This window comes from Elaeis guineensis, chromosome 13 (genome assembly GCF_000442705.2).
Source record: "Elaeis guineensis isolate ETL-2024a chromosome 13, EG11, whole genome shotgun sequence".
Lineage (NCBI taxonomy): Eukaryota > Viridiplantae > Streptophyta > Magnoliopsida > Arecales > Arecaceae > Elaeis > Elaeis guineensis.
Genome location: NC_026005.2, coordinates 74,392,542 through 74,458,543, shown reverse-complemented (window position 1 = coordinate 74,458,543; position 66,002 = coordinate 74,392,542). Strand labels below are relative to the sequence as shown.

General features: G+C 41.1%; 2 protein-coding genes and 1 pseudogene across 9 annotated transcripts; all 3 read left to right on the top strand.

Annotated features, from left to right (window-relative positions):
• Window positions 1-5,440: 5,440 nt before the first annotated feature.
• LOC140853221 (mediator of RNA polymerase II transcription subunit 32-like) lies at window positions 5,441-23,082 on the top strand. Of its 6 annotated transcripts, none has more exons than XM_073247384.1 (2): window positions 5,441-5,907; window positions 22,543-23,082. In XM_073247384.1, exon 1 carries the CDS (start codon window positions 5,473-5,475, stop codon window positions 5,905-5,907), a length of 435 nt encoding a protein of 144 aa, XP_073103485.1. In that variant the 5' UTR covers window positions 5,441-5,472; the 3' UTR covers window positions 22,543-23,082. The 6 variants fall into 6 exon arrangements, with proteins under 6 accessions (XP_073103485.1, XP_073103489.1, XP_073103487.1 ...); XM_073247388.1 differs by having other exon boundaries at window positions 21,908-22,605; XM_073247386.1 differs by lacking the exon at window positions 22,543-23,082 and adding an exon at window positions 19,308-20,133.
• LOC105055949 (uncharacterized) lies at window positions 20,375-23,082 on the top strand. Of its 3 annotated transcripts, none has more exons than XM_010938098.4 (4): window positions 20,375-20,770; window positions 20,884-21,099; window positions 21,574-21,697; window positions 22,543-23,082. In XM_010938098.4, the coding sequence occupies exons 1-3, from the start codon at window positions 20,531-20,533 to the stop codon at window positions 21,655-21,657; spliced, it is 540 nt and encodes a 179-aa protein (XP_010936400.2). In that variant the 5' UTR covers window positions 20,375-20,530; the 3' UTR covers window positions 21,658-21,697; window positions 22,543-23,082. The 3 variants fall into 3 exon arrangements, with proteins under 3 accessions (XP_010936400.2, XP_073103484.1, XP_010936399.2); XM_073247383.1 differs by having other exon boundaries at window positions 21,908-22,605; XM_010938097.4 differs by lacking the exon at window positions 21,574-21,697.
• A 12,857-nt stretch (window positions 23,083-35,939) lies between these two features.
• On the top strand, window positions 35,940-44,446 carry LOC105056106 (F-box protein At5g07610-like; annotated as a pseudogene).
• Window positions 44,447-66,002: the final 21,556 nt, after the last annotated feature.

The following is a 66,002-nucleotide window of genomic DNA, read 5'->3' as shown; positions in this document are numbered from 1 at the left end:
ATCATTTAAATTCATCATCATTCTTCTCAAAATTTTAAAAATCTTAGGAGAGAAAATAATCTAGAGGAAAAATTTTAGAAGAGAAAGTAGAGAGAGAAAGTCTAATTCTAGAGAGAGAAAATACTAATTCAAGCTGAAGAGAGAGAGAAAGAGAGAGAAACTCTCTTTCTCATATTTTATTATTTATCTCATTATTTATTAATTAATTTTATTTTTCTCTTTCTTCTTTTCTTTCTTTCTCTCTTTTTTTTTTTTCTTCACGGAAGAGAGAGGAGAGAAAATCCTATTTATTATTATTAAATTATTATTTTTTTATTTTTTTCTTTCTTTTTTTTTTCCTTTTCTTTTTTTCTTTTTTTTTCTTCTTTTTCTTTTCTTTTTTTCCTTCTTCTTCTTTTCTTTTTCTTTTTCTTTTCCTTCTTCTTCTTCTTCTTCTTTTCTTCTTCTCCCGTGGGTTCCTTTAGGCCAAAACAGGGACCGTGAGGTCCCCTCATTGGTGTTCCAACCGGTGGCGATCGGGGGCGGCCGTCGGCAGGAGGGGGGTGACTCGCCGATAAGAAGAGGGCCAAACCGGTGGTCGGTGGTGACCACCGGCGCGGTAATCAAAGAAAAATGATAAAAAATGAAGTTACTTCCGCAACAAAATCCGGCGACTCCGGTCGCCGGCGAGTGTGCACATCGGCACGGGAAGGAAGAGGGAGAAGAGAGGAAGGGGAGGAGGCTTACCTCCGTCGCCGGCGAAGCTTTTTCGACGAGAAATTGGACGGCACAGGGACGGTCTTTTGTGGGATTTTTCCGGCGATTGCCGCCATATGAGCTTAGGATTTTCGATGGAAAGAGAGAGGAGGGATCTCCTCCTTAAATAGGGCCGGAGGGAACTTGTTTCCGACTCCGATTAGGAGCCGGTGAACGGAGGAAGGAGACTCCCTTCGGGAGTTCTTCTCCTCTGTTTTCCTTCCTTCTTTTTTTTTTTGTTTTGTTTTGGACTTTGGCTGATTGTTGCATGGGCCAGGCCAGGCTATGACAAGAATAGAATTGAAAAAAAATAAGAATTGTAATTCTAATTAAAAAATAAAATTTATAATTTTAAATTTTAAGAAATAAAAATTCTAATTATAATTCAAATAAAAAACATCATTTCAAATAACTAAATTAATTTAAATTTAAGTTTTTTAAAAAATATTATAAATAAAGAAAAAATACCTAAAAAATCCAAAAAGATAAAAATAGGAAAAAATTAAATTATAATTTGAAATTATAAAAATTTTAATTTGAATTCTAAAAAAATGCCATAAAAGAAATGAATAAAAGGGAAAAAAGGTAAAAAACTAAAAATTATAATTATAAATTAAAAAAAATTAAACTTTAATTAAAATAAAAAATTATCATTCAAATTACTATCCAATTTTTAATTAATTTTATTTATTAAAAAATCACATAAAAATAACTAAAGAAATTAAAAAAAATTAAAAAAAATTAAAAAAAGGAAAAGAGAGAAAAAAAGAGAAAACGCCAAAGGGAATGACGTTTTCTCCCTCTTCTCCCTCTTTTTCCTTCTCCCTCTTCTCCCTCTTCTCCGGCAATCTCTGACGTTTTCTCCTCTCCGGCGGCACGGCGGCGAGCTCCCGACAATGGTGAGTTGCCTCCTCTCTCTTTCCTCTCCTCTCTCTCTCCCTCTTCCTCTCTCTCTCTCCCTCTTTTTCGTTGGCCACCGGCATCAGAGGGCCGGCGGCGGGCCGCGCACCCCGACGGCGAGCCCCGACCCTCCCCTTCTCTTAGCCAGCCCCCTCCTCTCCCTCTTCCTCTCTCTCTCTCCCTCTTTTTCCTTGGTCACCGGCGAAGACGACCGACGGCGGCCGACGCGCCCCGACGGCGGGCCTCGACGGTCCCCTTCCCTTGGCCGGCCCCTCCTCTCCCTCTTCCTCTCTCTCTCTTCCTCTCTCTCTCTCTTTTTCGTTGGCCGCCGGCGTTAGAGGGCCGGCGGCGGGCCCCGACCCTCCCCTTCCCTTGAGCGGCCCCCTTCTCTCCCTCTTCCTCTCTCTTCTCTTCCTCTCTCTCTCCCTCTTTTTCCTTGGCCGCCGATGACAGACGACCGGCGGCGGCCCCCCGCGGCGGGCCCCGGCGGTCCCCTTCCCTTGGCCAGCCCCTCCTCTCCCTCTTCCTCTCTCTCTCCCTCTTTTTCCTTAGCCGCCGGCATCAGAGGGCCGGCGGCGGGCCGCGCACCCCAGCGACGAGCCCCGGCCCTCCCCTTTTCTTGGCCGGCCCCTCCTCTCCCTCTTCCTCTCTCTCTCTCTCTCCCCCTATTTTTCCTTGACCGTCGGCGACAGACGGCCGGTGGTGGCCCGACCGGGGCCCGACGGGCCAATGTTCGAATTTTAAATTATATTTTTTGGGCTTTCAAACCATTTATCCAGAATTTTACGCACTGCCGTCCTGTAATCAGTATTGATGGCACGCACTTATATGAAAAGTTTAAAGGTAAGATGTTAATTGCCATAGGAATTGATGCAGAGAATGTGATATTTTCATTAGCATATGCAATTGTGGATGAGGAGACGACTGCAAGTTGGAGTTGGTTTCTTTTCCAACTCAGAAACATATCGTCAAAGATAGAAATGAATATGTTTAATCTACGTGTATATCGTCAAAGATAAATTTTTATTTTTAATATTCATATTTCACATTGGATATATCGTGTATGATTTTTTTGAAATTTACAGATTTGGGTATGGGAGCGTATGCCGACTATCAGTCCATTACGACGTCAGTTACTCGAGATGCCATCAGAGCAGCATGATCTTGATGTTCCATTCAGACTAGACGAACCATTGGATATAAGTATAAAAATATTATTTTTATTATTTGAAACTTATTGTTTTAAATTCAATAAAATTTATTTAATATGAGTAGATTGTGAAACAGATGGAACGTTGCATTCAACGTTTATCACGTATTGACGAGAGTGGCACAGGTTTATAGGTGCCAGTTGGATACATTAGTTGATACATATAAACGGATAAATTTCAAATTTTTTACAAATATCATTTTATAGTTGTCATAATCTATTAAAATTTTAGCTTACTAATTTTTTTTATTTTAACTCTATCAGTTTTTGTGGGAGCCATATACAGATGAGATATTGGCTATCTTGCCGCAGATGTGTACAGTTGGATATGACATATGGACTGCTAGGATGCCACTTATTTATTTTGATGTGGTAGAGTGGCATCTTTCCGATCGTGTCCTGCGGCAGTTTGGTCAGATTCAGGACATCCCAGAGCAGTTTGATACCAGCCAGAGACTTCATCGTATTGATCGACGAGGTAGAGCTCGTATTGACTGGCGTATCAGACATGCAGCGTATATCGATATTTGGGATGCACGTCGAGATCACATTGTTCATGGTGATCCATTTTGAGAGACTGTTCATATACCAATGACTACATGGCTTGAGTTTTTAGTATTACAGTGCGAGTCATTGGACAGTCTCGGTATGCAGTTCCCGGATACGCAGGGGAGAGTTCTGCTGTGCGTCTTTTGGTAAGACTACAAAAATTAATTTATGTTGTTTGTGTTATATTTTTGTTTTATATTTTACAGTATATTGACTGTTTTATTTTTATTTTGTAGACTGATTCTATGTCGGATCTTGTGTTGGATGCTCGTCGTGTTTTATCTACGACTGATGAGGACGAACGGATTCGGATACTGCATGAGATAGAGAGAATAAGTTTTGAAACATTGGTGGCGATTGGTGTTGATCCATATAGCTGTGCACCTTGGTATGGAGCAGTCGATGCGTCAGATATGAGTATACGCCATCACTATATGTTCCACATATGCTATCACCGCATATTCCGCAGATGTCATCATTAGATGTTGCACATATGCCACCGCCTTTTGATCCACAGATGGTAGCGCCTTCTTCTTTCTACATCCCCCAGATGACATCACCGGGGTACCAGTTGGCCACATGAGTATGATACTTTCTTTTCAGGCCCATCCGTGTATCTAGATGAGAGGGTTGAGCGGGTCGTTCAGTCTATAGATGATCTGACAGCATCAGTTATTCCTGAGTAGCATGACCAGCAGATCTCCTCCACTGATATAAGGGAGGAGCCGTCACAGCAGGAGCAGAGCAGCCGGCGAGGACCTTCCTGAGAAGGTCCAAGCGACCACGGGCACCACGACATCCTTGTGGGACTTAGTCTTTTTTAGATTTGTACTTAGTATTTTTGTAACATTTATTGTACTATTTTTTATACACTTAATTTTTATTCTATTTAAAATTATTAAATATTAATTTTATTTTATATTATTTAATTTCAATGATCGGATATTATGCTTTGTGGATATGAATACACATACTCGAATGTGTCTCAGGACATTAGGAGGGAAAAAGTTATGCTAAAAGGGCTATAGAAATTATAACGTAAAGTTATGCTAAAGTTATTTCAAGTGAGGAACATTTTCTCATTTTTTTACTTTTTTATGTAGAATATTTTTTTAAAAAAATAATTTGAAATAAAAAATAATTTGAAATGATATTTTTTTTTATTTAAAAAATTAATTTGAAATGAGGAAAGTAATTTGAAATGATGGTTTTTATTTGAATTAAAATTAAAATTTTTATTTTTTTATATTCAAAATTATAATTTTTATTTTTTTTCATTTTTTTTATTTTTTATAGTATTTTTTATTTTTTTAAATTTTTTAAGATTTTTTAGATATTTTTTTAAAAAAATTAATTTTGAATGAAGAAAATAATTTAAAATTATTTTTTTATTTTAATTAAAATTTGAAATTTTATTTTTTAAAATATATTCAAAATTGATTTTTTTTTTTTTATTTTTTTCTTTTTTATGATATTTTTTTAAAAAAATTAATTTGAAAAGGAGATTGTAATTTGAAATGATGATTTTTATTTGAATTAAAATTAAAATTTTTATTTTCTTAAAATTTTGAATTATATTTTTATTTTTTTAATTTTTTTATGATATTTTTAATTTTTTTTATAATAATTATTTTTATATATTTTTCTAAAAAGATAATTTGACAAGATAATTTAAAATAAAAAAATTATTTTTATTTTTATTAAAATCATAATTTTTATTTTTTTAAAAATTTAAATTTAAAATTTTTATTTTTTGATCATTTTTTTATTTTTTTTATTTTTTTTGAAATATCTAAGAGCGTCAAATAATATGAGTTTTTAAAAATATTATTTAAAATATTATTTTTAAAAATATTATTTAAAATAATATTTTTATTTTTATTTTTATTTTTTGTGGTCTACGAGTGAAAATTGGAGATAGGTGATGCGGATTATAAAACGTTATTCAAAATAGTATTTTATTTTTTTACATCAAATTGATAAATAAATTTAAATTTATATTATTTATATAAATAATTTTTTTTTTTATATTATTTTGGAAAAGCACTCCGCTCCGATCCCTGGTTCCAGCTACCACCATGGAGAGCACCGTGGAGGCGCTCAGCGCCGCCTACGAGGAATTCGTCGCCGCGGCGGCCTGCGTCCTGGATGCTAAGGAGCAGTCCGGCGGCCAGAAGACCGCCACCACCGAGGCCGCCCTCGAGGTCTTCAAGCAGCGCTGGGAGCTCTTCCGCGTCTCCTGCGATCAGGCCGAGGAGTTCGTCGAGTCCATGAAGCAGCGGATCGGGTCAGAATGCCTCGTCGACGAGGCCACCGGCGCTGCCCCCACCCGACCCCCGGCCGCGCCAGGGATCCCGCCCATCAGCGCCGTCCGCCTGGAGCAGATGAGCAAGGCCGTCCGGTGGCTCGTCATCGAGCTCCAGCATGGCGCCGGGGCCGCCGCCGGCGCCGCTCCCCATCCCCACACCTCCGCGCACTTCGATGCCCGCTTTTCAGAAGATGGAGCTCAATAGGTGTGTGTTCCTCTTTGGGACTCTTGTGTATGACTTCAAGATTGTTCTTTTATGCGTGAAGACTTGAGAATGTTAAATTAATTAGCTTCGAAGAGATTATTTTGTTGATAATCATAGCATTTAAGGATCGTTAAATGACGTTTATCTCTTCGATGCTTTTGAATTATCCAGATATATAAAGGAGTGTGTTTTCCTGAAGAATTGTGTGAAACAAGGATCCCATTTAGGTAAAGTTGTAAATCCCTGGAGGACTTATAGCATGTGTTGGAGCTATGCTTTAGTGGGTCATAAAAAGTTCTCTTGTGAGTTTATATGAGCTATTGAAATTAAAATACTTAATCACAATCTTGCTATCTTAACAAAAATATCATGGAACATTGTAAATATTTTCTTGATATATGTGAAACCGTTTATTGGTTTTTACTGAATCTTTTGGAGTACTTCTTTTTTTCTCTTTTTTTTTTTTTCTTTTTAACGTAGGTATAATTGGTTTTCTGATTTTGTCTCAGGCTTGATTCTCTAAGAAATTATATTCCCAATAATTTCTTTTGCTTAACGTCGTTTAAAAACTTCATTTGCCAAACTAATCACAAACTTGCCTTAATTAACTATTGTTACATTGGCTGATCATAAATAACTACATCCAGAACTCCTAGTCAGCTGTCGGTTTGGCCAGCTTTAGCATCTAAACAACTGATGAAGTAGCAACACGCAATCAAAAAAACCTATATAGAGCAAAAAATAAACTAGATGAGCATTCTTTTGGTTCCCTGTTCTCTCTGAACATTAATGTTGGGGACTCTAACTATAGAATTTGATAATCTGGCCTTCAACAACCAATCCCTTTCAAGGTTTTCATCTTGGCCCATATCTTGGCTGAGATATTGGTTTTTGTTGGTATAATGCTTTCACCTATATGATATACCTATATCTTGGCCCTTACTATGTAGGATGATTTAATATCAAAATATTGTCTAAGACTTCCTAATCTGCACTTGGAATCTTAAATTGATGTTTTAATTATTTAATATTCAAATCACTGTCTTAACATGGAAGTTAAACCTGGTTTATTATATTAACTGAGATCTCAAGGGTCTCAGTTCCCATACTATCAGCTGAGTTTTTGAAAAAGTTGCTTAATTTCTATATTTCCAAATTTCTGTCTCGGCTGAGATAAACCAAGATATAGGTCCATCCTGGAAAGGGGCTTCTGTGATGGCCAAGATCTCTATAACTAAAAACACCATTTCCTTTTGTTGCGGCCAACTCTCCGTCGTCTGTCGTCGGGAATGAACACCTGCAAAACAGCATCCGCACAGACCAGATTTGTGTCCGGCAGGGACCCTCCGATGCTTAAGTCAGAGAGGAAAGTTGGTGAACAGGAGTTGAATGTAAACAATAGCAGAGTTTTGGCCCAGTCTAAGCTTACCAGTCCTGTTTCCTTATCCCTTTTTTATAGATGAAGTTTTTGTAACCGTCGGATGTGGTCCCGTGTTTTATGGCACTAAATCATCGGGCCATAATCACGTAGTGAATCGTTAATTCCCACTGATCGCACTGTGATATACGGTCGGTAACCGTTCGTGACGGTTATGGTATGTTGAGCAGATTAGCCGACCATATGTCGGTAGAATCCATGCATGACCGTCGACTAGTAGTCTGTTATGCCGATGGTCTAAGTCGTCCGCTGTCGATCGGTAGTAGTCGAATCGTTAGTCAGTCAGCCGGCAATACGTCGGTGCGGTTCGCTTAGTTGGTTGGTGAAGAGTCGAAACCGCATATTTAATCGATGTAGAGTCGGAGTTGTATGTTCTGTCGGTCGGTTTTGGTTGAATCGAAGTCGGTAGTCGGTTGACTTGAGTTGGGGGTCGATTGACTTATCCCAACAGTTGCCCCTCACTCTCAAGTCCAAGGTGAGTCGACGTGTATATTACCACGTGGTTTGTCACGTTGGACAAAGGGAGTTATTTTTTGTCACATCGAATCCTGATTTTGATGCCGTTTTCTTGGAGATATGAGTGATCGGCTATTTTATCGTGTTGGCAAGGACAGCCGTTTGTCATACTGATCGGACGATTCGGTATCAGTTGTCAGTGTCAGGCGTTGTTTCGGAAAGTCGATTTGGCATCTGACGATATCATTCTGACAAGTAGATTTGTTCTACGTGTCCGAATGTTATTGGATCGGAATTGCTCACGCGGATAGAGGTGACATGGCTCCATTTGGGAGAGATGCATCGAACCGTCCGATCGATGGTCGGTCCAGATGTTGCCACGTGTCGTCATCTGGTAGATCTTCGACTTGACCGTCTTCATCTTGACCGTTGAGGGATCCTATATATATAGGGTCATTCTCAGCCAAATTTTTACTTTTTACTGCTTTTGGTGCTGAGATTCTGCCGGATTGTTGCCCCAACGCTCAAGGTTATCACTTTCAGCTTTCAAGTCAACTTTGCCTTTCTTTCGAGTCCTTTCTTCTTTCCTCTAAAGTCTTCTGTCTTCTTCAGAGTTATTCTCATGGCTAGGGCTTCTCCTTCTCGGAAAGATCAGTTGGGAAATCCTACTGATGAATCCCAGTTGAGTCTGGATGTGGAGTCCTCTTCACTTTCGGGACCGAATGTCGAACGGCTTCGGGAACAGTTTTGTATTCCGGAGCAGTTTCAATTTTTCGCCTCTGGGACCGATGGTCGGGTGAATAAGCTACCATTATGTGCTTCATATCTTCGTCTAAGCTACGCAACCAAGGATGCTAATGTCGGTGGACGAAAATTTGAAGCCCCTCTTTGTTCCCGGATGAGTGGGTCAGGCTGTTGATGTGGTCGGCCAAGCAAGATGGTCGGAGAGTTGTGTCCAGATCTCGATTTGAGCAGTCGGCATGTTAGTCTTTCGACTGTGGTCAGCTTTTACAGTGGAAAGCTGACATTGTAAATTGAGATATAATCGGTATTACGACTTTTGCGGTGAAAGTCTGTGTAGTCGATGTCGGTTGAGATTGCAGTCGGTATGTCGGTTTTTGCATGAGAATCGAAATACAATCATCATCGAAGTAGTTGATTCTTCGATTTTTATAGTGGAGGCTGAGATAAATTTCGTGTCAAAGTTCAGTAGATAGCTCGACTTTGGCAATGAAAGCCGACATATAGCCAGTAGTTGATAAAACTTGTTAAAGGCTTGTGATTTTGAAATTTTGATTATATTTTAAATAATGTACATATCGATACCTTTATTGATAATACATCTTCAGATTGTTGGCATTTCATGTTCAGAGAATCGCCGACCCTTTGAGAGTTTCTAGCCGATATGCGTCTGGTCTAAGAGTTTCCGATATTTTGTAAGGTCCTTCCCAGTTCGGGGATAATTTTTCTTGATCCAGGAATTTTGAGACTTCTGCTTTTCTTAAGACCAAATCTTTTGATCGAAAGACCTTCGATTTGACTCTTGCGTTGTAATACCGGGCTATCTTTTGTCGATATGCAGCCATCCGAACTTGAGCTTGCTGTCGGAGTTTTGAGAGGAGATCTAAGTCGGTTCTCCGACATTTAAAGTTGCTCGGCTCACTATATTGCTCTACTCTTGTTGACGGCAATCTGATCTCAAGCGGTATCATTGCTTCTGTCCCATAAGCTAAGTTGAAAGGAGATTCTCCAGTTGGTATGCGGGGAGTCGTTCGATACGCCCATAAGATCGGATATAATTCTTCTACCCAGAGGTCTTTGGCTTCATTTAGTCGGATTTTTAGCCCGTGTAAGATTGTTCGGTTGGTTACTTCTACCTCACCGTTTGATTGTGGATGACCAACCGACGTGAGTTTGTGCGTAATATGGAACTTTGCATAAAATTCTCTGAAATTTTGGTTGTGAAATTATCGACTATTATTGGTGATGATGATGTGTGACAAATCGAATATGTAAATGATGAATTTCTGAATAAAATCTTTTATCTTGCTTTCAGTGATTTGCGTCAGAGATTCGACTTCTATCTATTTGGTAAAGTAGTCGATGACGATCACTATGAATTTTCTCTGTCCAGAGGTCGGAAAAAAAGGACCAAGTATGTCAATCCCCCACTGTACGAAGGGCCATGGTGCTACAATCGACGTCAGCTGATTAGTCGGTTGATGTTGTATATTTGCATACTTTTGACATGGTTCACACCTTCGGACGAGTTCAGCTGCGTCTTTTTTCATGGTGGGCTAGTAATATCCTTGTCGCAGAACTTTATAAGCTAGAGACTTGCCCCCCAAGTGGTTTCCGCATATCCCTTCGTGCACTTCTCTAAGTGCATAGTCAGCATCCGTAGGTCTTAAACACTTCAGCAAGGGGAGAGAAAAAGATCTTTTGTAGAGATGATCATTCATTATTACATATTGAGAGGCCGTCCATCAGAATCGTTTAGCCTCTGAGGAGTCTGCGGGAAGGATCCCATTGGTCAGGTATTGAATGATCGGATCCATCCAGCTTGGTTCGATAGTGAGCTGTAATACCTCCTCGACTTTATCAATACTCGACTGTTCGAGACATTCAACAAATATCCGATCCAGCGAGTTGAAAGCGGTAGTAGCTAGTTGTGAAAGTACGTCGATCCGAGCATTTTCGGTTCTGAGAATGTGAAAGATCTCAAAATATTTCAAACTTGCCGTAAAATCTTTCACCTTCTGAAGGTACTTCATTATAATGGGGTCGCGAGCCTCAAATTCGCCCTTGACCTGTCTAGCGATCAGTTGTGAGTCGGTGAAGACCTTCAAATTATAATTCTTAAGCTCCTTGGCTATCTTCAAGTCGGTCAAAAGTGCTTCATATTCAGCTTGATTATTTGAGGCTTTAAAGTTGAACTGAAGGGCATACTCAATGACTACCCCTTTGGAGTTCGTGAGTATGAGGCCAGCTCCACTACCTTGTGCATTTGATGCTCTATCAATGTGCAGCACCCAAGTTGACTTAAGTCGGGTTTGAGAGTCGTAGCCTCTTTTATTGTGTTGTCATCTGTATCTTCTGGCTTATTGTCGAATATAGTACATTCGGCGATAAAATCGGCTAGAACTTGCGCCTTCATGGATTGTCGTGGACGATATTGAATGTCGAACTCACCAGCTTCACTGCCCACTTTGCCATCCGGCCTGACGTATCAGATCGATGTAAGATTGCCTTCAGCGGCTGATCTGTCAGAACTACAATCGGATGGGTTTGGAAGTACGGACGAAGTCGTTGTGTCGATATGATTAGGACGTAGATCATTTTCTCCATCCTTGAGTATCGGATTTCGGCGTAGTGAAATATCTTGCTGGTGTAGTAGATTGATCGATGAATTCGGTTCTCATCCTCCTGAACGAGCACCGAACTAACCGCTTCCATTGAAGTTGCCAAATAGAGATACAATATCTCTCCGACTCTTGATTTTGTAAGCCAAGATGGAGAAGCCAAGTATTGTTTTAAGTCTTCGAAGGATTGTCGGTATTCATCCGACCATGAGAAATTCTTTGTCTGTCGCAAAGGTTTGAAGAATGGCAAGTATCTCTCGATCGATTTAGAAATAAATCGGCTGAGCGCGGCAATCCTTCCATTGAGTTGCTGTATCTCTTTCTTTGAGCTCGGGTGCTTCATGTATCATGGTCTTGATTTTTTCGGGATTAGCTTCGATTCTTCGTTGTGAAACAAGAAATCCGAAGAATTTTTCGAAGGTTACCCCAAATGTACACTTAGTCGGGTTTAATTTCATTTGATACCGTCGGAGTGTGTTGAAAGCTTCCTTCAGGTCCCGAACATGATCTGCAGTTTGGGGACTCTTCACCAGCATGTCGTCCATATATACTTTCATGTTTCGTCCGATCTGTGTCTTGAATATCTTGTTGCAAGCCGTTGATAGGTAGTACCGGCATTTTTCAGACCGAAAGGCATTACTTTGTAGCAGTATATGTCTTTGTCGGTTACAAAAGCCGTGTGCTCTTCATCTTCTGATGCCATGCAGATTTGATTATATCCAGCGAAGGCATCCATGAAACTTAGAAGTCGGTGGCTATAAGTCGCATCAATCAATTGGTCAATCTTCGACAACGAAAAGTTGCCCTTCGGACAAGCTACATTCAGATCAGTATAGTCGATGCAGATCCTGTACTTCCTATTGGCTTTTCTGACCATTACCACATTGGCAAGCTAGTCGGGATATGTAGCTTCTCTGATGAAGCCTGTCGTGAGGAGTTTGTCGACTTCTTCATTAATGATCTTTTGTCTTTCAGAAGCAAAAGGTCGTTTCTCCTGTCTCACCGATTTAACTTTTGGGTTGATGTTAACTCGGTGAGTTATTATTTTTGAAGAAATTTCGGGCATGTCAGTGACCGACCAAGCAAAAATATCGGCGTTGGCTCTGAGCAATTTTATTAATTGTTGTCGTTTTGAGTCAGATAATTGTGATCCAATTCGGACTGTTTTCTCGGGATCTTCTTTTTTTAACGGGATGGAGATCAGTTGTTTAGTCGGTTCACCCCTCTCCTGATTTTCTCTTTGGTCCAATTTGTTAACAGGCAAAAAGTCTTTAGGTTTGTTTTTTGGGTGGAGACAAGGAAGCAATGTCGGACGAGTTGTTGATCTCTACGCATTTCTCCGACTCCATGTCTTGTTGGGAATCGAACTAACAGATGGTACGTCGAAACCACTGCTCTCAGAGCGTTAAGCCCAGGTCGTTCGAGTATGGTATTGTAAGCTGAAAGTACTCGAACTACTAAACGTTACGAAAATAGTACTCTGTTGTGGTTCGGTCCCAACGGTTAAGGAAAGAGAAATTTCTCCCTCCACTGTGATAGCATCTCCTGTGAAGCTGACCAGTGGCGTCGAGATTCTTCCGAGTCGATCAATCGGCAGTCGCATTGGGGAGAAAGTCGAATAAAACAAAACGTCGGTTGAACTTTCATTATCTATAAGGATTCTTTTTACATCATAGTTTGCTATTGTTGCCGAAATAACAACAGCATCATCATGGGGAGTTTGAATTCTTCGAACATCTTCTTTTGAAAAAGTTATTACATTGTCGAGTCGTTATCGCTTTGCCGACTCATCTTCGGAATTTGCCCCCCTGTCCAGTCGTCCGGAGATCATATTGATCACCCTTGCAGTCGGTTGATTATTTACAGCTTCCTCAGTTTGCAGTTGAGGTCGTCAATCAGCAGGAGGTTGAGTCGGCGGATCTCTCCGATATTTTTAAAGGTAGCCTCGTCGAATCAGGACTTCTATCTCATCCTTGAGCTGAATGCATTGTTCGGTATCGTGATCGTGATCACGATGGAACCGATAATACTTCTTCCGGTCGTGGTTCCTTGACAACCCCATCGGTGGGGGGTGTCGTAGATATTCTGCTCCTTCGATCTCCATAAGGATCTGCGCATGAGGAGCGAAAAGAGTATAGGAGTCATACCTGCCGTAACTCGGCCTTGGACTCCGTCATCGGGGCGAAGCTCGCTTATTGGATGGTGGCCGACTTGATTCGGCTGGAGCTCCTTTCTTTTTTTGTTTCTTCTTTTTCTTCAGACTTTTGTCTTCTGTTTGGCACCGGTCAGAAGCTCCTTGTGTATATATATTTGTATGCACGCTCCAGAAGTTCAGTATAAGTCTGAGGGAGAGTTTTATCTAGAGAATATGTGAATCGAGATCCCCTCAGACCTCTTTTTATGGCCGAGATAGCCATGTTTTCATTGAGATCTTTGACCTCAAACGTGGCCGCATTAAAACGAGCCACAAAATCTCAAAGTGTTTCAGTCTCTCCTTGCTTAATCGAGAAGAGACTATTAAAAGTGCGTGGCGGCCTTCGACTGGTGCTGAAGTGAGTCACGAAAGAATGTTCTAGCTGTCCGAAAGAATATATGCTTCTTGACTGAAATCCGGAGTACCAGGCTTGAGCAGCTTTCCGAAGAGTTGTCGGAAAGCCGATGCATATAGACATGAGAGCCTTGTAGCTCTCAAGGTGGTCGATCGGGTCGGTGGATCCGTCGTATGGGTCCACCTGAGGCATCTTGAACCGAGATGGGATTGGTTGGTCCAAGATGTGCCGAGAAAGCGGCTGGACGGTGTGGAAGTCGTAGTCGTTGGAGGACTTCCGACCTTCCACTTAAAGCTGAGCAAGTTGACGATTGATCTCTTGAAATTTACGTTCATAATCATCAAGTCACCGTTGGAAAACTCCGGGGGTTGAACCTCCCGATGAGTTAGAGGGGGAAGCAGACGGTGTTCACGGTCACTTTCCCTTCCTTGCTCGATCCAACTGAGGAGGGACGCCGTGAATGGTGGGTGGCGGGTCGAGAGCGCCGCTGCTCGTCCCTATGAGAGAGTCTTTTTCCAGCGGGAAGAGTGCTTCGCTGATCCGATTGCAGTCGAGCATTGGGCTCTGGTTTTCATCATTGCAAGTTGTTTTTCTTTCCCTTCCTGGTGCGCCAATCTGTTGCGGCCAACTCCTTGTCGCCTGTCGTCGGGCTTGAACACGTGCAAAACAGCGTCCGCACAGACTGGATTTGTGTCTGATGGGGAGTTGGCCGCAACACTTTTTGTTTGAAAGAACTCTCGCTTGGGTTGTCTTCTTTTGTACTGTACTCTGAATAATCTTTTGCTCAATCTACTTAATCTCTCACACAACTGAAGTAACATTGATAAATAGTTCGTTAACCTATTCAACAGAACTGAATGCTAAAACAGACCACTCTTTTGCGAACAAAAGTCTCCTGTTGTACTTATATACATTTAAAACATCAAGACTTTTAAGAGAATTTTAGCTTGGCAAAATCTTAAGCCCATAATTATAGGTCCTAATTCTGTTAAACACTAAACACAGTCCAACTTTTCTTGAAGCATCCTAATAACTCGATCCCTTGTTTTCTGTTAGGGGCACCAACAATAGCTTTAATGTCAGAGTCTACAATAGTTCTCCTGGGCTCAAGGGATCTGTGATTAAGTTTGTTTTTTTATAACATTAATGGCTTCTGTATTGCTGGAGATTTCAGATTTTCTCTAGTTAAATGGAGAGGCCATTAGTGGCACCAGCCTTCCGCGGGAGTTACCCAACTTTCTTCACCATCCTGTTTTGGTATGTCTAACCAATAGGAGTGATATGAACCTTGACTCCAATGAAAAAGGTATATTGGCATATGATATCTGCCATCATAAGGCCTTTAGTCTTTTCTTTTCTCTTAGTAATTTTTTGACCTTACCTCATTATTTGAATTATGCTCATTCCCGTCACTCTAGGTAGTTCAGTGTAGTATTCAACTAAGAACTTGGGATATGTATGTTCCAGTTGATTCCAATTTATCAAAAATTGTCGTACATTGGGAAGAAAACAAAAATTCTTGCAAGTCACTACCTCTGTGATCTATCTGGCAGTTAAAGCTCAGATTGAATCTAAAAGTTAAAGCCTGTTATACACAAATTCAACCTCTTGATGAATCATTTTCACTTGAAATAATATGCTGAACTATAGGATTGCCTGATGTCTATATATCTGCATAACCAATTTGAAATTGGAATGGCTCTAAGTTTTACATTTTTTTGGTTTACTTTAATATCACTGTTTGACAGCTTGTTCAATTGTTTTAAGCTTTAAATTTGACATTTCCTTCCATATCTATTTTTAGATTTCCCTCCTCCTCCTATTCATCATAATGTTAAATCTAAATATGAGAGGCTAAAAAATCCAGTGTTGTTATGTTTCTCTTCCTATATCAAGATTGTGATGAAGTAAATACTTATCATAGGATTTTGAAATTTCTGTCATCATTCTCCAAGCAAAATCACTAATTTCCTACTGCATTTGCTTGTAGAACCACTTTTGTATTTCTCTTTGCTAAGCTTTCGGTTAGGTACATGCAGCTGGAAGTTTTAGCAAATAGATGAATTGTGTTCCTGAATTTGTGTCTTTATCTAGTTACAATGTGAACAAACTATAAAAAACTTCTGACTGTTATCTAGGATTTTCTGTATAGCCTATGAATCACAGTACTTTCTTTGCAGATGTATAGTTGTAGACTCTTCTCATCCATCAGATGGATTCAACTTTCTTGTAAGAAAATATTCTGGAAAAAAAATTCTTGCATAGTAATCAGTGGCTTTGGAAGTTTCTGTTATTGCTGTTCCTAACTCATTTGTCATAATCATGTTGATATCCCCTTGTCACTGCTTAGAAGGGTTTTGCTTAAGCTATCTTAAAGACTTGAGTCATATTAGAAGCATTGTGTTTCATCCAGTTCCTTGATATCCATTAATTTGATTGCGATGTCTCAAATACATTATCAGCTTTTGTGGGACATGCAGACACACTGAATTAGGCTTACTGAGAGATTACAATTAGAGTCAACTCTAGCGTAGGCATTTTTCATTTGCTTTTGTGGAAAAATGCTTACTGGTTAGGCCTGAGGAAACTAGTTCTAAGAAATTCTATTGGCATACTGTTTGAAAAAACTAGTTCTTGAACGTCCTTATCTAGCTCATCTGAAGTCCTCTTTTTAGTAACTCATGTAACAAGCCCTTCTGGAAAAGGTTTCTCAGGTTGCCTTCTTAATTTTCTGCCATGCCTTTTGGTTTAGTGCCATCACTGATTTGTGATCCAATCTTTGTCAGATTGCTTTTTACTTTCTTTCTCCCAACCTTTCAATTTATGCTAGATATTGCGCGTGTTCTTCATTTATTTCATATACTTTTGTTTGACAACTACTTTTAGCTTTTCGATTGGCCTCCCTTCATTTAACATAAATTACATAATATACATGTCCTCTATTAGACAATATGGTGGTCTCTCTAGCTGCTATTCTTCCCCTCCGCTCATGTAATGTAGTTGGATCCTGCTTAAGCGCTATTAGGATTATATATGTGCTTTCTGCCCTGTTTCACTCTTTTTTAGACCCTCTATGGTTATACCTTTGATATCATAATTTACTTACAAAACAAGCATGTTACTATTTTTCTTTTCCTAAATAGGTTAGAGGTTAAGCTGTATAAGTTAAACACTCCTAGTCTCCCTTCATAGTGTTTCCATGTCAGTATGTCAACGAGATCTACTGTTGGACAGGTCTATCTTCTTCCTTGAAAAGACTGGAATAAAGGGATATAGGATTGCATCATAAGACACAAGTCATCCAGTAAAAGGCTATTCTGCCAATCCAGCATCCTGCAATGAAAAGATCCTCTTGTTGGTCTTGGACCTGCTTCCATGTGAGCAAGACTATATTCCACCTCCCTTTACCATAGATGTGCATATCCCTTTTTCTTTTTGGCCTCGGAAGTTGCTGTTGTCATCATGGTCCAATCATTTTCCCATTAGATATGGGTTGGATATAAAGCATGGACCAGGATTGAAAAAATATTAGCTACTATAACTTATATTATATCTGATAATAAATTAATAATGGGAATTTAAATCGTAGCCTTAATTTGGCTGTTATTCCTTCACAACAACAATTATACATTGGGGATAATGGCTGCATGTTAACAATCTCAGTGATCATTTAACAAATTTTGTCCCATACTAGTTGGTCCAAGTATTTATTTATTTGGTAATATATGTGATGGAAAACCTCAACAATGTTTAAAAATACAACCAATAAAATCTGCATTTACAAGTAATGAAAATTGAGGAGGAATCTCAGCGTGGGAGTGAAAATCTTCATGAAGCCCCGTGCCAGCAAGCCATGAGTCCCTTAGAAGGGCATGGAAGTAAGTCTTCTATTTCTCTATTGCACTATCAGTGTCCATTATTTCCTGTAACAATGATAGCTGCCACCATAAAAGCTTTTCAGATATTGTTAGTCCAGGAAGGAATAGTGACAGTTATTCCATTATAACAATAATATTCGGGGTCCATCATTGGGGTTATTGGCATTACCAAAACCTTGATTGAAATGTATTGAGCAGATTTTGGCATGTGAAAGTAATTTTCTTATTAGACCTGAACTGTTCACTCTTGAATTTTTTGGGTTCTGCAATATTTCTCGATGTCATGAGAGTGAAATTTCTGTTAGTGGTGATTCAAACGAAAACTTTCACCTCCTGGTGCTGAGAGACAGCACCAGCAACCCATGTAGATATGACACCATGCCACTGCAAATGGATTATTTGTTCACAAAGCATTTAAGCATGGATTAGGTGTGATGGTTACATCCTGCTTGCAGGTAGAATCGTTATAGATTATTTATGCATTGCATTTGCTTTTAAATTCGATCTAATCTGCTTCGTGATTGTAATGCAGTCCATGTGCTCATAATTCCAAGCCATACCTAACAATATGCTCCCATGCTTGCCTTCTTCTTTTCTTTTCTTTTTTCTTTTTTTTTTTTTGAATTCTATTATTTGTTTTCTTTGGAGAATAGTAGTTGGAAGATTCTTTCCAATTTCATGCGGCTGTGACTGCAAGATTTTGTGTAGCAATTCAAAGTGCCAAAATTAGTGAAGTCATCTGTAGGATCTGCCAAGAAAAGCGACTTCTGTGCAGAAATCCATCCAACAGATGGCCTTACCAGCTGAGAATGGAATGGGGAAATTCATCTGTGGGCCTGCTGTGTTGGCCTATTCCCTTCCTCAGAAAATGGTGGGTTTGGCAAGTGTCCATGTCTGAAGCTTTAAAAAGTTTCCTTGTGATGTGGTGGTTGGTCCTCAAAGACATCATGGTTGAACTCCTGCGGGATAAGGATATTGGCTTTCGGAGTAGCAGTGTAGCATTTTAGTATTGGGTACCGCCTGTAAGTCTTTCTACTATACTTTTCTAGTTGAGTCTGACTCTGGTGTCAATTGCCACCATCTTGAATGCCGATCTTCTTCTTTTCACATGAACTAGTTATCTTAGTGTATACAATATAACATAGACATGGCCCATTGTTGGGACAAATCACACCCTGTGCTAGGGGCACCATATCAGTGATGCACCATAGGAGCAATCAGAGATAAGATGAGGAGGATGACTATAATAATCCGAAATTTCACTTAAGAAGTCTAATTAGAAGGTATTATTTAGATTTCTTGTTCTTATATAATTATTCAAGATTTTTCTAGTAAATAATTAATATGGGATTAAATACATGCTTGTACGGATCATCACACACTTCTTTCATTTAAGGCCCGACATCCCTGCTAGGTCAAGGATCTAAATTTATACAAATCCATTTACAAATACTATGATTAGCTTGTGGCTAGCTCCAATGAAGTCATACTACCGTATCCTCTTGTCCATATGGACTTTGGACTAGATTTGTTTTAATATCATTTATTACGATCTATGATCTCGTCGAAAAAGATTAATTAAAAAATATTATTTGGATTCATTAATTCTGTATAAGTAATCAAGATCTTTTCAATGAATAACTGATGTAGGACTAAATATATATCCGCTTTGATGCTTACATGCTCCCCTCGTTTTATGCTTTGGTGTCTGTATCAGGTTGAGGATTGAACTTCATAAAAATCCGTTCATAAATGCCATAATCAACTTGTCGTCAGCTCCAATGAATCCTTATTGTGGTATCATTTAATCCATATATATTATGAACTAGTTTAGCTATAATACCATATATAGCGATTCAGGATCTCATCTAAAAAGATTAGTTAGAAGATATTATTTAGATTTTTAATATATGGCAATTTGAACATGCTTAGAGTTTACTTCTTTTAGTAGTATATGACAACCTATATAGAACTCAATCCCTACTTTTCTCTATGAATTCAAATTTTCATTCCAATTCAATTAGAATTGGAATAAAAATTTGAATCCATAAAGGAGAGTGGAGATTGAGTTCTATGTAAATTGGGCCATTCCCATCTCATCTTAGAATCGAAATCGGAATCGAAATAGGATTCTTCCTGATTAAACAGTTGGAATAGGAGTTACTCATTTTTATTTCAATTTCAGAACCCATTCCTTTTAACCAAGCACCTTCTAAATGCATGATAAAAATTAAATAATGGATCGGGTCTGGCCGATAATTGATTGCGCTCCTTTCTAATCCAAGACAAGCCATATGATAAATGAGGTTAACCGTTAAGGTGGTGCACCACGGTGCACCAGGAGTAGGGTATACTTTCTCTGGTGGGGTCGTATCCATTTCCGTTTAGGTGGTGCACCCCGGTCCATCAGAAGTAAGGTATGGTGTCTCTATTGGTGGTTGTATCCATTCACTCCAGCTATTGACTTCAGCAGGATTGGCTGACGCGGTTTCAAATTGGCTCCTATCCATCCAACTGATGTCTCTCTCGCATGAAAATGATATGTGCCCTATACCCAACAATCTTGAATACATCACCTAAAATATAGTTTCTCCAAGCGTATGATATCCGGCTCCAGAACTTTGTACTTTGACCACGTAAATTGACCTGTACCAGAAAAAAAAAAAAAAAAAGCCCACAAATTTATGTAATTTATAATAACCAAATAAAAAAGTATTCGTTCTTCTACTTTACTCTCTCCGTAAGCCGAAAAGGATTCATCTCTCTGTACCACTAAGGCTCACAAACGAATCCCAGAAGCTGCCATATATCTCAACCTCCGCTCTCCTACTCATCGATAGCGCCAGCTCCCGTTCCGTTTTTATTGTTCCCGCGGAAATAGAAAGCGAAAGAGTAAAAGCAAACAAGCAGCCAGGTTGTTTTACTCCGATCTCTGATGAGATGAAGGAGGGCGATCAGCTACCCACGTCGGCGAAGCCCTCCTCCGCCGCTGGCGCCGCCGAGACCTCCCTCTTCGGCAAGGGTCGATACAAGTTCTGGGCCCTCGCTGCCATCATCCTCCTCGCCTTCTGGTCCATGCTCACCGGCACCGTCACCCTTAAAGGGTCCGCCGGCAACCTCAACCGCATCTCCGACGACTTCCTCGATGCCCCCCTCCGCGATGCTGATCTCGACGTCCTGGTCCGGTTGCAAATCCCCAATCTTCACCTCGCCCTTGATCTCGATCTCGACTTCTCTATATCTTCTCTTCTCTGATCGCTCAAGCATTCTCTTGTTTGTAAACGTTGTCACAGGAGATGGAGGAGAGGGAGAAGGTTGTGAGAAACATGTGGGACATCTACGCGCACAGCCTTCGGATCCGGCTGCCGCGGTTCTGGCAGGAGGCTTTCGAGGCGGCCTACGAGGAGCTCGCCAGCGACGATCTGGCCGTCCGGGACGCCGCTGTCTCCGAGATCGCTCGGATGTCCATGCGGATGGTCGATCTCGAGCCCCCGCCTCGCCATCCCAAGGTTTAGATCCAGCCCAGTTCCCTAGGTTTCTTTCTTAATTTCGTGAATTTTTTCGTTGGTGGCATTCGTGATTCTTGAAAATCTTCAAGTTCTCGTTCGAATATATTCTGTTTAAGGTCCTCTGCAGCAATCAAGGAATTTGCCTCAGTGTTTTCGTCTGATCTTTTACTGATTCGGTTTGAAGATTCGGGGAAATTTTGTAGTGGGAGTGAATGATCAATGAAGAGTGCTTTGAAGTTTAATGCATGAACTTGACACCTGAGAGACGAGACTAGAGCTGAAAGTTCGAGCCTATACTACTACTAATTTGTTCTATGTATTATTATCGCTTGTTTGATTATGTGAGTTAGGAGTTCGCTCAGTTCTTAAGTTTTCAATTTCTTGTTAAAAGTCGGGCATCTTATGTCCTCTGAAGTATTTAGAAATTCACCTCAGCGTTTTCATCTGATCTTTTGTTAATTAACTTATTTTCAGGATGTTGAATTGGCTGAATTTTGTGGAAAATTTTATATTGAAATTGGCAAAGAACTGAGATTGTTCTTTAAGTATAATCCATGATATCGACACCAGAATGATGAGATTGGAGCTGAGATGTCTGGTATATAGTTCTTTTAATTGGTCATATATGCACAAATTACTCATTGGATTGTGTGAATTAGGAATGAGCTTTATTATAGATGAACTTTTGGATCACTTATAGATGATATTACTTTATTCAGAGGTTTGGAAGACTGATGCATTTAGCTTGCTTTAGATCGGATATTTCTATATAGTTCAGTTTGTTTGATGGTCTTTGAATTGGTCATAGGTTCAGGAATGTCCTGCAATGGTTTCGGTGATGAAAAGGGGACAATATTGCAACAAGTTAAATGAAGCCGACAGTGGACAGATGACATCAAAGCTTGTTTGTGTTTGTGGTTATAATAGTCAGAATGTAACATTTTGTTTTTATCATGTTTAGTTTGTTATTGATGTCTACTTTCTGCTTGTTGGGTTGTTTTAGCTTCTAGCTTAATCATTTTTATGCTTTAGATTCAATTTACGAATGACCTTTTTGGTTGCTTTCAGGGACCTTAAAGCTTAATGTGATTGTATTTCTCAGTATCCAAAACTAAGATGCCATTTAATTCTTTTTTACTTTTGTCAGGAAATTGGACTCGGTGTTAATTAATTTTTTGAAATAAAACGTCAAAAAGACCAAAAAACAAAAGATTGTAACTTTGATGGTTCTTATGCTTCATCCATTTAGTTAATGTCGGCCTCCACTTGACTTGCTGTAATTTACCTTCTTTGTTTAAAATATATATACATTAAATCCAATTGTTGCAATTTGGAACAATTCCAGTTGTCCTTGTTGCAGTACTAGTTTCTCAAATTCTTCCTGGATGATCATCTGCATTAATTAAAAGAAATATAATGGGCATGTTGAATATTTTTCTGCAGAATGCTGAACCGCATGATTTTCAAAGGGATGGCAGCAGCAGGCCTAAAGCAAAGCCATCAGCCTTCTCATCAATGGGAGCCCAATAAGTCGCAGCAAATATTCCTCGGCCCCAACATTTCTGTTGTTGAGCAATGCTCTATCAATAGCCGATTTACTGAAGTTTGCCAAGATTGTTTCCTTATTAAGCAGTAGCATGCAGAAAAATTGTTTTCCTGCTTTCTAAATTCTAGCTCTGGTGCATGCTCAAGGCAAGCTTTTGCAAGATGCCACGTGGTTATAAATTACACTGATGAATCATTATTGTAACTTTTTAACTCTTTTTAACTAATATTGGAATCTAGGAAGAGTTTGCCAAGTGAGTGCTCTTTAAGACTACTTTGTATGCTCTGTTTGGTTGCACGGAAAAGATGAGTTTCAACAAAATGAGGCAGCTGTGAATTTATATGAGCATTACTGTAGTTGTAACTGTCAAGCCTTCAGCTGGCTTTGTGAATTTATATCCTTTATTAATGTAACTACGGGGTGAACATATCTCCAAACTTGCTTGCTGTTGTTGCATAGATATTGGTTTCAGTATTTTGATGGGCACATATAAAAGTATATAGGTAGGTTTGATTTGAAAAAAGATAAATATAAATTGGATTGAATAAGAAGTACTTACCATTCAAGATCTTGAATATACTATATTCCAGTAAATGTTGCGGGGAATCAAAAGAAAGTCCAAGCAATATGCAATTTAATCAACACATTCCTTGATCAAAGTGGCATATGGATGCCTTTGAGATTTATTGTTATGCTGTCTTAGAACAGAGTGGTTAAGCATGTCTAAGGGTTCGGTTTGTCAGCTAGCAATGTTGAGATGTACGTGTAATCAAAACCTATTTGGAATATCTGGGTTTGATGAAAAATTTCTAGGGTGTTCTCTAGCCTGATAGACATGCATAACATACCGTATGAGTCATGGATTTGTAGGCATGGATGCATGGTGTTGCTGTGTCATTGGGAATGATTGATGCACTTTGCTTTTTGTCTCATGCAACAAAATATAAATTGGCACACGACTTCATGCATTAATCAAAGTAAATTGCACAATGGATGATGGGTGAGTTAAATTATTTATATTTTGCACGAGCTTTAAATTGTGCTCTGCAAGTTTCTTTCAGTGTCTGATTCCTCCTGAATATCACTTCCCCAAACTCCAGATTATGTGCTAAATTTTGAGTGTTTTTTTGTACCTCTTTTTTATGAGCAAGTCACATTCCCTGCCAAATCCCTTGATATCACTACGCATGCACCTTTATGCTCGGTACCTCCATTCTCTTAATTTTACAACTTAATTCTACAACTAGTGCATTAGCAAATAGCAAGCTTGTTTTCTCTACAAAATACCTTGGTCATTACACTTCGTTTTAAATCTTTGACTTCTCTGATGTCATTAGATTCTCCAGTTTGCTCTACTGGTAAAACAAGTGAGAGCATCAGTATATCCCCTTAGATCAGCTTCTCCATTTCAACTCAATTACGGCTATATGAAGGGGTTGTATTGATCTTGTGGAGTACGCTAGATGGGAATTTGTAATTAGTACACAGGATCTGAAAGTCTGACATGGCAACGTTTTTAAGGATGTGGGCAAAGAAAGACACAGCAAAGTGAATGATTTTTTTATTCCTGGAGTTGGGTATCATTTTTTTCTTTTTTTTGTTTACATGAGTTAGGCATTATTGTTAGTTGATGACTGGTTGCTCTATATCAGATCCTTTTATAACAGATTATGTATCAGAGTATGAGAATAGGATTAGCGTATTATCTTCACATATTTTCTTTGGCTTATCTTGGTCTATGAATCTCATGTGCCACTTTTGCTTCTTTTCGCTTGATGTTTTGGAGAAGATAGTCATGTTGAATTCTAACATTTTGGTGATCCATGATTATGCTCCCAACTTGTACAGATTATGTAAAATAGGACTTTTAAGTATACTTTCAAAAAATCGGACTTTCATCCTTGGAAGTCTATATAATACAAACATATATCAAGCCTTTCTGCAATATGCTATTAATATTGCTTGAAGGTATTATTGTTATAGAAATAATGAGTTATTTCAGTAAGGACCAAAGTCTAATTTTGTGAAATGATGTTTAAAGTCATAATTTGCAAAGCGAAATTTTAGGTGTACCTCGCCAGACGTTTAGTGTTTTTTCAATTAAATTATATAGATATAGGCTATGGAACAAAAAAAAAATATGGATTTTGTTTCCAGTTGCAAATATCTAAAACTCAAATTTACAAATTGGATTTTAAAGTCCTAGTTCAATGTGTTATTTACTAATTGGATTATATGGGCTAGGACAACATACTGCATTCTTTTTAGATCAAATACTTTTTTTTTTTTTTTGGTAGAAGATCAAATACTTTTGAAAATATAATTTTCTTACACTAATGGTGCTGTTGGGTATAAAATACCCACAGCCGAGATCCTCGACGGAGCCGACTTCGAGAAGCACAGCTCCGCTTGGACTCCTACGGGAGCCGGGCTCCACCGCCGACAGCGACGCAACTCCGCCCCGACTCCTACGGGAGCCGGGCTCCACCGTCGACAGCAAGCGCAGCTCCGCCCCGACTCCTACGGGAGCCGGGCTCCACCGCCGACAGCAGCGCAGCTCCGCCCGGACTCCTACGGGAGCCGGGCTCCGACCTCAATATCAGCTGCCGGTAAGTTTCGTCCGGACTCCTACGGGAGCCGGACTTTACCCTTAACTTTGATTGCAGCGCAGCTCCGCCCGGACTCCTACGGGAGCCGGGCTCCACCGTCGACAGCAAGCGCAGCTCCGCCCGGACTCCTACGGGAGCCGGGCTTCACCGCCGACATCAGCACAGCTCCGCCCGGGCTCCTACGGGAGCCGGGCTCCACCGTCGACAGCAAGCGCAGCTCCGCCCGGACTCCTACGGGAGCCGGGCTTCACCGCCGACATCAGCACAGCTTCGCCCGGGCTCCTACGGGAGCTGGGCTCCGCCGCCGACATCAGCGTAGATCCGCCCGGACCCCTACGGGAGCCGGGCTCCGCCCTCAGTTTCAGCTGCTGGTAAGCTTCGTCCGGACTCCCACGGGAGCCGGACTTCACCCTTAACCTTGATTGCAGCGCAGCTCTGCCCGGACTCCTACGGGAGCCGGGCTTTGCCCTCAGTTTCAACTGCTGGTAAGCTCCATCCGGACTCCTACGAGAGCCGGACTTCGCCTTTAATTTTAAATTGCAGGAAGACTTCGCCCGTGCTCTTAAGGGAGCCGAGCTTCATCTCCGATGCCAACGACTACAGCCGCAAGCAGACTCTGCCCGGACTCCTACGAGAGCCGGGTTCCGCCCGGACTCCCCCGGGAGTCGGGCTCCACCCACGACCCCGACCGCCAGGAGGACCTCTCCCGGACCTCAACAGAAATCGGGCTCCGGCCGCTGCCGAGCTTCAATCGACAGATCCACCACCAAAATGACCACGACCCTGCTCCACTTCCTGTGGCGGACTCCGCGCAGTTCCATCATTCCCTGACAGGCCGCAGTAACCATCGCCACCCTGCTCCACTTCCTGTGGCGGATTCCGCACAGCTCCACTATCCCCTGGCAGGTCACAATAACGGCCACGAACCTGCTCCACCTCCTGCGACGGATACCATGAGATTCTCCTATCCGCTGGCAAGTCACGACAACGAACGCTGCTCCACCCCTCATAACAGATTCCACGTGGCGGGCCGCGGTGATGGCCACGTGTCTGCTCCACCATCTTCCGCAATCAATTCCCCCTGACCATGGGCGGCCCACTACCAGGCGGTTACAAACGTCGCCATCAATCCGTTGCCTCCTCCGCCTATAAAAGGAAGATCCAGATACGTTATTCTTTAAGCTCATTTTCCTTGTCTCAAAACTCTGCTAAATTCTCCGTTCGAGCACTCCATTCTTGTTGAGGCAGAGAACTGACTTGAGCGTCGGAGGGTCTTGCCGGAGCAACCCCACCTCCGGTTTAGACTTCCCTTGCAGGTCCCGGCGGCGACCGCGGCTTCCCCAACTCCAGCTTCTCCGGCGCAAGCGGATTTTTGCACCAACAGGATTGGCGCTAGAGGAAGGGCTCTGTGTCTTCGCAGCACCCTTGTTCTTAAAGGAGTGTTCAACGGAGCCGCCTCCGACCGTTTCTCCGTCATCCACTCCTAATTCCCCCCCCGCAAGATCGACACCCGATGCCTCCGCGCAGGGCGTCCACCCGGCGGTCCACGGCCTCCGCGGCCAGATCTCAGGCTCTGGCCTCCCCTCCCATTTCTCAGCCTCCTCCTCCTCCCCCTCCGGCGACGGCGGTTGGCGCGGCGCAGTTTGACTTGCTGGCGCAGCAGGTCAAAGGCCTCGTCGAAGCCGTACAAGCAATGCAGCAGCAGCCACCGCAGGCGTCGGCGCATCCGGAGGGGGCATCTCCGGAATGCCAGAACCCGGCGGTGGGGTGGGCCACCTGGGCCAGCCGCCCCGTCCTTCCTGGGAAGGCGAATCCGAGGGTAGAGAGCCCTCAATCGGACCACGACTCCACTCCTGGAAGATCCCTGCCCCCGTTCTGCCAAAGGACCCTCGAGACTCGAAGTCGAGAGGATTTTCTGGACCGGAGGCTCCAGGAGATGAACCGACGGATCGAAGAACTCCGCCACGCGCCTCCCGCTTATGGTGAGGATATTTGCACTGACCCTCCCTTCTCCCAAATGATTATGCAGGAACCGATCCCGCCGAATTTCAAGCTTCTCCAGTTCGAAAGCTACGACGGGACGTCGGACCCGGTTGATCATCTGGAGGCCTTTCGAACGATGATGCTGCTTCACGGTGCTCCCGACGCCATCTTGTGCCGGACTTTTCCGTCTACTTTAAAGGGAGCAGCAAGAAACTGGTACTCGGCTCTGAAGTCGGGTACCATATTCTCCTTCGATCAAATGAGCCACCAATTCGTGGCCCATTTTGTCAGCAGCCGACGTCCCTGGAAAGGTTCGGAGTCCCTCATCAACATCAAGCAGAGGGAAGGGGAGTCCATACGGGCCTACGTCAACCGCTTCAACATCGCGGCGTTGGAGGTCCGAAACTTGGACCAGTCAGTTGCCATGGCCGCCCTGAAAGGTGGCCTTCAGAAGAATGATCTCTTGTACTCCCTGGAGAAGAAGTACCCCAGAGATTTTGATGATCTGCTGGCTCGGGCTGAAGGATACGCCCGAGCGGAAGAGGCCTTCAAAATGAAGGACGAAGAGACTGCGAGGGAGCGTCAGGCGGGAGATTCTGGTAAGCCCGCAGTTGAGAAGAGGCCAAAGGAAGCCCGACCTCGCTCCCGATCCCCTCCTGGGCATAAGCGCGCCCATACTCCCCCCGGGCACGCAGGCAGAGAAGCCCGGATAGTAGGTTTCGGCGGGGTTCCCCGCCAGGGAAATTCCGCAACTACGCCCCCTCAACGCCTCGAAGGCTCAGGTGCTGATGGAGGTCAGGGAGCAGCTCCCTAGGCCGGAGAGGATGCGCACACACCCCGGGAAGCGCAACCCCAACAAGTTCTGCCTCTACCACCGCGACCACGGCCACGACACGGAGGAATGCATCCAGCTCCAGGACGAGATCGAGGAGCTCATTCGGCGAGGTCGACTCGACAGATTCATCCACCGCAGGCCTGAGGATAGAAGAGACCGGCCAAGAGCCCTCCCGCCGCCTGAACCGCAGAAAAGGGAGGGGCAGCCCGGGGACCGGCCGCCCATCGGGACCATCGACTCCATCACCGGAGGGCCTCAAGAAGGAGCGGGAATACTGTAAATGTATCGCTTACTATTTCGCTTTGAATCTACTTTTCTTTTTAGCTAACATGCTCCTCCCACCTAGCGTGGATGTATTACGACTGGATATGATTCCTCCAAAAACACGGCCATGTCAGGAACAGGAGGAGAACCTCGTCCTGACATGAGCAAGGTCAAAGGCCCGGTTCTTTTAGACCGGATGGGGGGAGAGGCCTCACAACGCCCTAATGTGCCCCCACAGCCTTGTTAGGGACAGGAGGAAAACCTCGCCCTAACATGAGCAAGGTCAAAGGTCCGGTTCTTTTAGACCGGATGGGGAGAGAGGCCTCACAACGCCCTAATGTGCCCTCACAGCCTTGTTAGGGACAGGAGGAAAACCTCGCCCTAACATGAGCAAAGTCAAAGGCCCGGTTCTTTTAGACCGGATGGGGGGAGAGGCCTTACAACGCCCTAATGTGCCCCCACAGCCCTGTTAGGGACAGGAGGAAAATCTCGTCCTAACTTGAGCAAAGTCAAAGGCCCGATTCTTTTAGACCGGATGGGGGGAGAGGCCTTACAACGCCCTAATGTGCCCCCACAGCCATGTCAGGAACAGGAGGAGAACTTCATCCTGACATGAGCAAAGTTGAAGGCCCGGTTCTTTTAGACCGGAGGGGGGAGAGGCCTTACAGCGCCCTAACGCGCCCCCACAAGCCAGGCTGATAACGAGAACCTCGCACCGGCTCCAGCAAAATGGAAGGTCCGGACTCCTACGGGAGCCGGGTTCCTACGCCAAGGAAAGCTTCACCCGGACTCCTACGGGAGCCGGGTTCCGCCGCCAAGGAGAATTTCACCCGGACTCCTACGGGAGCTGGGTTTCGCCGCCAAGGAAGCTTCACCCGGACTCCTACGGGAGCCGGGTTTCGCCGCCAAAGAAAGTTTCACCCGGAGCCGGGTTTTGCCGCCAAAGAAAGCTTCACCCGGACTCCTACGGGAGCCGGGTTTCGCCGCCAAGGAAAGCTTCACCCGGACTCCTACGGGAGCCGGGTTCCGCCGCCAAGGAAAGCTTCACTCGGACTCCTACGGGAGCCGGGTTTCGCCGCCAAGGAAAGCTTCACCCGGACTCCTACGGGAGCCGGGTTCCGCCGCCAAGGAAAGTTTCACCCGGACTCCTACGGGAGCCGGGTTTCGCCGCCAAAGAAAGTTTCACCCGGAGCCGGGTTTCACCGCCAAAGAAAGCTTCACCCGGACTCCTACGGGAGCCGGGTTTCGCCACCAAGGAAAGCTTCACCCGGACTCCTACGGGAGCCGGGTTCCGCCGCCAAGAAAGACTTCGCCCGGACTCCTAAGGAAGCCGGGCTCCATCCGCTACTTTGCCGGCAAGAGTTAAAAATGGTGGCGAGACTTGGCCACATGACGAGATCAGGGGGAAGGGAAGAGCCCCTTCCCACGACGACATCTAAGCCAAACAAGCCAAACGACGAGAAAGGGTCAACGGATGACAATATCGGTGCTACGCGTGGACAAGGTAACACAAAGCGCTTTTTCTTCATTTCTGATATGTGTACTACAGGGCCAGGACGGCTAGAGAAAGAGGGACAAAACGACGAGAAGAAATCAGCTACAAAAGGGGGTGACTACAAAAGAACTCTAAGGAGGCCCTGCTCCCTCCGACCTAGGGTTATCACCTCCATCCCTCAACCAGGACTGCCTCAGGTTCTCCACTGCTTCTTCTAGTTCTTCCTTCTTCCGCAGCGTATCCTGGAGTGTCTGACGAAGATGTCGGCTCTCTGCCTCCGCTTCTCGATGCCGCTTCCGCAGAACTTCGGACTCCGTCTCTGCATCCGCGATGGCCTTCCGCTCGAGCGCCAGTTGGATTTTCACTTGTTGAAGCTTGGCTGTCTTCTCCCCAAGGGAGACGAAAATCTCTTCGACAGTGCCTCTCAGGGCTAGGAGCTCTTCGGTATCTTGGGCGTTAGCAAGCTGCGCCCTAGTCACCAACTGCCTCTGGAGACGAACAACCTCGTCCGCCGCCTGACGGAATCTCCCTTTGTACTCTTCCACTTGCCGGTGCCAGCTGGCCCGCTGCACATCGTGGCTCATCTCAGCATCTTGAAGTTGCTTCTGAAGGTCGGAGACCTTCTGCGACCATTTTTGTTCATCATCAACCCGTGCCAGGAGCCGGGATGAGTTTCCTTCCAGCTGATCGATCTTCCTCTTCGCAGCTGATAGCTCCACCTTAAGGGCGCTGATCCTGGCTTCTTGAGCCCAAGTTCGGTCGCTGGCACTCTTCTTACATTCCTCGAGCTCCTTTGTGAAGTTCGCCTTCCTCCGGCTGTAATCCATGATTGCCTTCACTTGGAGACTCCTGAAGTGGGCGGCCTCAGCGGCGGCTTCGGAATAGCATTTTCTCGACTTGCGGAGCTCGTCCTCTGACTTCTTCAACTTCTTCGTCAGGTGGAGGACCTCCTTTTTCAGCCGCTGGACAGCTGACTTCAGCGGGACCCCCAGGGGCAGGGGGAGTGCTTCAGCAGGGCACTGCCATCGGAAGGTGCAAACGTCAAAGACCAGCTCATTACAAGAAGAAAGGCAGAAAAGAGGGGAGGGGGAAGGAGAGGCCATCCACAATAAGAAATCCGACTTTATTGATTAATTTTGAAGACAAACGGAAAGGAAATATGACGACAAAAGAAAAACATAAGATCGGAGGTCTCAGACCTCGGGGGCAGGGGGTGGAGAGCTCGGTGCGGGGGGTGCGACTGCGGTGGCGACGGACGAAGGGCCGGCCTCGTCTTCAGACTCCTCCAGAAAGCCGAGATCAAGGTCGAGGTATCTGCTGGCCATCCTCTCTCGGCAGAGCTCGAACCCCTTGGTGAACGCCTCCAGGCCGAACTGGACGTTCAGTTCCCTCATCTCCGCGGAGGCCTTGAACTCCTCCACCGCAAGGGTCCTGGCCTCCGAGACCAGAACCGGGGTTTGCTCGGCCAAATGGGCGACCTCGGCCTCCGCCTTCCTTGCCGACTCCTCCAAGCTTCGTCTCTCCTCCTCCCAGGCTTGTCTTTCCTCTTCCCGGGCTTGCCTCTCTCTCTCCAGGGCCTCCCGGAGGGCGACTACTTCGGCCGTCTTCGCTTGAAGGCGAGCAACCTCGGCCTGGCAGCGCTCCTCCGCCTGAAGGAGGTCCCTTCTCATGCGGCTCGACGCCTCGACATAGGCGAAGAGCTGGTGCCCAATCTGCAAGGACGGGAAGGGAATCACAACAAAGGCCGAGTGACCATGCAAATAAACATCCGCTTACCTCAAGGAAGGACCCCAAAGAATCCCAAGCTCGCTGCTCGGGATCGGCGCGGTCGATCCTCTCCACGACGTCGGACAGAATGCAGCCATCAAGCAGCCGCCTGATCAGGTCCTTGTCGTTGAAGGGGTTCTCTGATCCCCCCTCGGAGCAGACGGACTCGTCTGCAGCAGCTCGGTGGCTGCTCGCCCTGCGAGCCACCGATTTCCTCCTCCTCCCCGCGGCGGGCGCCTCCGTGGGGCGGGCCCCCGAAACGGGGGCCCCAGTCGGCGGGCTCCTTGAGGAGGCCCGGGGGGCCGCTGGCTCGGCATCCGAAGGAATGTCGATGGCCGGGGTTGCCTGGACGGGCGCAGCCAAGCTCGTCTCCTCCACCCTGGCCCTCTTCGCCGATCCGGAAGCCATCGCGTCCTTCCTCTTCTGAGCTCTCATGGCCTTGGCGAGCATCCGCGTGGCTTCGGTGTCCATTGTCAAAAAAAAAAAAAAAAAAAAAAGAGAGAGAGAAAGAAAGGGGAAGAAAAGAGCGGAAAGGAAAAAATAAAGAGAAGAAGAAGGCAAGAAAAGGAAAGATAAATACTTGCTGGATCCTGAGGGCTCAGGCCGATGTTGAAAAGAAGCTGCTCCCTCAGAAGATTAGGAAGGGAAGGAGCGGGGTAACTTAGAAGCTTCTGGGCGGCCCGGAGGTCGTCCTCTTCTAGGCTGGGAGCCCGGCGGACGGAATCCCTCAGGGACCCCCAAGGGGGCAGGCCCAGTTCCAAGGTCGGGCAGTAGACAAAGAGAAATTTTTCCTTCCAATTGTGAATCGAAGAAGGGGCGCCCTTCAGCAACCCCTTCTTACCAAACTGGAGGGAGAAGTACCACCAGTCCTTCGCTGAAGGATGGCGCTTGAAAGTGTAAAAATACCTGAATAAGGAGAGGGACGGCTGGACCTCGGCTATGTGACAGAGAGAGAGAAACCCTATCAAGAACCTAAAGGAATTCGGGGCCACGGAGGCGAGGGAAATGTCCAAAAAGCGGAAGAAGGCAGCAACAAAGATAGGAAGTGGAAGCCGGAGTCCGGCACGAAATGCCTCCTGATACAAACAAAAGCGACCAGGAGGAGGAGCGCTGGCCCGGTCAGAGGGTCCAGGTAGCTCCAGGTCGTACTCCGGAGGAACCCCGTACCGAGCCCTTATCAGGAGGAGTTCATCCGGAGTCGACGAGCATGGAATGGCGCCCGGTGCAAAAACCGGGCGAGGCCCTGCCCCGGACGCGGGTTCGTCCGCAGAGACAGGGACCTGGGGGTTCGAAGCAGAAGAACTCTCAGAACTGACGGAAGCAGAAGAGTCGGAAGACATTTTGAGCAGTTTCGGAGGAAGAACCTAAAGGATCCTAAAAAGGCAAACTGAAAGGAGAACGAGACGCCGAAGGCCAACTCAGAGGGAGGTACAAAAGTAATGAAGGGAAGAGAAGCCCCTAGGCGGAGAGAAGAAGGTTGTCACTAACCTATGTTGCTCTGAGGGACCTGGGGGGCGAGAAACGGGAGGCGCCTACGGCTCGAGAAGACATTCACTAGAGCAGGCTCTCGAAGAGAAGGCAGGCACCAGCGAAAAATCAGAAATGGAGTAGGACACCTGAAGGGGGGAGGACGGGTTTAAATAGACCTTGGGATCCGGCGCCATAATGATCGCGAATCCCCCCAGGCCAGTCCACACCCGACACGTGTCCCACTCCCCCTGGCAGGCGGCTAAAAGCAGCTGACGGTTGGCAGGACCATAATTGCACCGTACCAAGGCCAGTGTACCTGTGAGATTTTCGAAGCGCCCCCTCGTACCGCTCCAATTCGAAAAGACTCCGGCACGCGCTCATTTAATGCCAAAATATCTGGAGGCGGCAGTGCGCAGGATTCGAAGAGACGGTTTCGGCTGTACCCATCTTTCTCTCTGAGTACTTCCTTCGCTTGAAATTCAAACTCGGAAGTGGGGGGACTGGTGTTGGGTATAAAATACCCACAGCCGAGATCCTCGACGGAGCCGACTTCGAGGAGCACAGCTCCGCCCGGACTCCTACGGGAGCCGGGCTCCACCGCCGACAGCGACGCAACTCCGCCCCGACTCCTACGGGAGCCGGGCTCCACCGTCGACAGCAAGCGCAGCTCCGCCCCGACTCCTACGGGAGCCGGGCTCCACCGCCGACAGCAGCGCAGCTCCGCCCGGACTCCTACGGGAGCCGGGCTCCGACCTCAATATCAGCTGCCGGTAAGTTCGTCCGGACTCCTACGGGAGCCGGACTTTACCCTTAACTTTGATTGCAGCGCAGCTCCGCCCGGACTCCTACGGGAGCCAGGCTCCACCGTCGACAGCAAGCGCAGCTCCGCCCGGACTCCTACGGGAGCCGGGCTTCACCGCCGACATCAGCACAACTCCGCCCGGGCTCCTACGGGAGCCGGGCTCCACCGTCGACAGCAAGCGCAGCTCCGCCCGGACTCCTACGGGAGCCGGGCTTCACCGCCGACATCAGCACAGCTCCGCCCGGGCTCCTACGGGAGCTGGGCTCCGCCGCCGACATCAGCGTAGATCCGCCCGGACCCCTACGGGAGCTGGGCTCCGCCCTCAGTTTCAGCTGCTGGTAAGCTTCGTCCGGACTCCCACGGGAGCCGGACTTCACCCTTAACCTTGATTGCAGCGCAGCTCTGCCCGGACTCCTACGGGAGCCGGGCTTTGCCCTCAGTTTCAACTGCTGGTAAGCTCCATCCGGACTCCTACGAGAGCCGGACTTCGCCTTTAATTTTAAATTGCAGGAAGACTTCGCCCGTGCTCTTAAGGGAGCCGAGCTTCATCTCCGACGCCAACGACTACAGCCGCAAGCAGACTCTGCCCGGACTCCTACGAGAGCCGGGTTCCGCCCGGACTCCCCCGGGAGTCGGGCTCCACCCACGACCCCGACCGCCAGGAGGACCTCTCCCGGACCTCAACAGAAATCGGGCTCCGGCCGCTGTCGAGCTTCAATCGACAGATCCACCACCAAAATGACCACGACCCTGCTCCACTTCCTGTGGCGGACTCCGCGCAGTTCCATCATTCCCTGACAGGCCGCAGTAACCATCGCCACCCTGCTCCACTTCCTGTGGCGGATTCCGCACAGCTCCACTATCCCCTGGCAGGTCACAATAACGGCCACGAACCTGCTCCACCTCCTGCGACGGATACCATGCGATTCTCCTATCCGCTGGCAAGTCACGACAACGGACGCTGCTCCACCCCTCAGAACAGATTCCACGTGGCGGGCCGCGGTGATGGCCACGTGTCTGCTCCACCATCTTCCGCAATCAATTCCCCCTGACCATGGGCGGCCCACTACCAGGCGGTTACAAACGTCGCCATCAATCCGTTGTCTCCTCCGCCTATAAAAGGAAGACCCAGATACGTTATTCTTTAAGCTCATTTTTCTTGTCTCAAAACTCTGCTAAATTCTTCGTTCGAGCACTCCATTCTTGTTGAGGCAGAGAACTGACTTGAGCGTCGGAGGGTCTTGTCGGAGCAATCCCACCTCCGATTTAGACTTCCCTTGCAGATCCCGGCGGCGACCGCGGCTTCCCCAACTCCAACTTCTCCGGCGCAAGCGGATTTTTGCACTAACATGTGCCATTGTTGTGTCACAGTCGTTATTGGGATAATCATTATAGGAACAAATAGAGAAAAGAAACTGATTTAGATCATCATGTACTACAATCACATCATGTACTACAATCACAATATATGTTTTAGGATTCTCTCTCAATCACAACTAACTTCTATTTGGTACCGATCCTTCTATAGCTTTAGGTCCTAGTAGATATTTTTTCCCGGGTATGTTACGTTTTCTTCTCATCTTTCTATAAAAAAAACCCCTCAAAACAATGGCACTTTGGTTCAAATAATCTTTTTCCTAATGTGGAGTCCAAGAATTTTAGGATCCTCATTCATGTTTTTGATTGAAAGGGAGGTAATTTTGGGGTTCTCTGGTTCGAATAATCTTTTCCCTAATGCGGTTCAAAGAAGTGGTACTGGGCCACAGCGCGTCACAGAATCAGGAGTAAGAGGAGTCCGTCCTAGTACATCGTCGCTTGCTTTCAATTGGTCGAGCGTAGCTTGTCTAACGGGCCCCACCGGAACTACGTTCGTCCGTCAATCTTTGATAGCGCGAATCGTAAAGACATGGGGAAGCATCTAAAGCCCTATGCTGCGTCGACTTCGGATGGTAGTCGGAATTGTTGTTTGTCAAGGTATTGGATTCTGTGGTCCATTCCCGGTGGAATTCTAACTCCTATTACTGGGAAAGCGAAACTATAACCACCCCGCCCCCCACCATTTGCTCCTTAGCCATGGAATGCAGGAGCAACAAGGTCCGTAGTCACGGAGCAGCACCAAGCTCTTCCGTTCCATATGACGTTCTTCGCTTCAACATCCTCCCACGTCTCTCCTTCAAGTCTCTCACCAGGTTCAAGTCTGTGTCCAAGAGCTGGCATGCCCTCATCTCCGGCAATCCCCTCTTCGCCGCCGATCAGTCCCTGCACCCTTCCCCCGCCTCCTCCGGCTTCGTCTACATCGGCACCTCCGATGTCGAGTTCCTTTCAACCCCGGACACCCCAATTGACGTTTTCCATCCCTCCTATTGTAACAGCCTAGGTTCTTGGACCTGTAAACCCTTGACGGCCCAACGAAGAAAAAAAAAAATTTAACGGAAGGAGGAAGACTCCTAATCGGAGTCTTCTTCCTCTTCGTTTCCGATGAAATCGGACTCAAGGAGTCCGGCTAGGGTAGAAGATCTTCTCTATAAAACCCTCCTTCCCTTCCTTAAGACTCTCCACCGGCGATCTTCGAGCTTGATCTCTTGATTTCTTCTGTTGAAGCCGTGACCTCTCATACTCGTGCTCGCCGGAAATTGAAGCCGACGACGTTGCTGAAGCTTGAGGTAAATCCTTTTTCTCCTTCCTCTCTTCCTTCCCCCCCTTTCCATGGCCTCGTGCACCCTCGCCGGTCGTCGGGATCATCGAAAAATCCACAAAACATCATGACCTTGTTTTGCTCTGTTCGAACGAGTCATCTTCCTCTCTTTTTCGGCCACCGACATCGTCGTTTGTGGCATCTCATCCCTAGGATAGGATCCTCATCCCTTTATCTCTCTTCTCTGAAGGTATTGGCCGCCGGTGATCGGCCAATGATCGGAAAACAAAAGAAAAAGTGGCAGTCCTTTGTTTTTCCGATCTCTTCTTGATTTCTCGCCGGCCGAACCTTTCCGCCAGCCATCCCTTGCTCCACCGCCGCCTTCACCTGCTGTCGGACCTCCGACGAAGTCGTCGTCCTCGCCGGAGCCAAGCTGGAGCCCCCTCATCCGTCCCTTGTTTCGGCCCAAGGGAGGCCGTGGGAAGAAAAGGAAAAAGAAAGAAGAAGAAAGAAGAAAAAAAAAGAAAGAAAAGAAAAAGAAAAAGAAAAAGAGAAAGAGAAAAATAAAAATAAAAATAAAAAAATAAAAAAATAAAAAAAGAAAAGAAAAAAATTTTCTCTCTCTCCTCGCTCTCCTTTCTCTCTCTTTCCTCTCTCCTCTCTCTACCTTCTCTCTCTATTTTCTCTCTCTAGATTCTCTCTATTTTCTCTCTCTAGATCTTTCTCTCTTTTTATGGATTTTGTCTCTCTAGAGTCTTTTTCTCTCTCTAGAAGTCTTATGGATCAGTGAAGGATCCAGATACTTAGACAAATCCTAATTTTGATTAATTCTAAGAGAGGTCCTAGATTTGTGTTATTAGGATCGATTATCGAAAATTTTTTTCATATATGATTTTTATATTTGATCAGGATTACGAAGAGATATGATTGTCTGTATAAGATGTCAAGTGAAATATTTTGTTAAATAAATTCATAAATTAAAGAAGAATATTGATTTCTGTGCTTGGATCAGTCATCGGTAAAGATAAGAATCTCTGTACATGATCATCATTATATATATATATGCTATTTTACTGTTGGTCTTGCATTATTGATTTTGCATCATCGGATTTGAGATCGATGAATTTATTATATCTGAGATATTGTTATTTGATTTTGAGCATGAGTATGTTATGTCAATATATATGTATTAGAGATTGATGGCATGATTATATGGATATGATATATCTGAATTGATCATAATGCAAGTCAGAATTGGTTTGATGAAATCAACACATAATGATTAAATGAAAAGAAAGAGATATATGGTATGGACTAGCCTTGTCATGTGGAACAGCCGGTCAGGAGCTTATGCCAGGGACAGCCCGCCAGGAGTTTATGCCTGGGACAGGCTCCACTGGCTTACAGGTAGATCAGCCGGCCAGGAGCTCATATCTGGAATAGTCCACCAGGAGCTTATGCCTGGGACAGCCTCTCACGAGCTTTCGTACGTGGGACAGCCGGCCAGGAGCTCATCTTGGGAGGATAGCCTTGAAAGGCTTTTATGTGAAAATTGATTTGGATGATGACTGAGGTATAGACTTGGATAGTCCAGAGCCAGAAAGAAAATGTTAAAAATCATGTGATTATGAAAAGAGAAATGAAAGATAAGACATGAAATAATTGTTGAATAAAAGTGTTTCACCTGATAACATATGATGATGCATCTATTTTAACAAGACAGTAAATTTATGGATGTTTGCAGTATTCTGAATATTGAATATGAGATTTTATGTTTTATTGCTTATTCTTATTTTCATATTATATTACTATATCAGTGTGATATGAGAATTTTTACTGGGCTGTAAAGTTCACACCTCTTCATCTTTCTTTTTCTTCTTAGAGATACAGGATGCTCATGATTGGCTATGGTATTGGATTGTGGGTGAGCAGATGTGTAGATAGAGTGTCATAGTACCTAATCAGAGGATTGAAAAAATTTAATTTATAATTATGCAAGATTTTATGAATTATTGTTGAAATAAATTGTTATGGAGTTAAGGTTGTAATGATTTAATTTGGCCTTGCATATTTTTTAGGGCTTACTCTAAGGAGTGTGCAGCCATCATGTATCCGACCAGGGTGTTGGGTTCGGGGTATGACAGAATGGTATCAGAGCTTAGGTTATGATCATTGGAGATTACGATATAAATGATTAGGATGTGATAGAATAATATCAAAGCTTAGGTTTAAGATCACTAGAGATTATGAAGAGATATTAAAACTTTATGTAAGATCAGTAGGATGTGATAGAGTGGCATTTGAGCTTAGAGCTTAGGTTACGTTCATTTGGAGACAATGATACAAGTGATTAGGATATGACAGAACAGTACTAGAGCCCAAGTTTAAGGTCACTAGGGATTGCCATATAAGTGATATCAAAATTTTGAGATTATAATCAATAGAGTATGATAGATAATATCAGAGTTTAAGGTTATAATCATTAAGGATGTAACAGAATGATATTATAGTTTAGGTTATGATCATTAGAGAATATGATTTAAGTGGTATTTGAGCTTAAGATTATAATTATTTGAAATTATGACTTTAGTGATATTTAAACTTAGGTTATGATCATAAGGAACATGATTGACATAAAAGAAAAGAATCAATATTTGAATTTTGAATCAATAAATACTATGACGAAAATTTATGTATAAGTGGTATATGATGTCTATAATAAAATTGATGAGTACATATTGGATTTCAATTAGTAAGGTTGACCTAAGTATGAGAAGAGTTGACTTTAGAATGAAGTGCAAGGTATTGATAAGTTATGTTGAGTATACTGGATGATTTTGGAATGTTAAACTTATATGATTGAAGATCATGATACTTTTTCTAATTTCGATGATAATTATTTGAGCATTATGAATTTTGGACTTATCAAAAGAAAGTTAATTAGGGTATGATCTAAGAACAAATTACATCATATGAGAGAGAAATATTTTTGAGCATTGAACCTATAAGAGGTCATATATGAAACTCAATTTAGATAAAAAAATATATTTGAATTTTATTATGAGAATATGAGATACACATCTTGGTAAAATCTTTGGTTACTCAAAATATCATATTCTGAATATGATTTCTTGATCTTTCAAGTTGCATTGAATTTCAAATCAAAAGCTTACTTTTCTAAGTGAATCAAAAGTATTTTGATATTGTTATTAAATTAAAGAAAAAAATTTATTTTGTCAGAGTATGATATACAGGTTATGATGAAATCTTTAATAATTTATATTACCATCTTTGGATTAGATTTTTTTAATTTTTCTTGTGATTGTTGAAGATGGTGAAGTGTATTAATTATTCAAGTCAAAGTTTGGATTTCTGAATTGAACTAAGATATCTTGCTAGTGTTAAATTTTGAATGACTTATACAAGGGATAAAATTTTATATGGATTTATCGATTAATATTAAGGGTTGTGATGAAGAGAATTCTACAAGAAATTATCAAGTTGATTCTACTTACAAGAATGTTGGCTTGAGTTCTTCTAATTTGACAAGTTAGAATTAATTTTTTTAAAAAGAAAGATTGATTTAAAAATTATCTAAATGATTGTAAGGTAAATCTAAGATTAACTCTAATTAATTTCAAATATGTTAGATTTTTGAAGAGTGATGAAGCTTATACAATGATTTCAAACATAGAAAGTGGATCAAGATTTAATTTTAATGTGCTATGCCCAACAGATGGTAAAGATAAAGAAACTTAAAGTTTTGCTCTAAATTTTGTATGAAATTTGAAAGTTGGATCTACCTTTGATTGATCTAACATACAAGGATATTTTATCTTTGATAGACCTATATAATTTGATAAATTACAATCAGAGTGCGCAGCAAAAGTATGGTGGATTAAATTGATTAAAAATATTAATTTTTTGATTCAAAAGATATTATGATGGAATACATTAGTTGTAAATAAGAAAAAAAATTTTCGATAATAAAAGAATACTATAGACTTGATCTAATCTAATCATAGTCGGATAATTTTTATCAGTAGATTATTTTATTACAGATAATGCCAAGAACCTTAGACATCTCAAATTTATTATTAATAGCTTGATAATTCTGTTATTAGTTCAAACTTAGAATATCTTGATATAGATCTCATATTTTTTTAAATTTAATATTATTACTCGAACTGATATAGAAGATTGAGATTTTCTTAAGATAAGAGTCTACATATAAAATTTGTTGAAAGATCGAGAGAAGAAAAAAAATCGATGATTGTGAAGAGTGTCCGATGTTTGACCTTTATTTATTTTTCTATCATAGGCAGTTTGAGATAATTATGAATTTCGAGTGGAATGTATTGGAACAAATAACTGTGGTATGTTAATACAAGTCTAAAATATTACTATTCTTCAAAAAAAAAAAAAAAGGAGAACCAGTATGAAGAGAATGAGTTTGAGACCTCACATAATTTTATTATATCAAAATCTTGTGAAACAAATATTATATAAGGTAGACTATTAAAAGCTTGAGAATGACATGAAGAATGTATACTTTGAAATATATATCTCAAATGACATAACTTAATTTCAAAGATGAAATTTTTTAAAGGGGGAGATTGTAACAGCCCAGGTTCTTGGGCCTGTAAACCCTTGACGGCCCAACGAAGAAAAAAAAATTTAACGGAAGGAGGAAGACTCTTAATCGGAGTCTTCTTTCTCTCCGTTTTTGATGAAATCGGACTCAAGGAGTCCAACTAGGGTAGAAGACCTTCCCTATAAAATCCTCCTTCCCTCCCTTAAGACTCTCCACCGACGATCTTCGAGCTTGATCTCTTGATTTCTTCCGTTGAAGCCGTGACCTCTCATACTCATGCTCATCAAAAATTGGAGCCGACGACGCTGTTGAAGCTTGAGGTAAACCCTTTTCCTCCTTCCTCTCTTCCTTCCCCTCCTTTCCATTGCCTCGTGCAACCTCGCCGGCCGTCGGGATCGTCGAAAAATTCACAAAACATCATGACCCTGTTTTGCTCTGTTCGAACGAGCCATCTTCCTCTCTTTTCCGACCACCGACATCGTCATTTGTGGCATCTCATCCCTAGGATAGGATCCTCATCCCTTTATCTCTCTTCCCTGAAGGTATTGGATGCCGGTGACCGGTCAATGATCAGAAAACAAAAGAAAAAGTGGCAGTCCTCTATTTTTTCGATCTCTTCTTGATTTCTTGCCGGCCGAACCTTTCCACTGCCATCCCTTGCTCCACCGTCGCCTCCACTTACTGTCGGACCTCCGACGAAGTTGTCGTCCTCGCCGGAGCCAAGCTGGAGCCCCCTCATCCGTCCCCTATTTCGGCCCAAGGGAGGCCGCGGGAAGAAAAGGAAAAAGAAAGAAGAAGAAAGAAGAAAAAGAAAAGAAGAATGAAAAGTGAAAGAGAAAAATAAAAATAAAAAAAATAAAAAAATAGAAAAAAAAGAAAAGAGAGAAATTTTCTCTCTCTCCTCGCTCTCCTTTCTCTCTCTTTCCTCTCTCCTTTCTCTACCTTCTCTCTCTATTTTCTCTCTCTAGATTCTCTCTCTATTTTCTCTCTAGATCTTTCTCTCTTTTTATGGATTTTATCTCTCTAGAATCTTTTTCTCTCTCTAGAAGTCTTATGAATCAGTGGAGGATCCATATACTTAAACAAATCCTAATTTTGGTTAATTCTAAGAGAGGTCCTAGATTTGTATTATTAGGATCGATTATCGATAATTTTCTTCATATATGATTTTTATATTTGATCAGGGTTACGAAGAGATATGATTGTCTGCATAAGATGTCAAGTAGAATATTTTGTTAAAGAAATTCATAAATTAAAGAAGAACATTGATTTCTGTGCTTGGATCAGTCATCGGTAAAGGTAAGAATCTCTGTACATGATCACCATTATATATATGCTATTTTACTGTTGGTCTTGCATTATTGGTTTTGCATCGTCGGATTTGAGATCGATGAATTTATTATATCTGAGATATTGTTATTTGATTTTGAGCATGAGTATGTTATGTCAATATATATGTATCAGAGATTGATGGCATGATTATATGGATATGACATATCTGAATTGATCATAATGCAAGTCAAAATTGATTTGATGAAATCAACACATAATGATTAAATGAAAAGAAAGAGATATATGGTATGAATTAGCCTTGTCATGTGGAACAGCCGGTCATGAGCTTATGCCTGGGACAGCCCTCACTGGCTTACAGGTGGATCAGCCGGCCGGGAGCTTATGCCTGGGACAGCTCGTCAGGAGCTTATGCCTGGGACAGCCTCTCACGGACTTTCGTACATGGGACAGCCGGCCAGGAGCTCATCTTGGGACAGCCTTGAAAGGCTTTTATGTGGAAATTGATTCGGATGATTACTGAGGTATAGACTTAGATAGTCCAGAGTCAGAAAGAAAATGTTAAAAGTCATGTGATTATGAAAAGAAAAATGAAAGATAAGATATGAAATAATTGTTGAATAAAAGTGTTTCACCTGATAACATATGATGATGCATTTATTTTAACAAGACAGTAAATTTATGGATGTTTGCAGTATTCTAAATATTGAACATGAGATTTTGTATTTTATTGCTTATTCTTATTTTCAGATTATATTACTATATCAGTGTGATATGGGAATTCTTACTAGGCTGTAAAGTTCACACCTCTTCATCTTTCCTTTTCTTCTCATAGATAAAGGATGCTCATGATTGGCTATAATATTAGATTGTGGGTGAGCAGATATGTAGATAGAGTGTCATAGTACCTAATCAGAAGATTGAAGAAATTTAATTTGTAATTATATAAGATTTTATAAATTATATTGAAATAAATTATTATGGATGTTAAGGTTGTAATGATTTAATTTGACCTTGCATATTCTTTAAGGCTTGCTCTAAAGAGTATGCGATCATCGTGTATCTGAACGGGATATTGGGTTCGGGGCGTGCCACCTATCCCCTCCTTTCCATCTTTTTTTCCCTCCCATCATCTCAAGCTTCTGTCCTCTGCCAACGGTCTCTTGTGCTGCGGCGTCGGCGTTCCTGACTTCAGCCATGATGGGGCTTTTCCCAACTTCAACTTGCTCTACGTCTTCAGTCCCGTAACGAAGGAGGCCCATTTCATTCCTGCGACCAATTATCGCCGCCTCTTCGTCGGGCTAGCCTTCGACCCGTCCAACTCCCCGAGGCGTTACACTCTGGTCTGCCTCCGTGGTCGCCATGCTGTTATCGAGGGATATCCCAAGACCCGGTTTCAGTTTCATGTCTTCTCCTCTGATACCCGACGGTGGATGGTCTCGAACCAGAGGGTCCTCGTCGATGATCTCATGTCGTGCGAACCTCCAGTGGTGTTTGCTGGAGGGGTCTTGTACTGGGATTGCCTTCACAAGCTGATATGGTTCGATCCCTCCAAGAATCTCGCAGGATGGATGCCACTGCCGGAGAAACCATCGAGTGCGAGCCAGCATCAGATCGGGGTGTGGGAGGGTCGAGTACTGACGTGCACTCAAACATGGAAGGACGAGGTGGAGGTCTTCGTGATGGCGAATGGCAGCAGTAGTGGGAATTGCGTGAGGAGGCACCGGGCAAGCTTCGAAACAATGGTCACAAGGAATCCGGAAGTGTTCGCTAGATTCCGCCACCCCATGAGGCTCAGGAGCAAGAGCTTTTGTAGACGGCTGCTTTCGCAGTGGTTTCTGCGGCCGCTGGCGCTCGACGGAGGAGACAAACTCTATCTCGGGGTGAGGCCCAGGGTGTTGAAATCGAAAGCAAAGGAGAGAGTGCTGTGTTATGAGCTGAGAACGGGGGAGATGACGTAGATCAGCGACGGCGTGAGGTTTATGCCATCTGAAGAACGAGTATTCTGCTACCACAACAGCATGGTTAGACTGCCTAGACGTACCGGGCAGCGGTAAACACAACTCTCAGGGGGCTCACAAGAACCTGCAAGAGTTGAGTTTAGCTGTAGTTAGGGAACGTTTTGCGGTGAGCATTTAGTTTGCTGGAGACTTGCTGCTTCATATATATTAGTCTTTTAGGTATCAACTGTGTGAACTTTACATATAATCTTCCAGTAATTTGTTTCTCACATATCATTCCCTATGAATCTTATGCACCATTCTTCACGTCGTTTCACTTAATGTTTTGTATTGAATCTTTTTTTTTTTTTTTTTTAAATTCTTACAATAACATATCGCTATCTGTGTCTCCAGGGAGATATTTGTTCTTTATTTCAGAAAAAAAATGGTTTCGTAAATTCTCGGAAGGGAATCCAGAATTGTTGAAAGCTAAAGGCAAACATTGTATTCATTTGTTATGAACTCAAGTACATGGGAAGTCTTTTTGTATCGAGTTTTGAACACGTAAACATATAAAAGCAATTAGAATAAAGTCTCATATTTGTACAATTGGTAGTACAACTATTTTGGAAAAAAATAAATGTAGATTTGAAAAATTCTTACCATATCAATTGTGACTCAAGAGGGACTCGTACTTATGAAGAGAAAAATTTTTTTGTCACGTGAGACATCTTTTAAGAGACAAAATCGTGAGATCCATGAACCAGAATGGATAATACTTCATGTGATGGATTGAGCTCTTATCTATAATACAATCTTTTCCAACCGCCAACATTAGACTAAAATCTTGTTGGCCAAGCTTCTTATTTATGAAATTGGAATTCAGGGCTTCAAATTAGATCAGTAGACAAGGTATTCACACAAACAAGCATTCATACCTACTAAGCAGAATTTTTGTCCCAATGCAGAATCATAATTTTTTTTATTAAATCAATAGTCATTTGGAAGCCAGAGTAAATAATATTATATTATATCTATATTATCTATATTAAAACGGGGGCATTAGTGTGTATGTGTGTGTATTTTGCAAATATCATCCGAGAGAGCAGGAGATCAAGCCGCGACTAAGTAACGAGGTAGATGGGCATCGGTGTGGGGGCTGCGGAGGCGGAGACCCAGGGGCAGACAATGAGGTTGTGATCCCGAAGGCAGAGATACGGGATCGGTGCCACCCAGACCTCCATCGTTGCTAGCGACCTTGAGCTCGGCAAGTGGTGCAGCAGTGGGTAGTCGACCTTGTGCTTTCCATCGCGTACAGTGGTCCAAAACCTATACAGTAAGGATACCAGGGGCAAGTGGAGTAGACCATCGATGCCGTGGTCATCGCTGCCGGCCTTGGTGCGCTTTCAGAAGCAGAGGGTGGACTTCCACCACCAGTGGTGCTTCTTGCGGACCTTGGAGTTGTCCTTGGAGATGGGCTTTTGGAGTCACACTGGAGAGAGAAGGAAAAATATAGAGGAAAAACAAGAGAAAACATAGGAAAAATCAATGAAAACAAAGAAAAGATGGAAAAAAATTTGGGCAAGACCTTTCCCCACATAGATGATCTTTTTTTGCTTCTTTTTCTTTTCACTTCATTATCTTTGTCAGAGATCCGTGGGAAAGGAGAGCACTTGAGAGAGATTAGAGGGGCTTCTTAGGTTCCGATTGGGTTTTTTTCTCAAGTATATGGGTTGTGCGAGTTGTGGCGGTGTGAGTTGGTTCCTTGAGGGTTTGAGAGCTTAATCTTGGTAGAAGCATGATATTTTGTAGGGTTAGGGGAGTTGGGTGAAGGTTAGGAGGAAGAAGGAGAAGAATGTGAAGAAGAAAATGATGTATTGTTGAGAGAGAGAGAGAGAGAGGAGGAGCGGCAGGTTCTATTTTTCTTCAGTACCAGAGGAAGAGAGAGGAGGGAGAAGAGTAGGATTTTAGGGGAAGAAGGTGGAGTGCTTTTATTTGAGGATGACATCAAGTTCGATAGCAAAAGGTTCTTGCGCTTTCCACCCAAGCAGATATTTTTATTTTCTGATATGGCGTGAGAATCATATTTTTTGGATGCCTTTTAAGCTGAATGATCTTTAAAAAAAAAATATATATATATATATATATACAGTAGGAATTATTGTCTAATATTTAAATATTTTAATAAGATATATTACGGTCAATCTTCTGTTGCACCTAGTTTTGGTGAAGAGCAATCTGCAAAAAAAGTTCATCGATCGAAATTATATCTGATGAGACCCTCCGATGCTTAAGTGAATGAAGAGTGGTGAATAGCAGATAGAATATTTAAAGTGGAAGTACCTTACCAATACTGTTCATTTATCTTCTTTTTATAGACGAGTTGTTGGTAACTATCTGTAACGGTTAGGCATGTGGATCCCATTTATTCCGATACTATGTGATCGTGGGATGGGCAGTTAATGCCCACTGATGATCATGGTATGTGGCTATTATGTGCTTTCTGCGCTGACGGTTTTTAATATATCGATTTTGTGTCGATAGTCAGAATGCACTGATTGTATGTCGGTAACTATAGAAATTCGAATGATCATCGATTGGAGACTCTGGCATACCGACTAGTCTTTAATTTTGCAATCGATCGAGTCACTATAGTTGAATTATATCTGTCAAAGAAGTTGGTTGAGAATTACCGACTATCGATCAGCTTACTGATTGATAGTCGATAATCTGTGCTTATTAGGCTGATTAAAAGTCAAGTGATGTATTGTAATTGAGCCGGAACTCATCTTGTAGTGTAGCTTTGATGGTCCATCGTCCGCAACCGATAGATGGTCGGTTGGTCGACTATGAATCGAGGAAGCAAATTGAATTACTCCAATAGTTGTCCTCCACTTTCAAGTCTAAGGTAGCCTGATATGTGGATTGACACGTGACTTGGCATGTTAGATGAAGAGAGTTATCATGTGTTATCTTGAGCCCCGATTCAACTGCAGACATTAATGATTCTTTCAGAAAATAAAGAATCTTCAGTCGTTTTGTTGCTTCGATAATCGTGACACTACAACAAAACTGGTTATTAGTGACGAAAATTTTTCATCATTAATAATCGATTTTCATCGCTAATACATATTAGCGATAAAATTTTGGTCGCTAATATTTCATCACAAATAATCTTGTCATTGATAATATTTTATGATGAAAAAAAAAATTCATCGCTAATAAAAGATATTTGCGATGAATATTTTTTATCACTAAAAAAAGATAAAAAAAAAATAATTTAAAAAAAAATATTTGCGACGAAAGAAACTATTGGTGATAAATAAAAAATTAATAGCAACAAAAATAGTTTCGTCGCTATTATTTTTAAAAATTTTAGCGATGAAAAATTTACATCGTAAAAAATATGTTTCACAACAAAAATAATTCATCGCTATTAATTTAATAAAAAATTAATAAAATTAAATAATATTAGTGATGAAAAATTTCATCCCAAATAAGATAATTTTTGATGAAAATTTATGTCGTTAATAATTATTTATGATGAATAATTTTTCATCACTGTTAATTATATATTTATTGATAAATTAAATTATATTAGTAAAATATTTTTGATGATAAATATTTCATCAAAAATATTTCCATCGTTAATAATTTAGTTATATTTTTTTAAAAAAATTATAAAATATATATTTTAAATTTATATATATAATATTTTTTATAAATTAAAAAAATTAAAATAAAAATTTATAAAATAAAATGATAAATAAATTTTATTATTTTATTATATTAAATTAAAATTATAAGATATTTGAAATAAAAAAAAGTACATCAATAAGCCATCAAATATCGGCATATGGAGAACGAGCTGGGGATGGGGAGCGCTCGACAGAGCTCGGACCGACGATGGAGCTCGAATCGACCTGCTGCTACCTCATCAGTTGTATCATCTACTCCATCTGCGCCATCCACTCCATCATCTGATCTGGAAGTGTTGATAGTCGTCGATGCATGCAGCCAACTCCTGAGTTCGCTGTCGATCCTCGACAGTTTACTGTTGAACCTTGACAGCCTGCCTCTGCACCTCTATCAGTCGAGTCTCACATGTAGAATGGATGCCTGTCCTAGGTGAACGTGAGGATGAGAGAGCAGTGATCCCATACCCTAGACTCCTAACATAACAATGTCTCGTACCGAGCACCCGATCACAGATCTCATCATCTGTGGGTGCGGTTGAGCCATCAGGAGTAGGCTGGGATCTCCTGTCTATCATACAATCTTGAAAATTAAAATTATAGTTATTTTAATTTTATAATAAAAATTAGATTGTAAATAAAAAATAATTGAAAAAACTTACAAAGAGCTCTTGGCTCCCCATCGTCCACTCCCCCGACTATCGCTGGTGGGTCTGTTGGTAGATATTGATCCTACCAGAAATTAATTAAAAAAAATTTAAATAACTAGAGAAGTATATGCTAATTAAAAATTAAAAATTATCTACCATGTGTTCCATGTGATGAGCAAACGATCTCAAACCCCCATAATGTGGTACGGTCTGTCTCATCCGATTCATCGTATTTTGGGCACATCATCTCTGTAAAATTATCAATAAAATTAGTAGATAAAAAATTTAATTTAAGAATAAATGATTAAGTCATTAAACTCTAAAAAAAAGTTTAGATGTGTAACCTGATATGTCAGATCCTTGTAATGCTGGCATATGGTAGTCCAATCATCCATAGTGATGCTGTCATAGGACTGCTACTGTGCTGCCTCCTCCCCATGATCTTGCACCACCCGATACTAATGCTGATGCATGTGATGGTGATAGTCCTTCAAACACAATGATAATTGAGTGTTGATGGCTCGCCTCACATGATCCTCCTCAAAATCAGCGATGTCAAATACACCCTGCCAATAACAAATATTAGAAGAATACTATGCAAATTAAATATTCATAATATAATTTATTTTACCTGTAAGTGGGTGTAGAAAATCTCTCTCTGAGCTGGTAGAATGTGATGTCAATCGAAGAATGTCACGGGGGCATATATGATGCCCAGCTCAGTCTGCCATGGCTCAAACCATCCCCTAATGGGTCTGGTGTAGCCGACTGGTATCTCGATCCGGAGATGTTGTCTTGGGTGCTCGCATCTCCAACACTCCAAAGCAAGGTTTTTTGATGGACCTCATCCTCGCCTCACCATCGATGATGACTCATCTGAAACAACAATAAATAAATCATTAGTATGATCCAAATAAAAGAATCAAATTTTATTATATATAAAGTGTAATAATTAATATCACTGAGACCCACCTCATTGGGACCTGTCGGTGCAGGATCCTCTGACAGTGGAGCTGGTGCGGCAACGGAGATCGGTGGAGGTGCCTCAACCTCCGAGGTATCTACAGCGAGCTGTGAACGCGAACATCGTCGTCTGTCTCTTGATGCCATATCTGCAGGACTTGAGATATAAATAAATATAATATTAAATAATAATAATAAAAATTAAATAATATTTTAATGAATATAATTATATCACATACCATTATTGAAAGAGAAAAATGAACGAAGAATATAAATCTACTCATCAATATTCGTATCTTCCTCAATGTGTAGATCCTCGTCTGAATCACAGTAATCGATATATGTGTCGTCTTCTATCTCATCGTTATTTATGAACTGATCATCGCCCTCTGACTCATCAAGATTAAATACAAAATCAGCTTCAACTTCATTGGACAGGAGATCAGCCCTATTCAAAGGTGCCGTTACAAGTTCTTCATCAACCAAAAGCTCGGCTAATGTTTGTTCTTCTTACTGAAAAGCTTCTTCTTCATGTAAATCTAAATTTTCATCCATCTCTAATCGAGTTGGTATGTAATATATACCTCTAGATATTATTTTTTGTACAACATGTTAATTACCTCGATACTTTAGATCCTTCAAATATATTACTTGTCTCGCTTGAGTTGCTAATATATACGGCTCATTTTGGTACCATGTTCGTGTAAGATTTACACTGATAAATTATGAATCGATATGAATATCGATCTTTTTATTACTACTATCCCACCATTCATACTGAAATAAAAATATAGAATTACTGGACCCATACTTCAGTTCTATGATATCTACCAATACACCATAATAATCAATCTCTTCTTCTCCTTCATATCCTATTGTAGCAATTTCACTATTCTGGGTCCATCGTTGCATCTCAAGCTCCTTTGTGTGAAATCTCATTCCTCCAATGATACAGGATGTGTAGTGATTAACCCTTCGATCGGGACTACATGTTAAATCGTACAACTCATCGATCGCACCCACTTCTTTATTGAAATACTTATGTTTCATCTACATCATAAGATAAAAAATTATATTGGTTCAAATAATATTATTTATAAGTAAATAAATAATGTATCACTAATGCAACTTACAAGATCATCAAATTATTTTGCAAATTTTTTTCTATGTCGATCGTCGACATCCGTATTATTCTCTTTATATAGTATACTCTTGTGCTCACTGTAAGAAGTTATGATTTTTAATTTTATATCGACATAAAAAAATTTTTTAATCATTAAACAGTATGGTAAGATGATACTTACTCAATAAAATCTTCAATTTCTTCATAATTTTTAGAACGTAAAAGTGTGCTTTGGATAGCTCGTTCACTTCCATAAAGTCATATCTCCTTGCATCAGTAGGTCGAACCATTTGTTTAAATATAGACAACGTCGGTTCATTGTTACCCCATTCACGATCTGCATTACGTTCTGCATGATTGAATCTTGTTTCGATATCGTCAAGATACATCGAGCAGAGTATGACACACTCGGTAGCTACATATGCTTCCGCTATAGACCCTTCAAGCCTTGCTTTATTGCGTACATACTTTTTTGAGGTGCATAAGAATCTGCAAACAAAAATAAATTTAAATTTTAGAAATATATTTACATCTTATAATTGATATGACAAAGTACGTATAATTTCTTTACCTTTCAATAGGATACATGAATCGATAATGTATCGATTCAGCCAAAAGAGCTTCCTTTGGAAGATGAACAGCTAGATGCACTATAACATCAAAAAATGATGATGAAATTTTTTTTCTAACTTATAAAGAATAAGTATGATATTCTTCTCTAATCTCTCAAGTAAGTTAATCTTCAATTTACGATAATACAGTTCTCGGAAGAACACTTCCAGCTCAATCAATGCAGTTTGACCATCACCATCCAAATAACCATGCATGATCACAGAAAGCAAATGTTGCATCATCACATAGAAGTCATATTTCTAACTTATAAAGAATAAGTATGATATTCTTCTCTGATCTCTCAAGTAAGTTAATCTTCAATTTTCGGTAATACAGTTCTTGAAAGAACACTCCCAGCTCAATCAATGCAGTTTGACCATCACAATCCAAATAGCCACACATGATCATAGGAAGCAAACGTTGCATCATCACATGGAAGTCATGACTTTTTATGTCGAAGATATTGCCATCATTGTTTCCAACACACCGTGATGCATTTGAAGCGTATGCATCAGAAAACTTTATGATTTTGAACTATCCACAGAAATTTTTTTTTTCCTCTCCAAACAGTGAATAACATGTGGGTGGCATAAAAAAATCTCTCACCTTGACAAACTGAATGTAACTCTGATCGGATTTTCATTTTCTGTAAATCAAGACGAACTTTTGTACCATCTTTTATTTTTCTTAGAATATTCAATACAGTACCGATGATATTATCATAAATATTCTTTTCAATATGCATTACATCCAAATTATGACGAAGTAGTAGCTGCTTCCAATATGGTAGTTTGAAAAAGATGCTTCGCTTCGTTCAATTCAACTCAGCTTTAGTACGCTTCTGCTTGCGAGTATCCGATATTTTTTCAAATTGGATGTTTTCAATAACTTCAAGTTGATCTAAAATTTTTACTCCACTTAACTACTTAGGTGACGGACACCGATCGGACTTTCCATCAAAATATTGGTTATAATGGGTCCTTCAAGAATGATTAGCAGGAAGAACCGTCGATGACCTATGAAATATATTTTCCATCCATGCTTTAAATGTAAGGAGGATGCATCCCTATTGCATATTGGACATGCAAGATATCTTTTGGTGCTCCATCCAGATAAATTTTCATATATCAAAAAATTATTTATGGTCCATAGAATCGAAGCATGCAACTTAAAATTACTTCAACTCACAGAATCATATGTCTGTACCCTATTTTTCCATAACTCCTTCAGATCATCAATTAAATATCGTAGATATATATCAATTTCATTACCTGATGCTTTCGGATCCGGAATCAACAGTGACATAAAAATAAATAGTTCTTTCATGTATTTTCAAGGTGACACATTATATACAACTAGCATCACAAGCCATATACTATAAGAAGTACTCAGATTGCTAAAGGGATTAAATTCATCTGTCGCTAGATCAGGCCAGATATTGCACGGGTCACTCACAAAGTACAGATGCTTTGCATCAAAATCTTTTCACACTAAAGAGTCGGTTGGGTGGCTAAGTATGTTCTCCTCCGAAACTCGCTGCTCATAATGCCATCTCATTTCTTCAGCTGTATTTGTGGACATATATAATTTTTGAAGTCTTGGAATCAATGAAAAATATCTCAAAATTTTTTGAGGTATCTTCTTTGCTTTCCTAATATCAATTTTGTATCTAGGCTCATCGTATTTCGGACATTCAATTGCTTGTTCGTTATCTTTATAAAATAATATAAAGTCATTTTTGCAGGCATGTATAGGAGTATACCCAAGTCTTATTTTTGCATATATATTTTTGCTTCAGAATATGATTTCAGAAGTCTCTCTCCATCGGACAGAGCTGCTTTAATCAATGTTAAAATTTGATCAAATGACTTTGACTTCATTGGTTCATGATTTTAATATGAAACAATTTTATCAAAAACTCTAACTTGAAAAATTTATACAATTTGAATAGAGTGGCTCTCGTGAATCTCTTACAAACTTTGTAAACTGTTCAGAAGTTCCTTCTATCTCAAGCCAGGTATTATGTTCATGATCAGAATTGCTTTCAGATGCAGCAGTATTCATGCGTACATTTGAACAAGCACCTTGATGTAAATCATCTAACAATTCTTCAATACCACTATATTCGACAGATTCAGCAGCATCACTATCATCTTTAGTATCATCATCATCGGCATCACTTCATTCAGATCACCTTCCCATGCCATATCCAATAAGTATACTTCTTATCCATACTATATTGTAGCAGATACTCCTCAACAAGTGTTATGTGACGATATACCATATTGACACATCTCTTACATGGATATTTTATACGACTAGCACTGTCAGCCTAATACCGTGCAAAGTCAATGAAATCCGAACTTCATTTCGATATTCAGGCAAAAAAATATCTCTAGCATTCATCCAACTTTTGTTGATATTCATCTAACAACAAACACAAAATTATTAACAACCAAAAAAAAGTTCAGTGGTATTCTGGATCTCGATCCAAATTTCGGACTGAATCGCATTCCAAATTTCAGCCAAAATCCCTACCCAGATCAGATCCGGATCACTTGATACAAAATAACATATATTAAAAAATACATGCAGACTGAACATTAACATAGAAAATGTGTTACATCAACTTAATGAAGTAAAAATACATAATCCTATCCTTTTCAAATCATTACTGACAGGTGTGGCCTATCCCTTTCAGAAAAGTAATAATCTCATTATTGTTATTAGTGGATATTTCATCTCATTTTCGTAGAAATTTTGACAGCATCTCCCCATGGTTCTCCAAGTATACGATGTGGATATGGTGCCTACGCACCCTATCCACCATATACCCGAGAACAATGGACAGATAACTACTGAATACCACATAATGAAATAAAATATCAACTATTAACAATAATAATAATATTATTTTTTTAAAAAATTCAAATACGGACATCCAAGTTTCGATCTCGATGAAGATCGAAACTTGAATGGAAATCTACGGCTCAATATAATTTAAGTACCATCTTTGAACGTGCATTCGAAGATGGATTTCTAATTTATCAAAAAGAATAATTTCATATTAAAATTTTTTTATTAAAAATTTTAATAGAGTTTTTTCTAAAATAAAAATATTTTTTATTTATAATTTCAGTAGTATATAAAACAACACATAAAATAATTTAATTGTAACAAGTAACAGAATGTGCATTGTGTTAGTGAAAAAATAATTAGTTAAATAATTAAATAATTTCAGTAGTAATATTAAAAATAATATGCAATAATTATAATAATTTCAGTCCAGCCCGACCAGGCCTAATCTGGAACCGACCCGACCCGACCCGACCCCGACCCATCCCGACCCCGACCAGTCACAGCCCCACCCGACCTGTCGGATCACCCCGACCCCATCCCCGGACCCATCCCGAAGGCCCCGGCCCGACCCAAAACTGACCCGACTCGGACCCGACCCCGATCGACTCAGAACCGACCCGACTCGGACCCGACCCATTCTGAACTCGACCCGACCCGACCCACCCCAACCCGATCGGGCCCGACCCGGCCCCAACTCGACCTGCCCATCCTGGCCCCGTCCCTGGACCCTTCCCCGAAGGCCCCGACCCGACACAGAACCAACCCGACCCGAAACCTACCAGACACGACCTGCCCCATCCTGGCCCGATCCTTCCCAGCCCAGCTCGGACAGGACCCAACCCGACCTGCCCCTCCTCGCTCCATCGGACTCGCCCCAGCCCGACCCGACCCGACCTGACCCACACCAACCCGACCCAGCCCAGCCCGACCCGAAAATGACAAGCTCGATCCGGCCCCGTCATGGACCTAGCCCGGCCCAGTCACAACCCGACCCGGCCCAGCCCGACCCAAAAATGACCAGGCCCGGCCCAACCCCGTCACGGACCCGGCCCGACCCAATCACGGACTCGACCCTGCCCGAGCCCTGGACCTGGACCCGGCCACAGCCCAGCCCGGCCCGGCCCCTACCTCGCAGCCCCAGTCTCGGCCCACCGGCGTCGGACCGCTGTCCTCCTCCCCGGCCCGTCGGACCTGGCCCGCCCTCCCGTCCCCAACCCTAGCCCAGGCCCCGACCCATCGAACCCAGCCCGCAAGCCCCGCGACCCCGGACCGCCATCCCCAACCCCGACCTGTCATCCCGACCCCGGCCCGTCGGACCCATCCTAGGCCCTGGGCCACCGGACGCTGCCTGCAGGCCCAACGATCCCGGTCGACAGGCCCTGCAGGCCCAACCCACCATTCCAGGCCCAGGCGCACCATCCCGGCCCCGACCTGCCGGCCCCATCACCGTCCACATCCCTGTCTCTGTCTCGAACACCCCTGAAAAAAAAAGTAATAAAACTCAACTCGATGGCGGCGCTGGTGACGCTTTGCGGACAGCGACGGTGACGGCGGAGCGAACGACAACAGTGGTCGGACAGGAGGAAAGACACGGGATGTTGGGGGGGTGCGAGAGAATGTGAGTGAGGGCGGGGGGCAATGAGGAAGAAAATGGGTTTCAGATGGGATATGACAGGACGCGGGGTATTAGCGATGAAAATTTTCATCACTAACAATTTATTTTCATCATCAATAATTTAAATAAAATAATAAATTTACTAAAAAAACTAATTTTTCATCGCTAATAAGCTTATTAGCGTCGAAAAAAATTTTTGTCGCTAATAATTCCCGCCAAAAAAAAAATTCCCCGCTAGAAAAATTTTTCTCCGAAAAATATTATTTACGATGAAAATGTAGGATTTAGTCGCTAATAGTCTCTGCCAAAAGTTTTTCAACAAAAAAATTTATTTATGATGATTATTTTCATTTCTAATTACATTATTAGCGACAAAAATTATCTTCCGTCGCTAATAATTACTAAAAAAGAATTTCTCATTTATAAGTTTTTTATAAGTAATTCTATGATGCTTGTATGATAAAATTTTTTCAGATCCAATTGACAAGATAGACAGCAGGACCACATTGATTCACTGAAAGCGAGTTCAAGGATTTGATTGCAAATTTTTTAACTCAGGGCTCATGCAAAAAATGATGATATTTGAGAGGTCAAAAAAGTACCTTGCTTCTTTCTTCTCTGATGTTGTTGTTTAAGAAGTATGTGACCAAGTTCATCCGACCCTTTTTCATGGCTCACACGGTTGGGACCATATCTATCTTTAAATTTCATTAGAATGTTAATACTTTCGTAGCCTATTTTTCAGGCATCACATATTTTGTCCTGCTTATTTAGATTTTGTAGAACTCGTATTATGTTTACGTTTAATGAAAACTACATAAAAATTGAGCTAAATTTGGGCCTGATCCTATCTAAGAGACTCAATGGAGCCATCGGCAAATAGAACCAGGTCTCTTTAGCATCAGAGCCCAGATATGGGGTGCAAAATTTTTTCTTGATCTACTTCCATGTCATCCTTTTTATTTTTTTTTGTTTATTAACTAAAATGAATGGAAGACCAACCAAAATCAGGCAGAAGCATGATTCAAACTAGGGATGTCAATGGGTCAAATTGTGTTTGGTTTACATGTAGGTTGAAGTAAGTTTGACCCATACCCACATATACTTTTTTTTATCCATATCAGTCATCAACCTTTCTAAATTTTTATTCATTACTTATGTGTATAACTAAGAAATAAAATAAAATGAGATTTTCAAAGATCATAAACAACAAAATCAAGATTTTTCTTTAAAATCGGGCAGAAGCATGACCAACCAAAATCAGACAGAAGCATGATTCAAACTAGGGATGTCAATGGGTCAAATTGTGTTTGGTTTACATGCAGGTTGAAGTAGATTCGACCCATACTCCACATATACTTTTTCTTCATCCATATCAGCTCATCAATCTTTCTAATTTTTATTCATTACTTATGTGTATAACTAAGAAATAAAAAAAATGAGATTTTCAAAGATCACAAACAACAAAATCAAGATTTTTTTTTAAAATATGTCATTATAAATATAATAAATATAAAATTTAGTATATATGATCATTATGAACTAACTAATGATAAAACTAGATAAAATACAGTCACATATTCTAAAATATCTTGGCCCACTCTATCCATCATTCTTGTAAATTTTTAATTTTAATATTTATAATTTTTTTATAAATTATTTATAATTTTTTATGATAAAAATTTTTATTAATTTTTTTTAAATTACATCTGACATTTTAAGTATGATTCCAATAATTTTTTAATATTTCTACATATTCATCTTAATATTTTACATACTTTTATTTTACATATATTATTTTTTAAAATTACTTTATATTTTTTATAAATATAAAAAAATTTACTATAATATATATCCTTCAATAAATTTTTTTTAAATTTTTAACATTTTTAAACCATTACTGATGAAAATTTTCATCGTTAAAAATATTTTAACGATGAAATTTTTTTTACCATCGCTAATAGTTTAGTTTTTAAAATTTAATTTTTTTTATTTTTCAAATATTCATGATAATAGATATACATCATAAATAAGTAATAATTTTGTGATGGTAATTCAATTTATCATTATAAATAGTTGATTATTTTTGATGAATAAAATTCATCATAAATTATTTTTTATTTTTTTTAAATATATTTATTTATGATGGAATATACATTTTCATCATAAATAAGTAATTTTAGTGATGAAACATATTTCATCATAAATATTCTGTAATTTTTAACTTTTTAATTTTTCTAATTATTTATGAAAAAATCACTTATTGGTGATAAATTTTTTTTAAGATCGCAAATACCTTATTTTTAATTATTATTATTATTTTTATTTTTTAGGTATTAGCGATGAAAAATTTATCGTAAATGGTTGATAATTTATGATGAAAAAGAAACTTTCCATCGCTAATATTTTTATTATCTGCAATGTTACTTTTTTTATCATAAATAATCTATATATTTTAAATTTTAAATTATCTAATTTTTTAAAGTATTAACGATGAAAATTTTTATCGTTAATAATCGTTATTTGTGACACAACATGTATTTTCATCGTAAATAATTAAATTATTTGTGACTGAAACTTATGTCATAAATAATAAAAGATATTGAATTTTTTTATTTTTTTTAAATATTAGTGATGAAAATTTTTAGTAATAAATAAGAGTAATTGGTGACGGAACCAATCTTTTATCATAAAAAATTTAACTATTACTGATGAAAGATTTATTGTCGCTAATATTTGGATATTTATAATTTATTTTTTTATTTACGATGAAAATATTCATAAAAAATAAGCTCTTTATTACGATGAAATTATTTTTTCATCGTTAATATTTTTTATTTATGATAAAAATTTATAATCATCGTAAATATTTTTTTATTATCGATGAAAATTTTTTTACGTCATTGATACGATTATTTACGATATTAATATTTTTTATCATAAATAAATTCATTGCTAAAACTCTCTTTTCTTATAGTGTGAGACCATCATTGGGATATCGATTCGAGAAGATGGTTAGGCAGCCAGATTATTCGGTTGATTTGATTTGACTCATCGATTGCCGCCATATGTCCGAGTGTTATTGGTTTTTAATCGTTCATGCGGATAGAGATGACATGGCACGATCTGATGGTTGGTATGTCGAACCGTTCGATTAATGATTGATTTTGGTATAGCCACATATCAAAGTCTGGGATAATTTTGATTTGAACAAATTCATCTCGACCATTAATGGGCCCTATATATATAATATCACTTTTATTTAGATTTTTCATTTTTTTACTTGTTATTCTCTCCTACAACTGAGGATTTTGTTTTAGATGTTAAGAGCTTCAAGGTTCTCAGAATCTTCCTTCTTGTATTTTCGTAGTCTCCAGATCATCCTTTAGTTTCATGTTAGGTTTCTCCTTCTTTTCTTCCTCTTCTAATCTTCTTTGATGTCTTTTTTCTACCATTTTCGATGGCTAGTAGGAGTAAGAAGGATAGAGTAGATAAGACCCCCAAGATAGTCGATCGGGTGATCCAATTGATGATTCTCCTTTGGATTCAGATATAAAAGTTTCTTCCTTATCTGGATCCAATGTCGATCAACTCCGAAAATAATATCATATTTCGAAGCAATTTCAGCTCTTTGCACCTGGTTTGGATGGTCGGGTGAGTTCTCCTCCTCTGGATCAGGTGGCGATTTATGTGGAGAACCTTTGACCTGATCTTCATTTTTCGATTTCAGTGTTTGTTCGAAATTCCTTGATTATTACTGTCTTTGTCCTGCTCAGTTAGCTCTGAATTTTATTCGGTTGATCATCAGTTTTGCTCTGTTACGTTACATGATCCTGACTAACCCTCGATCTTTCTTTTTCGTTCCTTTTTCATCCTTCGTCCCTACCCAAAAGCTAAGGGTTGATGGTTCTTCAACCCGAGGAAGGGTTTGTCTTTAATTACTGATCTTCCTTCATCCATCCATAGGTGGAAAAACTAATTTTTTCTTATTTCTGCTTCTTCATCCTGGAACTTTCCTTCATCTTGGAGAGATTTAAGAACAAGTCCTAATGAAAATAGTCGGGTTGAAGTTATTGATCGGAGGACTTTCTCCGACTAAAGGATATGGAAGTCCTCACACAATGAGAGCTACTGACGGAGTAAGCTCTCTATGATGCTGGACTTAGTCTGATAACTTCCTTAGGTATAGCTTATTTGATCCTTCACTTTATTTTTTATTTATCTTTGAACTTTGTAACGGAGTCATTTTGCCTTTTGATTGCAGCTATGCGACCAATGGTGCGAGTCTCAGCGGCCGATATTCGACAACACATCACTAAAAAGAGAGCAGTGACTGGTGCCGGACTATCCCAAGCAGTGAAGAAGAGTCGGGTCAACACAGAGTCGACATCAATGAGGGAGACCAATATTTCGTCGATAATCATTTTTGAAGTTGAGCTTGTCATTGCATTGTCTACTTCAACAGTGCTTCCACTGGTCGATGCATCGCCTATTCGGAGGGAAATCGACCAAAGATGGTGAGGTCATGGCCATCATGTCGGTACCGACCAAGACAATGCCAACCATTGTTTCGTCGGTGGAGGATCTAGCAGAGTTTGCTGCTGCGCCTGAACTAAAATCGTCTACTGTTGTGCCGACGATACCTCGGATACCTTCAACTGGGCTGATGCTGTCCTGAGCACCATCAACACTCGACTGGATGGCAGCTTTGAGTGAGCGACCACCAATCGGAGAGTGAAAAAAAGCACCGGCCATTTTCGCTGAAGACAGATCGTTGAGAGACTTCATTGCATTTTGTTGGCAATAGTATCCCAAAGCCAATCGTCAGCATGTTGATGGTTGTGCTCTTTCTTGTATTAGTATATGAATTATAAATTAAATAAAAGTTATTTTGATATTTTTTATCACAAATTATTTCATCTTCTAATGAATTCCTGTGTTGTGGTGAAGTCCTTAGGACTATTTAGACTCGACAAAGGAGGATTTATCGTTTAGTCCTTAAACCTGTTCGCGACCAAATGATACATTGTTACCAAGGACAACAACGTTTATCAAGCATAGGTCGTTGGGTGCCATATGGGTTGGTTGTCCTCTTAACCAAGGAGTGTGGAGACACTGATATGGCATACAAGTGAGATATAAGGGTACATCTGCACTGAACATGACCGACTCTGAAGCTTTTTCTGCTGTCAAGATTTACTCCGATGGGATATGGGTATAACTGTCCCTCCGACTTGAGACTGCCACAGTAACTTGCAAGTAACTCACTGCACTTAGGCACTGGACTACCTGAATTTCTAATTCAGTAACGGAAGGTTGCTGAGTGTAGTCAAATACTTGACTTGTCAGTGCGTGTGTCAAGATGGGATTGACCACTCCAGTTCAGGAGCTGTGTACAGTCGTGTTTCAATTTAGCAAAACCTTGGCCAGGGTAGTCCTAGTGAGGAGTCACAGGACTGATTGAGTTAAGTACGATTCGGATGACCTTCGACCAAGAGTTCTAATGCTTGGGGACTCTGAGTCCTACGTGTTTGGAACTCTGTGATCGAGAATCAAAATTCTCTGATCATGAGTTCCACACATTTTGGGTATCGGGGTCAAGAGTCCCACTGGTTTGGGACTCTTCGATCAGGATTTCATATCGATGGACTCTGATGTCCGATTGCCCATCGGATTTAGACTCAGTATTTATGAGAAGTTTAATTAGTGATTTGATCGCTAATTAACTCAATTTGATTGAGTAATTATTTTTGGATCAAGTCTAATTGAATTGGATTCAGTTGGGTTTGACCCGATTAGGTTAAGAGTTGACCTAATCGCCAAGGTGGTTTGGTCCCTGATCTGATCAAGGGTTGGGCATAGTCAATTTCTGATTTGGTTAGAATTTTATTGAGCCTAATTAAGCCTAATTTGTTAGATTTAATTTAGTCTAATTGTGCCTAACCTATTTTAATAAGGTTGGTTCAATTAGGTTGATTTAATATTTGAAACCATCTTGACTTATCTCCCTGCGCCACCTCACCCACCTGCGCCTATTTAAATTCATGAGAAACAAGTTCTCATAAATTTTTTCCCACGTAGAAGCCTTCCCATGCCCCTCCCTTGTGTGCCATTTGAGTGGATAAAGATTGATTAGTTGGCCATTCAAATTCAAATGATGTTTGAATTTGAATGAGCAACTAATCCATGCACCACCTTATCCACTTGTGCGCCACTTGCTCTACACGAGAAAAAATTTCTCGTGTAAACTCTCTACGCACAAAGAACCCACACCCCCTTCTTCTCTCACCTTGAGTGGATAAGGATAGGTTGGTTGGCATTTGAATTCAAATTCGATTTGAATTCAAGTGAGCAACCACCTAGCTTTATGCTCTCACGCGGTGAAGATGCGGTAAAGATGCGGTCTTGCACTGTTTTAAAAAGAAAAGAGAAGGTGGGGTGTGTGCACGACTTTCTTAGAGAGAAAGGATGGCGTGAGAAAGGCTTTGTGCATGAGAAAAGAAAAGAAAAGAAAAGAAGAGAGAAAGAGCACAAGGTCTTTTATGAGTACCCTAAGTTTCTGCCTAGGGTTCGGAAAGTGAGAAGGTGAGCTACGAATGTCGTGAGCCCATCAAACTTCAGGAAAAACTTCATCAATCTCTCAAGTTCTTTTACTGACATCTAGAGCATCCGAGTAGTCGGCAGACACCGATCGAAGGAGTTCAATCAGCATCGATCATCGAAAGGATTCTACAACGAACTAGCATTCATGAGGAGCCGATCAGATCGAGAGCTTCATGTAGATGATCCACAGAGGCTAGACATACTGTGTGACTGTATTGCGATGATCAGACCTTCTCGATGGTGATCAGACTGCAGCGATCGACTACCTGCACGAAGATAATGTGTTCTGAACACATAACAATAAAACGTTTACTATAGAATTCAAAATTTCAAATTTAAATGCATGCTATATATATCATATTTAGATCCTAGTGTAGGGTTAATATATATTAATTAATTAGATTAATTAATAATTTTTATGTAAACTTATAATTTTAAAAAATTTCAAAATTATCATTTTACCCCTGCACTGAAATTCACTACAAAATGGTATTAGAGCAAGTTCTAAAATATGATATACATTTGCATGCATAGATTAAGTAGTAATCTAAAAGTTTAAATTTAAAATTTAAAATTTAAAATTTAAAATTTAAAATTTTAAATTTGAAATTCAAAATTTAAAATTCAAAATTTGAAATTCAAAATTGAAATTTAAAATTTGAAATTTATTTAAAATTTAAAATTCAAAATTTAAAATTCAAAATTTAAAATTTAAAATTTAAATTTTAAAATTGGTATATTTAGATATACTTGATTCAAGTAGCAAGTAGTCTAATTGGATTGGTTGCCATGGTTGTCCGGTCATAGGAGAAAAGTATGGTTTAAAGGCCCTCTCCTCCCATTCGATAGGGTTTTCCTATGGAGGTAGGGGTGCCGAGCGATTATATCCCATGCAGACGAAGCAGCGAAAGGACTTAATTGTAAAGGTTTAATTATAAAATTTATCATGAATGTGTTAGATTAGATCTAAAGAAATATTCATGATTTATTTTGATTGAGTTATTTTCTGTTATGTAATTAGCAATAGGATTGCTGTTTATGAAATGTACTGATCCATTTATGAAATAAGTCAACACATTTGGTGAACAGAAAATAAAACCTTTCAAATTTAAAAATTATTTTCGAAATGCCAAACCCTGACCCATCAGCCCAAATATTTAATTAAAAGAATTAAGTGTTGTCTAGTTGGTCTAGAATTATGAATTAAGACCTAAGACAATTGCATAAACTTATGGGTCAATGGGTTAGATGGATTAGGTCCATAATTGGGTTAGACCTAAGGTTAGCTTAAAGAAATGGACTAAATTAGAGTAATTGATCAAATCTAATCAAAAGTTGAATTAGATTAGGTCAAGGACACTCTAGACTCAACTCCAATAGTTGTAGTTGAATGGGTCCATGTCTTTAACTAGACCAAGATGGACTTAATTCATGGCTACGTGGTGGAACCCTATTTACTAAGTTGATCAAATTAAAACTAATGAACCGGTTGGTGTCTAAGGTAAGTTCGGCAGTCTGATCAGTGGTTTTTAACTGGAAGCTACTCGCATTGATTCGATCTCTGATGAGTTAATGGCATATCCCTTCCACTGATCTCACTTATCTGACCAACCTGGTGAGTTAGGTTTTGATTAGATCACTTGGTGATTAGGGCTCACCCATGTCATTAGGTAAATCAGTGTGACTGATTTAAGTGCTTCTAATGCCGGCTTTAATTAAATTCTTTTTAATCTGACTTGGTGAAGTCAGTGAGAGGATTGAAATTGGCTGGTTAATTTCTTCTCTTCTATCCTTTAATAAAATTCTCAAAAATTATTAGGTCCCTAAAAATGATTAAGTTATAGTGATAACTAAGTCATAGCCTCCCATTAAGTGAGTGATAATGAGTCCATTAGTTTAATAATCACTGGAGGCCCAAAGGCCTGGTGCTTATTGACTAATGGAATTATCATTCATAATATGATCATTTGGTTGAGTCTTTCTAATGGTGGTCAGGTTGGCCGGCCAAAGTCGGACCTGATCATTTATTGGTCAGATTCATCAAATCAAGTCATGTTAATGGTTGGACCTAACCAGATCTTATCAGTGGAGGCCAAAGCCTACTGATTAGGTTCTGGGGCAAAATCAATTACTAGAAGTTGTTTAGAGAAACAACTGGTTATGAACCTACCCATAGATGCACATGGGTTGACCAGCCAAAGTTGGTTTCGTGTGTAGTCTGTGTGGATTCTAGTACCCACTAAGAAATTAAAGTAATTTTTCGAATTGGAGGTTGAGACTACCAGTTCGTAAAAATACTGGGAGAAACTTTAGACTAAAGTCCAAGTCTTTAGTATTAATAATTTATGTACTAATAAAGGTCTGATTTTCTTTTATGTAGCTATGGCCACTACCCTGTCGCTCTGATCATTAATAGATAATGACAAGCTCATGGGATCTAATTTCGATAGCTGGTATCAAAATTGAAAATCATCCTTGAGCATGAATGGATCCTTTATGTAGTAATGGATCCGACATCTGAGGAGCCAGCCCCGAACGCTAGAGGGACGATCCGAGATACTTATCAGAAGTGGCTCAACGATCGCACCATCGTTCGGTGCATAATGCTGGCGGCAATGAATGATGAGTTCATCCGCAGGTTTGAGAATATCCAGCCGCAAGAGATGCTTCAAATGTTGAATGACTCCTTTGGCACGCCTGACGACGTTGAAAGGCACAAAATTAGTTATGCCATTTTCAATGCTCGGATGAGGGATGGGGCCTCAGTCACCGATCATATACTGTACATGATCGAAATGATTGAGCGCCTAAGTAAACTGGGCTTTCCCTTGCACGAGCAGCTCGGTAAGGATGCGATCCTTAATTCTTTGCCCAAGTCCTTCCTCCCCTTCCTTACTTATTTTCGGATGACAAAGCCTGCAGTGAACTACCATGGCTTGTTGGGTTGCTGCAGAACTTTGAGAAGGACCACCAGCTTCATAAAGAGTCAGTGAATGTTGTGGGAGGGTCTTCTTCTGGTCGTCAACCCTTTAAGAAAGGAAAGAAGAACAAGAAGAAGAAGAATAAGAAGGTGCAGCCGCATGCAGGGATGTTTGCACAGGGTCAGACCAAGAAGCACAAGCCCGATCAGAGCCAGGCGGAGTGCTTCTTTTGCAAGAAGCAGGGGCACTGGAAGAGGAACTGTCCTCTATACATTGCCTCCCTGGACCCGAACAGGCTGAAGAAGAAGCAAGGTAATTATATGATAACACCTTGCAACTTTTCCATTTATGATACTACTCCCTGGGTATTGGATACCGGAAGCCCTTATCATATCTGTAATTCGATGCAGGGTCTGCAGGTCAGTAGGAGATTTGATGAAGGCGAGAGGTTCTTGAACGTTGGAGATGGAAGCAAAGTTTCAGTTCTAGCTTTAGGAATCATGAACCTTGTAATCAACTCTCGTAATGTAATTCTGAGTGAATGTCACTATTGTCCAATTTTTTATTAAATATTATTTCTGTAGGCCTTTTGCCCATGTACAGTTATAAATTTTTAATAAAAAAAATATTTG

Coding starts and splice junctions, on each gene's coding strand:
- LOC140853221 (XM_073247384.1), top strand. CDS start 5,473: ATGGAGAGCACCGTGGAGGCGCTCAGCGCCGCCTACGAGGAATTCGTC.
- LOC105055949 (XM_010938097.4), top strand. CDS start 20,531: ATGAAGGAGGGCGATCAGCTACCCACGTCGGCGAAGCCCTCCTCCGCC. Junction 20,771..20,883: donor ATGCTGATCTCGACGTCCTG/GTCCGGTTGCAA, acceptor ACGTTGTCACAG/GAGATGGAGGAGAGGGAGAA. Junction 21,100..22,542: donor CCCCGCCTCGCCATCCCAAG/GTTTAGATCCAG, acceptor ATTTTTCTGCAG/AATGCTGAACCGCATGATTT.